At 50.8% G+C, this 70,748-nt stretch overlaps 1 protein-coding gene across 3 annotated transcripts; it reads left to right on the top strand.

Moving 5' to 3' along the window:
• Positions 1-1,278: 1,278 nt before the first annotated feature.
• On the top strand, positions 1,279-46,027 carry CALY (calcyon neuron specific vesicular protein). Of its 3 annotated transcripts, none has more exons than XM_005310798.5 (5): positions 1,279-1,826; positions 22,139-22,291; positions 30,711-30,830; positions 38,280-38,393; positions 44,761-46,027. In XM_005310798.5, the coding sequence occupies exons 2-5, from the start codon at positions 22,154-22,156 to the stop codon at positions 44,962-44,964; spliced, it is 576 nt and encodes a 191-aa protein (XP_005310855.1). In that variant the 5' UTR covers positions 1,279-1,826; positions 22,139-22,153; the 3' UTR covers positions 44,965-46,027. The 3 variants fall into 3 exon arrangements, with proteins under 3 accessions (XP_005310855.1, XP_005310856.1, XP_042712057.1); XM_005310799.5 differs by having other exon boundaries at positions 1,601-1,826; positions 22,142-22,291; XM_042856123.2 differs by lacking the exon at positions 1,279-1,826 and adding an exon at positions 21,341-21,468.
• Positions 46,028-70,748: the final 24,721 nt, after the last annotated feature.

A 70,748-nucleotide genomic window follows, 5' to 3' on the forward strand; every position in this document is an offset into this window, starting at 1 on the left:
GGTTGAGCTGGTTCCATTCTGTTTCAGAGATGGGCAGCACTTGGGTCAGATCAAATCAGACAGGACTAAGGAATCTGAATTAAAAACATTTATAACTGGACACTCACAGTGCATGTTTTGGGAGATGTTAGTGTGTGGGGGTGACAGGTCAGAGGTGGGGAGATGAAGGTGGAGAGAAAGTACTAAGGTGGAGAGAAAATGGTCTAGTGCATGATGGGCAAAGGAGAGCTTCATAGACGCTAAGGCCAGAAGGATCCATTCTGATCACTCAGGGTACGCCTACACTGCAATTACACACCCGTGGCTGGCCCGTGATAGCTGACTCAGGCTTGTGGGGCTCAGGCTAAGGGGCTGTGTAATGGCTGAGCTAAAGCAGGCATTTTAGTGAGCCACCCCATCTAAGCGCGGTCAGATATATTGCTAGCTAGATGACGCTAAGGTTAGCAGCATCCATTCAGTGAGCTCTGCTGAGGGCTGGAAGCCCTCAGAGCCCTGCTCTCTGCTTTGCTTCCAGCTCTGCGAGCAGTGAGCAGGGTTACTGCTTTGGCTCAAGAGGTAGCAGTGTGTGCTGGGGTGATGAAGAGCTGGGTGTGAACCCCTTGGATGGCACAGGGAGGGGCAGCAAGAGGGGGATGGGGCCATCAACCGTGATGGAATTTCTTGGGGGTTTCAGTTTAGTTTTATTTTACAAATCTAGGAAATTTCCCCCAAAGAACTATGTTAAAAACAGTCCGGCCCCAACCACTGCTTCCAGGGAGGTCTGGCTGTGCTGCAGCCCCCAGTTCAGCCCCTGATTGAGAGCCCCAGGGGGCTTCATTTGCCCCATTTCTGACATAGGTAAAATTTTCTTCTGATCCCCGGGAATAAAGGGGTGACACACAGAGTGCTGGGAAGAGACAGAGCTGTATGCCCTGGCCCCAGTCACACAGCAAGGTCAATCGCTCCATCCCAGGACCAACGAGGCCCATCTCCGTGGGGCCCCAGGTGCACAGTCAGCTCCCCGGGGAGCTGCACTGCAGCGGGACCCCAGTTCAGCAAGGCAGTGGATTGTGCACTCAGCTACCAGCAGCCAGTGAGTGGGGCTGCTCCCGTGCTGAGGCCCTTTGTGAGGTCGGGGGAAGAGAAGGGGACCATGGAGCAGCATAATCACAAAGGGCCAGAGGGCACAGTGAAGGCCCCGGGTTGGTGCTGCCGGGCAGTGAGGGCTCATATTGCCACCCTCTGGAAGCATGATGCCACCCACAGCCTCCCTGGATGCAGGCTGAGCGGGCGCATGGCATTGCCATTCAGGAGGTGTAGGACGAGCCCTGCCCTGCAGTGCCATGGCCCAGCTCCTGCCCAACCCTGTCCAGGAGAGGGCAGGCTGCACTCGCCTGTGCCAGGGGTGCACAGGGACGAGAGTGGCCCTTTGTACCTGGCCCTCCTGGTGGGAGCTGCCCGGTCGTCAGTCAGAGCTACCAGAACCCTGCAGGGAAGGGCAAGAGGCAGCGTCCAGCCCTGGGGACAGCCTTGGGGTCACTGTGAAGACCAAGCCCCTAGCACCTGCCCCTGAATGATGCAGGAGACCAGTCACATCTGGGAGCGACAGCTGTTTGGGGCTCTCAAGGGCCTCATGCTTCAGGTCCTCAGCTGGCAGGGAGCCAGCAGGGGCTGTGAGCAGCTGTGCTCTTAAAGCGCCAGGCTGCTCCTTGAAGCTTTCGAATTCTTCCCACAGCCCTGGAATACATCACCTAGGTAACCAGTCTTAACCAGCCCGCCTGCCTTCACCCCAGCAGAGCATTTACAGGCAGAATCCTTGCAGGGAGAACAGCAGCGTTTTCCACCACGTAAGTGATTTCTGAATCCTTCCTAGCAGGCCGGTGGGGCTGGTGGGAGAGGTCCCTGCGGAGACGGGGCGCTGTGTCGGTTGCATGTTAATTACATAGATGGGGACTGGCATGGTACCCAGGCGGCTTTCTCTATCCTTTGCGTCTAGCCGGAGGAGACAGGAGTGGTGTATGGCTGGGTTTCAGGGCTGGGAGGGAGGCAGTGTAGATCCAGGCAGCAGCATAGGCTTAGGGCTGGGAAATTATGTTGACACATTCAAGGGTTCGGTAGGTGAAGTTTGGAGGAACTGCGGCACCATTGCCTCACAAGGATTGAAGGGAATTGCCTCTCTCCAAGAGCAAGCTGCTTTTGCAACAACACACAGGGGCACAAGATGATTCGGAAATAGCCCACAGCAGAATTTTGCTTTCTCTTTCTATTGTATTGGCTGGTGTTTTCACAGTGCCACTCCATGGGATTATAAACATGGCTCTGTCAAACTTCTCTGTGCATGGGTGTCCTGCACACTCTGCTCTCAGCCTCCGCCCTTGCAGAGCTCAGAGACACAAAGAGCTGGGGATGTTGGAAATTGATCAGATGAACCTGGATTTTCCTTCTCAGTGGCAGTCCACTGAGACACCGGCTGGCTGGTATTTCTGCTATCCATGGCAGACTGCATCTCTGAGCAGCAGCCACTTTGCTACAGGCAATGAAATTGGTGCTATTTGCCCCTTCTTAGCCAAAGGTTCAACCCCTCCCCCATTTAATGGTTCTGGGATGCAGGACTGCGGCATAGGCTGGTGTGTGAGGCTCACTCAGGCTCTGTACGCCTAGCTGATGAAATGCAGAATGCCGACAGACATCTGCACATGGGCTTTGTGTGTTTGCGCAGGAAAAGGCATTCACTTTGCTCGACTTCTACCTCTTCCCCACTGCAATAACACCCACTGGTGCTCTGTCCCCCCACCAGAATGGCTAAGGCTGGAGAGCATTTTCATCGCTTCATGTCGTTATCGGCGAACCATGATTCCTATTTTTAGGCACTCTGCTTCCCTGCCCCTCCTTTCACTAGTGTGGTGGGTCTCAGAAATAACCCGAGCCTCGTTTGCGTCATGGGCGTGGGGCTGGGCCTTACTCACACAGCTGATGTAGGAGGTTCGGCTGAAGCAGCAGATCTAGCTTGTTTCCACCCAGTCACTCACAAAGGAGTCAGTATGAGAGGTGTTGAGCCCAGGCTGTCAGCCCAAAGCAAGGTTTCCAGGAACTCTGGCTCTGTTCTGTTCCTTCACAGCCATTGTGTTAGGTTTGGACAAGTGCTTTGGTAGCATCAACTGGGAAAAAACAAGCAAGCATTGTGCAGCCAGCATTATCGCAGGTGCATGGAACTCTAGCATTATAACCACCACTCTCGGGGTCCCCCAGCAGTCGTGTTCTGTCCCCATTCTCACTGGCTTAGCATTGGAAGTGGGCCAGTAAGTGTTTCCCAAGTGCTTTAGAGAGCACCACCTGTATGTCTTCCATAAGACAGATGTCACATACAGGTGGATACAAACCTTTAACGTATTCATGAGATTTTGGAAAATCCTTTGGCCTGGCCAGAGGCTCCATGATCCAGGGTGTGTTGGATAACGGTGCGTCACTGCTCACCTCTGAGCGGCCTGCGCAGGCTGGCCGATCAGATACCTTGACACGCCAGGCCCCCTTTCGCCGGGAGCCACCACAGTCAGCATTATTCACGAGCATGTTCTATGCACAGTGACTGTTGTCTGTCGTGATGGAAAGGATGCCCCGAGGCCAGGCCTTTCCTGCTGGCACAGTTAGGGAGCAGACTTGCCTGATGCCAAAGCAATTGATCACCTGGGCTCCTTTCTAAGGAAAGTTACTATTGGACCAATTTCATCCCAGGTGTAACTCTTTTGAAACCCACCTGTGGCTTTCCCCAGGGAGGAGGGTTTGTGGACTATGCTCTGTAGAATAGCCAAGGATATCAGCCAGGGCAGCTTTGAATTGGCTGGAAAACGTGGCAGTGCCCTAGAGAATGCCAGTTTCCCAGGGCATGTCCTCCTCTGTTCTCCCTTCCAGGGGGGTCCCAGCCCGTTGCAATCAGCTCCCTGCACTGCTGCATTTCCAATGTTGCTAGCGAGCCCTAACTGGCAAAAACCAGCAGTGGTGTGGCATTTTATCTGTAACTGTGCCCCTGCCTGACCACTGTCACTTTTGCTCACCACTTGTGTCCCCTCGTCTGGACGAGGGCTCTGCTGCCCTGACCCGTGGACTTTGCTGCTGCTGAGTGCCTGCACCCAGAGAAGCCGTCTGTGCCAGCCGAGAGGGCCTGGGCGAGAGATATGAAGGGAAGTAAGACAGTCTATATGAGACCACACAGCTTACACGCTACTGCCAGGGCTCCCAATCCTGCTTCTGTCGCTCGCTCCGACTTTGGCCAAATCACTGACCCCCCAGTTCCTCATATATAAATGAATATGCAGGGCAGGATTTCCAATTAGGCACAGTAGGCCCATGCCTTGGGGTGCCGGCATTCTAGGGGTGCCTAAAAGTTAAAAGTGGGTTAAAAGTTAAAAAGTGACTACATACAGCTCCCTTGTGGGCAGGCGGCCTCCTGGCACGGGCCAACTTTCTAATCACACAAAACCAAACACCCCTGCCCCGCCCCCTCCTTCCCTGAGGCCCTGCTCTCCGTCCCTTCTCCAAGGCCCCGCCCCTGCTTGCTCCATCCCCCCTCCCTCCGTCACTCGCTCTCCCCCATCCTCACTCACTTTCACCGGGACGGGGCAGGGAGTTGGGGGGCAGGAGGGGTGAGGACACCAGCTGGGAGTGCAGCTCTGGGGTGAGACCAGGGATGCGGGGTTTGGGGTGCAGGAGGGGGCTCTGGGCTGGGGGAGGGGGTTGGGGTGTGTGGGGGGGGTGAGGGCTCCGGCTGGGGGTGTGGGCTCTGGGGTGGGGCTGGGGATGTGGGGTTTGAAGTACAGGAGGGGGCTCAGGGCTGGGGCAGTGTGTTGGGGTGTTGGGGGGAATGAGGGCTCTGGGAGGGAGTTTCGGTGTGGGAGGGGACTCCGGGCTGGGTCAGGGGGTTGGGGTGCAGGACAGGGTGCGAGGTGCAGAGTCCCAGCAGCGCTTACTGCGGCTCCTAGGAAGCGGCAGCCAGGTCCTTGCAGCTCCTAGGTAGAGGCGTGGCCAGGCGGCTCTGTGTGGTGCTCGCTGCCCCTGCCCCCACAGGCGCCACCCCCGCAGCTCCCATTGGTTGCAGTTCCTGGCCAATGGGAGATGTGGAGCCGGCACTAGGGGTGGGGGCAGCATTCAAAGCCTCCCTAGCTGCCCAGGTACTTAGTGGCCGCAGGGATCTGGAGGCCACCACCGGGAGCAGTGCAGAGCTAGGGCAGATAGGGAGCCTTCCTTAGCCCTGGTCCCTGCTGTGCTGCTGACCGGACTTTTAACGGCCCGGTTGGCTGTGCCAACCGGAGCCTCCAGGGTCCCTTTTCAACCGGGCATTCCTGTCGAAAACCGGACACCTGGAAACTCTATGTCCGTCCAGCATTTGGGACTGGAACAGGGTAAGTGTCTGAGCCAGCCCACCTCAGGGCGCTGTGAGCCATGGCCGGGCGGGGCGGCTGCTGAAGGTGCAGGGAGCATTACAACACCTTCCCAATCTTGACCGCCCCACTGCCTCCGCCCTGTGCCGGGGAGGGAAGGGGAGAGGTGTGGCCGGAACACCATTCACTTGCATGTGCAGAGTTGGGGCACGGCTGCCGCGCCGGGCTGCAGGAGGGACAGAAGACACCCGAGGATCATTCGCTGTGGGGAGAGGTACAGTCCCCCTCTTGCGCCTTGCCTGGGGTGGGTGGGTTGCGCTCCGACTCGGGCTGGGAGTGCTGTGCATGGCTGAGGGTCTCGTGCCTTCCCAGGTTGGCTGTGTTTATATTTCTTTTCCTTTCATTTTTTACAGAAGACACAAAAGTCAGCTGTAGGCAGGGGGGGGGGAGGCACTGAAGATGCTGTGCCTTGGGGTGCATAAGGTGTAAATCCAGCCCTGCCAATATGGTACATATCTGGCTAATAGACTGGGCCAGCTGACTTGGGTGAAGGGGCTGTTTAATTGTGGTGTAGATGTTCCAGTTAGGGCTGCAGCCTGTACTCCAGGACACTCCCCCCCCCCCCCCCCCCCGGCAGGGTCCTAGAGCTGAACTCTAGTCTGACCCCAAACATCTACACTGCAATTGAACAGCCCCTTAGCCCGAGTCAGCTGGCACAGGCCAGCCATGGGTTGTTAATTGCAGTGTAGATGTACCTTGGGGGCCAAATTCCCAGAGGTCATTTGGGCACCTGAAGATGCAGACAGGCACCGAAACACCTGTAAAAATCGGGCCCTGGGTGCCTGTTCAGTGGTTCTGCCAGAAGTGACGGGAAAACCCCCATCTCCTGGTGCCTCAGCATGCCGCGTCCAGGAGTGGCTCTGGACAGCGCTGCAGTGGCGTGGCTCGGGCGGGGCCTTAGGTCCTCCCGCTCAGAGCCGCGTGGTAAGGGGGCGGAGCTGCGAGCTCCGGCAGGCCGAGCGGCAGGAGCTCCTGGACATGGCTTGCTGAGGCTCTGGGAGAGGGGTAAGCGGCATGGTAAGCCTCTCTGAGCCGGGCACCCCCGACCCCCAGCTCCGAGCCCAGCCCCTCTGAACCAGACATCCCCCCGACCCCATCCCCCTCCCCCAGCCCTGACCCCCAGCTCTGAGCCCAGCCCCTCTGAGCTGGACACCCCCCTGGCCCCATCCCCCCCACAGCCCTGACCCCCAGCTCCGAGCCCAGCCCCTCTGAGCCAGGCACCCCCCCCGACTCCATCCCCCCGCAGCCCTGACCCCCAGCTCCGAGCCCAGCCCCTCTGAGCTGGACACCCCCCGAACCCACCCCCTCCCCCCCCATCCCTGATGGAACTCTGCCTGGCTTCCAGCTCTCCCAGTGGAGACCCGTGCGCACAGGGGAAGCAGGGTCTCAGCCAGGGCCGGCTCTAGGCACCAGCAAAACAAGCTGGTGCTTGGGGCAGCACATTTTTAGGGGCGGCATGGCCGGTGCCAAAATGCCGCCCCTAAAAATGTGCCCCGGCCGCCCTAGCTCACCTCCGCTGCTGCTGCCACGGCGCGTGAAACAGCTGATTCGCGTGCCGCTACTCGCCCTCCCTCCCAGGCTCTCAAACCTGGGAGGGAGGGGGAGATCCCGAGCGGCTGTTTCGCGCGCTGCTGCTCCCCCTCCGTCCCACGCTTGAGAGCCTGGGAGGGAGGGGGAGAAGCGGCGCCCGAGCCGCGACCACTCGGAGTCTCCCCCTCTCTCCCAGGCTCTCAAACCTGGGTGGGGGGGAGACTCCGAGTGGCCGTGGCGCGGGCGCCGCTTCTCCCCCTCCCTCCCTCCTAGGCTTGAGAGCCTGGGGGGAGGAGGCAGGGCTGGGGATTTGGGGAAGGGGCGGAGTTGAGGCGGGGCCGGGGGTGGGGTAATTAAAGAAGGGGGGGCGGCCAAAATTGTTTTTGCTTTGGGCGGCAAAAATCCTAGAGCCGGCCCTGGTCTCAGCGCTGATGTGTGCTGTGAGGAGCTGAGCGCAGAATGTGCCCACGCGTTGAGGCCCTGCCCTCCAGGTGCTCCTGTCTGGGCTATCCAGCAGCAGCAGAAGGCTGCCATCACTGCTAGAGCAGCTGACTAGGAAGCCAGGTATAAATGCACCCCTTGTCAGTGGCAATTCTTTTCCATTTGTCTGTTTCTTGGAAAACATCCACCTGTGTAGCTTTGCAAGTGTCGTACTGTTGAACTTCAAATGGTAAACTCGCCATAAGAATGCCTCCAGTGCATTTATGATCTCATCCATGATTGTCCTTCAGAGCAAGGAGAGAGACTTTGGAGGCTGAATCAAATGCCTTTCAGTAAGATAATTTGGTCTTTCCAGCCAGCCTTCCAGTGGTGTGACATCCTGAAAAAAACATGGGAACCTGGCAGTGCGGTGGCTTTTAATGTCCTAAGTGATAGGAACACGTTTCGGAGGGATATACAGCAATTCTGTTCCCCAGCAGTAGGCACAAAAGCAGAATTGTGCAGAAGTCTTGGGTAGCATCTCACAGAGAGCTATAGAACACCTGTGTCTTGTGCAAAAATCCAGAGGTTAGTAGCTCCCCTCTGTGTGCACTGATGGCATGCAAATAATTTTAGTGTCTGCCTCCTCATGGGAACTAAGGAGAAACTCCACTGAACAGTGTATGACAGCAGTTTCATTATAGATGCCTTCAAGCTTATTGCGGAGGAAGCAGGTGTTCTCAAAATTCATGCCATGGGACCCAGTATGAGCTGAGTCTCGCCCACAACTGGCACTTGTCCCGGTATCTTCAACTTTTTCCTGATGCTCAATGCTCTTCCTCTCCAACTTTGCCAAATTCAGTTTATAGGTGCACTTCTTATTGGATCTAAGGTGCCACCAAGGGTTGTGTTTAACTAGGTCCTCTGAGATGGTTTTCTCCAAAGGTTCAGCTACTAGTCAGTACTCTTTGTCTCCCCATTGATGCCTGAAAATGATCAAGCTCAACGTAAAAATAAGGATTTTGTAATAAATTACTTTGGGACTTCGCATTACAAAATGAATTAATGTATGTTATGTAACCATGTGCAAACTGTTTGTGGATGGACTCCAGAAATTTCTGGCTGGATGCTGATGTTTTAACCATTTGTCTCCTCACAACTCTTGGCACAATAAACAAAACCAATAATCAATACCACTGAACTGCTTCTTTTTTTGCCAATAATGGCAAACCAACTTGAAGAGCTCCTTCCTTCCATTTATGGTCATCTGTAACTTACAAAAATTAATTAGGTCTCATGTTCTGAGCATTAACTTGCTTCAGTCATCCCTGGCCAGTGGAGAGGCCCTTAGTGGCTTGCTCAGAGCAGCTTTGCCATCTTAACCAAATCAGTCTGGGCTGGGACCAGGCCCAGGGAGTGGAAAAGTGGCTTAGAACTACTCCCCCCTCCCCATGCCTTTCTCGGGTCCTGCAGTGAATGCAGTTTGGCTGCACCCAGCCATTAGCTGCTGACCCATTAGCCACTGTCTTTTTGCAATTCCTAGCAAACGGAAAAAAGGTGCACATTTTTAACAGTGAGGGGAACTACCCATTGGAAGAGCTCACCCTGTGACACTGTGGATCCCCCATCACTTGGAGTCTTTCAATCAAGATTGTACGTCTCTTTCTAAAAAATATTCTCTAGCTCACCCAGAAGTGAGGGGGCCAATGCAGGGATTCTGGGGTGAGGTTCTCTGCTCTGTGTTATGCAGAGCTAGGTGATCTAATGGTCACTTCTGTCCTTAGACGCTATCAATCTCTGAATTATTCGTCGCAAACATATCCTCCCTGTTTTGTTCTCCAACTGTTCATGAGCTGACTCCGATTTCTGAGGGGTTTGCTCGCTCCTCGCAATCCTCTGCCGAAGAGCTGAACTGCTCCATTTTCGGAGAGTCATGAACTGTTCTCTTTGACTCTTTGCCATTTGTTACTCTGGGTGTGGGATTGATTACCTAAGTCACATGGTGGTGTTTCTGCAATTTGGAAACAGTAAACTCATTTGAATGAGAGAATAATCAACAAACTTGGCAGTCTCATTCACAAAAATGTTTGCTGATCCATTTTTGTCATAGTACACAAGCTTTAGAAATATATTTAGAAAATGTTAGGACAGTTTGGATCTTTTCCTGATCTCTTTTGCACAAAAAATAGTTTTATATTTCGCTCTATATGAGGACCCCAGATTTTAAAATAGCTGGGTTCCTTCCTTGCTGGTGGACAGAGAACAAGTATGTATTTGCTTTCTAATAGATTTTACATTCCCTTTCCTCTTATCCCACTCCCCCCAAGGAAGTGGGGGTGGGGGGGAGGAGAGTAAGGGTGGCCAGGAATGCCTCCCAGCACAAGTATACCAGTTCACACATAAACACGCTCATTTGCACACACATCTGCTCATTCAGAAATGAAAGGTCCTTGCCAGATATCTGTGCAAACAGAATGTTCACAGAAAGCAACCCAAAAGGGGTCTGATGATATTCAGTGAGCAAATCCCTCACGGGACTGAGCAAACAGGTCTGTGACTACCCCACCCCACTATTCAGCCAGCTGGAATGTATTATTCCTTGGCTTCTTCTAGAGTGGTTTCTGTTGCTGGTTTGATCCTGCAGCCGGCTGCACCTTGTTGTTGAGCAGATGCAGAATCCTCAGGCAGGGGGTAGCTTGCAAAATTGATTTCCTCTGGTTTTGTGTGTGTGTGTTCCTTTTTGAATAAAAGCTCTGCAGTCAGTGAGCAGTTCTGCCTTCACTGAGCAAAGACTCCTGGACAGCCTGAGGGACTTGCCTCATGTCTTCTCATTTCAGAGCAATTTTAGATTTGGTCTCTGCCCTCCCTGTTCATAACTGTCATAACAGGACTAAAAGGGGTGATTTGAAAGCCAGGATCTACTATAAAAGGAGAGCGCTTAGTTGCTTGGTTTAAGTTGCTCTTAAATAGACACATATTAACCTTTGGTGCTGAAAGACACGTCTGTGCCCGGAAGACATTGTCTACATCCAAAGACTGCACCATTTTAACTCAAATGAAGGTTTAAATTGCTGTCGTGAAGCTGGTATGACCATCAGTGCAGACACACTCAGCTCAGAAACAACCAGCTCATATCCATGAAGCGTCACTTGATCAGCTGGATTTCAGTGTGTCCGGGGATTCATCTAGGGCTGGACCTGTTCCCATGGCAGGGCTGAGACACTTGCTATCAGTGCTGAGATCAGAGTCCTGCTGTGCAGATTCTTCTCTGTCCTGTTGCCACCTGTCAGTGCTGGGAACAGCTGGAGGCCTCCCCGGCTGGCTCTCTCTAGTGCGGGTTCTGCTGAGCCTCCAGCTCCGTCTGAGCCTTGCTGCAGAGGTAGCCTTAACTAGGCCTCTGGGGCAGGCAGCAGCCTCTCTCCTGGAGCTAGGCCCTGTTCACGTAGACCCAAATTCATGAACACGTGCTTCAGTCCATCCCTAAAGAACGTAACATGTCTGCTTACAGCTAAAAGGCAACAGAGGGTCCTGTGGCACCTTTGAGACTAACAGAAGTACTGGGAGCATAAGCTTTCGTGGGTAAGAACCTCACTTCTTCAGATGCAAGCTAAGCACCTAGTACAATGCTTTTCTGAATCGGGGCCCGTCCTGCCCAGATACTAGGGCGACTGGTGCCAAGTAAATAAAAACACCATTGAAGGCTATGTGGAGTGACAGTACAGGTGGCATCAGAACTTGCCCCCAGCTGCACCCCTAACAGCAGGGAAATCTTGAGGGAAGGAAAAGTCTCCTTCTTCTTTGCCGCCTTCACATCCAAACCCCACTGTCAATGCTGCTCACGCCCAACAAAACTGTCAGTGCACTCCCACACTCCAGTCACACCCAACCACATTGTCAGTGCTGCCCACACTCCAGTCACACCAGACAACACTGTCTGTGCTCTCTGACACTCCAGTCACACCAGACAACACTGTCTGTGCTCTCTGACACTCCAGTCACACCAGACAACACTGTCTGTGCTCTCTGACACTCCAGGAATGCCCCAACAGCACTGTCAGTACTCTGTGACATTCCAGTCATACTCGCCAACACTGTTAGTGGTCTCTGACAACTTGGTCACACTCCAAGAACGCTGTCAGTGTTCTCTAATATTCCAGTCACACCACGACAACACTGTCAGTGCTCTGTGACAGTCCACTCACACCCAGACCACACCGTGAATGCTGCCCATACTCCAGTCACACCCAACAACATGGTCAGTGCTCTTTGACACTCCAGTCACACCCCAACAATGCTGAGAGTGCATTTCAACACTCCAGTCTCACCTGACAACACACAGACCCCAACTACACTTTAAGCACTCTCTGACAGTCCAGTCACACCCCACAACACTGTCAGTGTTCTCTGACAGTCCAATCATACCCCATAATGCTGTCAGTGCACTTGGACACTCCAATCACACACAGCCCACTGTCAGTGCTCTCTGACAGTCCAGTCACACCCCAACAAGGTTGTTATTACACTCGGACAGTCCAGTCACACTCTGAGAACACTGTAGTGTACTCAGACACTCCAACCACACGCAAGCCACGCTGTCAGTGCACCCGGGCACTCCAGTCACACCCAGACCACACTGTCAGTGCTCTCTGAAATGAAAATTTGAAACATTTTGTTTCAAAAATATCACACCAAAATGTTCCAACTTTTCCAAAATATATTTTCCTCCATTGTCATTGGGCCAAAAGTCTTCACCAAATTGGACCCAAATTCACAAATAGTTTAATTTGAGCAAAAAATGCATTTTTCAGGAATACTATTCACAGAAATAAATAAATAATATTCCCCAGCTCTAGTTGGCGATTAGGCCTAACTGGTGGATAAAAGAATGAGGTATTAGCCAAGGACCTGGGGTTTAGAAGCCCGGACTACAGAGCTTTGGGTAGTTGTACCACCAAGAGGCTGTAAAGAAGTATAGCTAGGGAGCACTGTGGAGAGTAGGCACCACAAAAGGTACCACCCGCAAGACCCAGATTGACAGTACCCTGTGGCCCTCCAATTGGCCAAGTGTCCCTACTTAACCCCTGGGGTTGGCCTAAGAAGTTGTTGGGGGCAATTTCATGGACCTTGCCTTGTCTCTGAATCCAGCCTGACCCCAACTTCTGCCTCCTGATTCTAGCCCGGTACTGCCTCTGGTCTTTGACCCTGGCCTGATTTTGACTCTGGTTTATGGGACCTGGCTTTGCGATCCCTCCAACTCCTGCACAGTGATGCCTGTCCCTAGTGGGCAGGACCTCAGCCCAGCTATGACTACTAGGCCAGACTGCCTGGTCCCTCACAGATAGTCTATTCTGTCTATTGCTCCCTTTTGGGATCCTTAAAAAGAGTCTTTGGAGTGAAGATGGATGGAGTGACTGTTATCATCATGGCTGCCACCACCACTGTATCCTGGGATCCACCATGATACCATGGGCCATTTGTCATCCTTATCCTAAGAGAGGACCCATTCAGATCGGAACAGAGAGACCCAGGTGACATCTCCACCTCTACTAGCACTGGCTGAATCCTGAACACCACATGGGCTGTGAGACTTGGTCTATTGCTGTCATCCCTCCATGTGTCATGTTTCCTTCCCCACCTGATTTCTTCTTTCCTGTCTTTCTTCCTTTGCTGTTTAATTGACTGGGCAAAGTGATGCCTAACGCTCAACTCGATGGCACTTCTGTCTGTCCACACTTCATTGTTTAATGTTGTACCAGTAAAAAAGGGTTTTAGTAACATCTTATCCCTTGTTGGGCCAGAGACAGTCCCTCTTCAGCACAACACTCCTCCTTTTCACATCCCCACACACAAACCTCTCACCTGAGTTTGGTCGTTTGTTCAATCCAGGCAACCTGGGCATGGCAGTTAGAGCTTGAGTTCTACTTTCACTCAGGCTGATAACACCCCTACTTGACCCTACTTTAACAACCAGTTAAAGCCTCATCTATGTGGGGAAATTGGTCAGCACAACTGTACTTGGGTAGACAAGCCTAAATCACTGGAGTACTGATAGTCCTCCAGTGCCTTCCCACAATTCCCGGTGTGTGCCCAGGAGGATGGACTAGCTCTCCCCTAACTCACTGGGAAAGAATCAGTGGTTCTTCTTACTGCAGCACAGAGAACCATGGGGTATTCCCCATCAGTCCTAGCAACACATGTGGTGGAGTGCAGCATCAGTTAGGACCCAGTAAATCAGGTAGGGCTTTGCAGAGTGACTGCTCATACCCTCTAGACTCACCTGGCTGCTGATCACCTGAGTTAACTTTACAATGAAGACATAGGGAGAGATAAAAGAATCTCTATCTATTAATTTATCCAAGAGAAAGTTCAGCGGTAACTTGATCATGTCTGCAAGTACCTACCCAGGGAGAGGATTTCTGAGTATAAATGGCTCTTTCCTCTAGCAGACAAAGGCAGAATAAGAGCTAGTGGTTGTCATCCCATTTCCTGATTCCTGCAGCCAGTGCTTTAAGGAATACACCACAAATCATGAAACCTGCGATAAATTCACTAGAGTTGCAACACAGAAGCAAACAATGCTGTACACAGCTGTGATTTCCTGGGGTATTTAGTAGAAAGGAACCTAAGCCACAAGATTCAGATCCAGATCATTTTCTTAAACCTTTCTATAAAATATCTGCAAAATGCAGCCCAAAGTTTCCTTGTCTCTAGAAAGCTGTCTGTTTTTAGGAAAACAAAACAACAACAAAACCAAGTAAAATTGAGCCAAAATTGAGGAAGAAGGCCATACTGGTTTTAAAAAAATGACCTGGTTTAGAGGGTAAGTGAAGGCAGCTATAAAAAGACAAAAACAAACCCATAACAAATAGAAGAAAGGGAAAGCTGATAGTAATGAATATAAATCAGAAGTTAGGAATTGTAGAAAATTGATAAGGGAAGTCAATGGACACAAGGAGAAATCTATGGTGTGACGAACTGGGACTGTTCTTAATGTGGTCTTTGAATGCTGAGTGGGGAGTGTTGGCTGGGAAGGCAGGGGAGTGTGGCTAGGATGGTCTGCATTGGGGGATGGGAGACTGGCCTTGAGGGAGAATACCTGAGCATGTAACATGAGAACCCAGGAAGGGGTTAGAGGCCAGGTGACACCTTGGCCCGGGAAACTGAACAAAGGCTGGGGAGAGAGTTTCAGGAGCTGGCTGGTGGAATGGCTGGTAGGAAGACGGGGCTCTGGCCTTCCCCCCAGGGGGCTGTGGTGCCCCTGGGACCCCAAGATGCACCTAATTGGGGGGGCAGTCCTGTTGTCTGTGCCTGCAAGACCTGTCTTGGACTGTATTCCTGTCGTCTAAATAAACCTTCTGCTTTACTGGCTGGCTGAGAGTCATGGTGAATCACAGGAAGCTGGGGGTGCAGGGCCTTGTGTCCCCCCACACTCCGTGACATATGGCCAGCGGAGTTAAGGACAATAAGGAGATTTTAAAACATATTAGGAACAAAAAGAATCCTGACAATAGTATCAATCCATTACTGGATGGACATAGTACAGTAGAACCTCAGAATTATGAACACCTCAGGAATGGAGGTTCTTTGTAACTCTGAACAAAACATTATGGTTCTTTCAAAAGTTTACAACTGAACATTGACTTAATACAGCTTTGAAACTTTACTGTGCAGAAGAAAAATATTGATTTCCCCCCTTTTTTTTGTAGTTTACATTTAACACAATACTGTATTTGCTTTTTTTTATATCTGCTGCTGCCTTATTGTGTACTTCCAGTTCCAAATGAGGGGTGTGATTGACTGGTTTGTTTGTAACTCTGAGGTTCTACTGTAGAATTATCAATAATGCAGAACAGGCAGAAGTATTCAATAAATATTTGCTCGGTATTTAGAGAAAAACAGATGAAATACTCTCCTCATATGGTGATAACACTCTTCCCATTTCACTAGTATCTCTGGAGCATGTTAAACAGAAACTACCAAAGTTAGACATTTTTAAATTAGCACATCCACATATCTTGCATCCAAGAGTTTTAAAAGAGCTGGCTGAGGAGCACGCAGGACCATTAATGTTGATTTTCAATAAGTCTTGGAGTACAGGGGAAGTTCCAGAAGACTAGAAGAAAGCTAATATTGTCCAATTTTTAAAAAGGGTAAATGAGATGAGTTTGTTAATTATAGGCCTGTTAATCTGACATTGATCCTGGGCAAGATAATGGAGCAGCTGATATGGCACTCAATCAAGAATTAAAGTAGAGTAATGTAATTAATGCAAATCATCATGTGTTTATAGGAAAATAGATCCTGTCAAAGTAACTTGATACCTTTTTTTATAAAATTAAAAGTCTGGTTGATAAAGATAATAGTGTTGATATAACATGCTTAGACTTCTTTAAGGCATTTGGTTTGGTACCACACGACATTTTGTTTGAAGAACTAGAACAATGTAAAATTAACATGGCGTACATTAAATGGATTAAAAACTGGCTAATTGATAGGTCTCAAAATGTAGTTGTACAAGGGGAATCATTCTTGAGTGGGTGTGTTTCCATTGGTGTCCCACAGTGATGGGTTCTTGGCCCTACACTATTTAACATTTTTATCAATGACCTGGAAGAAAATATAAAATCATCACTGATAAGTTTTCAGATGACACAAAAATTATGGAGGGGGGCTGCAGGTAAGTAATGAAGAGGACAAGTCACTGATGCAAAGCGATCTGCATCACTTATAAATTGGGTGCAAGGAAACAACATACATTTTAATATGGCTAAATATAAATGTTTACATCTAGGAACAAAGAATGTACGCTGTACTTACATGATGGGGGACTCTATCCTGGGAAGCAGTGACTCTGAAAAAGACTTGGGGGTCATGGTGGCTAATCAGCTGAACATGAGCTCCCAGTGCAACACTGTAGCCAAAAGTGCAAATGTGATCCTTGGATGAATAAACAGGGAATGTTGAATAGGAGTAGAGAAGTTGTTACCTCTGTATTTGGCACTGAGTGCGACCGCTGCTGGAATCCTGTGTCTGGTTCTGGTGCCCACGGTTCAAGTACCATGTTGATAATTAAAGAGGGTCAGAAAAGAGCCACGAGAATGATTAAAGAATTAAAAAACATCACTTGAGTGATAGACTCAAGGAGCTCAGTCTATTTAGCTTAATAATGAAAAGGTAAAGTGGTGACTTGATCATAGTCTATAAAGACCTACATGGGAACAAATATTTGATAAAGAGCTCTGAAACCTAACAGAGAAAGGTCTAACACGATGCAATGGCTCGGAGTTGAAGATAGACAAATTCAGACTGGGAATAAGGCGTACATTTTTAACAGTGAGAGTAATTAACCTTTGGATCAGTTGACGAAGGGTTGTGATCAATTCACTATCACTGACAATTTTTAAATTGAGATTGGATGTCTTCGTAACAGATCTGGTTTCAGAATTATTTTGGGGCCTGTGTTCTAGAGGAGGTCAGACTAGATGATCATCATAATTTCTTCTGGCCTTGGAATCAATGGTTCTGAATGCACCTGGCTCATGGCTCTGAGGAGAGCAGGCCTGGGTGTCTGACACTGATCAGATGATTTTTCTGTCTGTTGAAGGAATCAGCCCTGCAAATCCCAGTGTCTCATTCGGTGGGTGGTGTTCACCATAAAAACATGAGAACGGCCATATTGGATCAGACCAAAGGTCCATCTAGCCCTGTATCCTGTCTTCCGACAGTAGCCAATGCCAGGTGCTCCAGAGGGAATGAACAGAACAGGTAATCATCAAGTGATCCATCCCCTGTCGTCCATTCCCAGCTTCTGGCAAACAGATGTTAGAGACACCATCCCTGACCATCCTGGCTAATAGCCATTGATGGATCTATTCTCCATGAACTTATCTAGTTCTTTCTTGACCCCTGCTATAGTCTTGGCCTTCACAACATCCTCTGGCAAGGAGTTCCAAAGATTGCCTGTGCGTTGTATGAAGAAATACTTCCTTTTGTTTGTTTTAAACCCAGTGCCTATTAATTTCATTTGGTGACCCCTAGTTCTTGTGTTATGAGATGGCATAAATAACACTTCCTTATTTACTTTCTCCACACCAGTCATGATTTTATAGACCTCAATCATATCCCCCCTTAGTTGTCTCTTTTCCAAGCTGAAAAGTCCCAGTATTATTAATCTCTTCTCATATGGAAGCTGTTCCATGCTCCCTATCATTTTTGTTGCCCTTTTCTGAACTTTTCCTATTCCAATATATCTTTTTTGAGATGGGGCGCCCACATCTGCATGCAGTATTCAAGATGTGGGCATACCATAGATTTATATAGAGGCAATATGATAGGGATATTTTCTGTCCTATTATCTTTCTTAATGATGCCCAACATTCTGTTCACTTTTTTGACTGCCGCTGCACATTAAGTGGATGTTTTCAGAAAACTATCCACACTGACTCCAAGATCTCTTTCTTGAGTGGTAACAGCTAATTTAGACCGCATCATTTGGTATGTATAGTTGGAATTATGTTTTCTAATGTGTATTACTTTGCATTTATCAACTTTGAATTTCATCTGCCATTTTGTTGCTCAGTCACCCAATTTTGAGAGATCCTTTTGTAGCTCTTCACAGTCTGCCTGGGACTTAACTATCTTGAGTAGTTTTGTATCATCTGCAAATTTTGCCACCTCACTGTTTACCTCTTTCTCCAGATCATTTTTGAATATGTTGAATAGGACTGGGCCCAGTACAGACCTCTGGGGGACACCACCATTTACCTCTCTCTATTCTGAAAACTGGCCATTTATTGCTACCCTTTGTTTCCTGTCTTTTAACCAGTTACCAATCCAGCTACACCGACCCTCTCTGTGCCATACGTTAGAGCAGAGGTACAGGGCAGAAGGAGTCACTCGCTCATCATGCATCAGTCTGTAGAGATGGCGCAGAGGCTGTTTATAATTGTGGAGTACAGGGGAGGACTGAGGTTTATTACAAAGAAGGACTTGTAAACAGGAAGAGCATGTGGCCCTGGGGGCAGATTTAATAGTGATGCCTGGCGCACTCGGGAAGCGGATATAGCTGGTTAATGAGGGGTCCCTGCTCCCAGTGCCCCTGTCTGTGGCTGGGATCCCAGCTGGTACATACCCAGTGCTGGGTCACAGGGAGCACACATCCAGCACTTTCCGACTCTACAGAGGATGTGTGGCTTGTCGGGTCACTGCTGAGCTTCATGGGTTGGAGTAGTTCTGGGTACTGGATGTGACCCTGGATGCTAAATAGCCTTCCCACCCATGCCCTTGTCCCACCTTCCTGTCTTGCTGTACACCAGAGCCAGCAGCTGGGATTCGTTATCTAACATCCCATACGGCCCTGTAAGGAATCAGGGGGAAGGAGCATAAACAGATGAATGACTCTGGCTGGCACAAGCAGCTCTCTTTCTCCTAGTGTGGAATCTGATTCTGGACTGACCCTGTGACACTCCCCCAATCACCAAGGAGAAGGAAATGGACAGAAAGACAGGGAGGGCCACTGGGACCCTGTGTCAGTGGAATGGGAGGGTTGGGGGCCCTGAGCGCTGCTCAGGCAGGAGGAATATATGGAAATCGCCTGTGAACAAATAACAGACAATAGCAGTTATGGCAGGGCTCTGAACTGGGGGCTGTTCTGTGCCCCAACCGCCCCCACCCGATCTCTTAAGCCCTTCCCAGGGAGAGGGAGTGTTCTGTGGAAGTGAGGGCTGAGAGTGCATATTAGTGGTTTAAGGATGAACACTTTCGCAGGGACGTTACAATTATTCCCTAAACAAGAATCAGAAACCCTGAACATTCAGAGCTAATCTTAAATGTGAAAGAATCCCAGAAGGTCGGGAAATGTGCGGCGAAGGTGCTCAAACGGCTGTAACTGTGCCTTGCACTGGCCTCTGGTCCTTCTCTTATTTAAGCACTGACCCTAGGACTGATGGTTTGTGTTGTTGGAGGTTGGAGTGGACAGCTTTCATTTAGGGCTTTAAGAACTCATGGATGATGGCAGGCCACAGCCTGAGGCCAGGTGTAGCCTGGAAACTTTTACCAGTATAGTAATGATGGTCTAGCTAGTTGGTATAGCTACATGGCAATACCCTCTCTAGTGTAGACAAGACCTGAGTTTGGAAAAGTCAGTTTCCAAAAAGACATGGGGGGTAGAAGGTTGGATAATCAGCTGAATACAAGCACCCAGTCCAATGCTGTGACCAAAAGGGCTAATGCGATCTTTGGATGCATGAACAGGGGAATCTCAAGTAGGTGTAGCAAGGTTATTTTACCTCCATATTTGACACTGGTGCAACTGATGCTGGAATACCGTGTCCAGTTGTGGTGTCCACAATTCAAGAAGGCAGTTGAAAAGTTGGAGAGGGTTCAGAGAAGAGCCACAAGAATGATTAAAAAATTAAAGCTGCCTTATAGTGATAGACACAATCTATTTAGCTTACAAAAAGGTTAGGGGTGATGCAATTACAGTCTATAAGTACCTACATGGGGAACAAATATTAATAATGGACTCCTCAGTCTAACAGAGAAAGGTATAACGTGATCCAATGGCTGGAGGTTGGAGCTACACAAATTCAGACTGGAAATAAGGTGTACATTGTTAACAGTGAGTATAATTAACCATTGGAACAATGTACCAAGGATCACGGTGGATTCTCTATCACTGGCAATTTTTAAATCAAGATTGGCTGTTTTTCTAAAAGATCTGTTCTAGGAATTGTTCTGGGGCAGTTCTCTGGCCTGTGTTATGCGGGAGGTCAGACTAGATGGTCACAGTCATCCCTTCTAGCCTTGGAATCTAGGAATAATTGTCCCATGATCCGGCCCCTCCCATCCTCATCTTCTCTTTGACACCTTTTGTCACCATGTCTCTAAGGTGTTTGCATCCTAGGGCTGAAAAAGTCAGGTGTTTTGAAAGAGCTCTTTGGGGCTGATCTTCAATCCCTTTGAGCTGCTCACATTTCTGAATGACGTCATAAAACCATGCTTGAAAATACAGCCGACACTTGCAAAGCAGAATGCCTAAAGTCAGGCTCCGAAGCCCACCGTTGCTTAGACCCATATCTAGGCATTTGGGGCCAGATTTTCAAAGAGTTCAGTATCTGACAGCTCCTATTTAAAGCACCTAAATGGAGCAGACAGATTTTTGAAAGTGACCAACCCTCAGAAGAGTATATGAAGAATAACAGGAGAGGCTGAGCAGCCTGCAAGCCTGGCCTCTGTATTTAAGTGCTGAAAAGCTTGTGCTTACTAGACTTTTGCATATCCCATGAACTGATTGCCAATTATCTCAAAATACTTAACATCTCTGTATGGGCTGGTTCTGATCTAGGGGCTTGGCACTGCCCTCAGAGCACCTGCTAAGCTCCTGCCAAAATCCATGGACTTCCCGTCCTGCCAACTTTGGGAATTTTGTCACAAGTCTTGCAGTAGTTGCTTTTCGTAAAGCCCCAGCTCCTGGAGTCAGAGGAATCTCAGCTTTCATTTTTAAAAAAGTTTTAGCCCTTCTGATTGCGGAGGAAAGCGTAACCCAAGTGTGTCCTAAGGGCAACAAAAAAACTCCCAGCACTGACTATTAAACAAACCTCCTGATTTTAACCAGGTCTCCTGACTGATGGGTTTTGAACACTTGGCCTTGGAGACACTGGCACATGCATGCATGAGCCCTCGCTCCAGTCAGGTTGGTTCTGAGCTGTAGTTTGTTTCTGGCTAGTTCAGGAGAACTAGGAGCTGGGCTCAGGCTGTGCTGTGTGTGTTTTTATGGCTTTGAGAGAGATTTTGGGAGGCCTGGGCAGCTGACCAGTAGCACATTCATAAAGTTATGGCAGGAATCACCAGAGGTGCTGTTACATACAGCCTGCAATTTCCTGTTCGCTTGCCAGCAGTGTTCAGTCTTGGAAGGAATGCTGTGTAGGCATTCCATCAATGGTGCAGTTTCTTTGTAGGTGAGCTGTGCAAGCAGCAAGGGGTGGAGGGATTGCTCTGTCCCAGTCACTCTGACTAGACCTCTTCCGTGGGCCACGGTTGCTCCCGAGGCACTGGGCGTCGGTGTTGGGCACTTGGCTAAGAGGCTGGGAAGAGGAGGCTGACGGTGAGTGGAGTCCTCTTACTGCTGTTTGGATATGCAATAGGGTGAGCAGATAGGGACAGTCCCGATATTTTGGACTTTGTCATATATAGGTACCTATTAACCCCCACCATTGTCCTTATTTTTCACACTTGCTATCTGGTCACCCTAATATGCAAACAGCTGGCAACAGGCATGGTACAAAGTCCCTGATCCACCCAGCTCTGAACCTGGTGGCACTGGGTCCAAATCTGAACATGGGACCCAGCCTCTCTGTGGGAACACTGCGGTGGGCGGCATCTATAGCTGAGAGACTATCTGGGAGCAAAGGAGTTGGGGGTGAGGGATGGGACGGTTTGATCCATTTCTCAGTGAAGGTAGTTGGAAGGGCTGCACAGTGGGATTTCTGGCGGGGAACAGCTTGCACAGCTCCCTTGGCTCAGTGATGGGGCCTCACCAGCACCTCTCCAGGCAGTCCCAGCCATGGCCATGCCAGTGTGCAGCCAAAACCCCACCAGCCCCGTCTGGGGCTCTGGGACTCAGTTAGCTCAGAGCATTGTGGTGCTGTGCGGCTGTGCACAGAGGGACGCTGCCGTGATCATGGCCCGACAAAACGGGATTCTGGGTAATCCGCGGCTGTCTCTGGAAACCAAGCAACTGTCTGACCTATTGCCTCTCCCTCCCTCCCTCTCAGAAGCATTATCTGACCATGGTGAAACTGGGCAGCAATCTCTGTGAGAAGCCAGACAAGGAGCAGGGCACCGGCAGCGGTGATGACAGCTTTGACAACATCCCTTTGATAACGCCGCTGGACGTCAACCAGCTACAGCAGCCCTTCCCTGACAAGGTAATACCAGCGGTGCCCCTCGGTGGCCAACACCAAGTGCAAGTCCCCTCTGCCCCTGCTGGCCCCCTCACCCTGTCTGATGGGGCAGCAGTGGTGCTTTGCTGCTTCATTTGCCTCTCAGGAGCTATTAACCACTTTCTGGTTCTCCCGGGGCCCTGTGCTGTGTGTGAAACCAGCAGCCAAGCCCAGCATGTCCCCTGTTCCCACAATCCCGCTGCTGGGGCTGGGTTTGCTCAAGGGAAATTGGACTGTGCCAGCCGGGATGTGTGCGGCCATGCCCCAACACGTTCAGGGGAACTCAACAATAGTCAGTGCAGCAGAATCCACCCTTGGGCCAGTGACAAAGGGACCACGATTTCCTTCGTGAGTGAAAATTTCAGAAAAAAATCGTGTGAGGTAAAGGAAAAAAACAATGAAATGAATAAAACTGAGTTTCTTCTGGATTCGGTTATGTGGGGGCGTGATTAGCCAGGGGTGCTTCACCTTTTCCCATAGTAGAGCCAGGCTCTCGGATGGTGTAAATTGGGCTCTTTGTGCCAGCTGGGGACCTGGCCCAGAATTGCTCTCTGGCCATGGTGTCTGTGCCTCTTTATTTGCTGGTTCGAGAACATGGACAGATGCTGTGCTTAGCCCGTAGCTAAGCTTTGAGACTAAAAGCTAACGTTCAGAACTGACAGCACGCTGATAGCAGCTCCATCACCCCCTCACCACAGGCCCCTCGCTCTCCCATGGTAAGGTCCTCCCCCTGGGGCTCACTGAGCAAAAACATGCCATCTGCATGCTAGCTAGTCAGTGTGTGCAAGCCAATGTGTGCAAATAGGTCTCTGGTTCTGTGCAACACTTTTGTTTCCCAGGAGTGAGGGATGGACACTTTTGCAGAAACGAGCCAATTCAGGGAAATCCAAACTTCTTTGTGAACAATTGGCAAACACAACACTGGGGCTGGGTTTGCTCAAGGGGAATTGGACTGTGCCAGCCGGGATGTGTGCGGCCATGCCCCAACACGTTCAGGGGAACTCAACAATAGTCAGTGCAGCAGAATCCACCCTTGGGCCAGTGATTCTCGTTTACACTAAGGCCGCTATACGTTGCTGTGCCACTGTAAAGGGGTCTTACAGTGTGCACATGTACCCTGCCAGAGCAAGTGGTGGAAAGGAGCAGTGGTGTGAATGAGACTCCGCCCCTATGTGTTTGCTGGGGCCTCTGTGGAGGGCTGGAGGACAAGGCTGGAGTGAGGCAGGAAGCAGGAACAGGTGGAAAGGCAGGGCTCAGCAGTCAGGCAAGTAGGCAGGGTCCATAGTAGCAGCTAGTCAAGATTCCTCTACTTGCTCAGACAACTTCCTGTGTCTCTTTCTGGTTTATATAGAGCTTCCCAGCCAATCAGTGGGGCTGGACATCTCCCCCAGTCAGGAGCTTTGTGGGTGGGGCCCTTTGTGAGGTATAGGGTTACCATATTTTGTGCCTCCAAATGGAGGACACCCCCAGGAGCCCCAGCCCCGCCCCCAGCCCCGCCCCCGCCCCAACTCCGCCCCCTCCCGAAGTCTCCGCCCCCTCCCCTGCTTCCGCGAAATTTGAGTCGGGAAGCCTGTAGCAGGTAAGGGGTGGTGTGGGGGGAGGAGGCGCGGCCCAGGCTGGCCCCATGGAGGCGGCCAGCCTGGGTCGGCTCGGGCCCTGGGGTGCCGGCCCCGGCCCACCACCCCCGGCCCGCCCAGCACTGCCGGCCCGGCGCACCCCCCGGCTCGCGGACCCCCCGGCCCAGCGGACCCCGCGGCCCAGCGGACCCCCCCCCGGCTCCCGGCCCCGCGGACCCCGCGGACCCCCCGGCCCGCGGCCCAGCGGACCCCCCCGGCTCCCGGCCCCGCGGACCTCCCGGCCCAGCGGACCCCGCGGCCCAGCGGACCCCCCCGGCTCCCGGCCCCGCGGGCCCGGACTGGCCCCCGGCCCCCCCGGCTCGCGGCCCCGCGGACCACCCGGCCCAGCGGACCCCCCGGACCCATCCGGCTCCCGGCCCCGCGGACGTCCCGGCCCCGCGGCCCCCCTGGCTCCCGGCCCCGCGGCCCAGCGGAGCCCCCGGCCCCCCCGGCTCGCGGCCCCGCGGGCCCGGACTGGCCCCCGGCCCTGCGGCCCCCCCGGCTCGCGGCCCAGCGGACCTCCCGGCCCCGCGGCCCCCCCGGCTCGCGGCCCCGCGGACCCCGCGGCCCAGCGGACCCTCCCGGCCCAGCGGCCCCCGCGGACCCTCCCGGCCCAGCGGCCCCCGCGGCCCCCCCCGGCTCCCGGCCCCGCGGCCCAGCGGAGCCCCCGGCCCCCCCGGCTCGCGGCCCTGCGGGCCCGGACTGGCCCCCGGCCCCGCGGACCCCCCGGCTCGCGGCCCAGCGGACCTCCCGGCCCAGCGGACCCCCCGGCCCCGCGGCCCAGCGGAGCCCCCGGCTCGCGGCCCCACGGACCCCCCGGACCGGCACCGCGCCCCCGGCTCCCCGCCCGGCCCCGCGCCCACCCCGGACCGGCACTGCGACCCCGGCCCGGCACCGCGCGCCCGGCCGGGCTCGGCACCATGCCCCCGGCCCCGCGGCCCCGGCCAAAGAGCCCTCCCGATTTTCCCGGACATGCCCGGCTTTTGGGGATTTCCCTCCGGACGGGGATTTGAGCCCCCAAAAGCCGGACATGTCCGGGAAAATCCGGACGTATGGTAACCCTAGTGAGGTAGAGCTTTACTGGCCCCCTTCTCCAGTCATTCAGGTGAACTGCTGGGTAGTGGCCATGGTTTGAATACTGTCTGGGGATGCCCGGGTTCGAGGCCTGCCATCCTTCACATCATCCCCTCTCTTAGGGCACCCTCTGGTGGGAGGGGCAGTTGAGAGTGGTGAGGGAATTGGTCCTGAATGTGGGTTGGAACATCCATGAGTGTCTGCCAGGAATGCATGTTAAACAGTATTGGACCAGAATAAACCAGATGGGACTCAGCCTCCCTTATCGGCCTTATCAAAATGCTCATGCAGTTGGCTTTTTCCAACCAAAAAACATTGTCGGAAAAATTGCCAACCGGCTGTTGGCTGAGCACCCTCTGCCCGATGGCCAAAGTTGGGGCCCTTGGGTTGGGGACTTGGAGCTGCCCCATGTGATGCTGTCTCTGTCGTCTCTCTCCTTAAGCCCAATTTCTCAGCTCTGTGTTTTGGATGGACAGTCTTTGCTCCTCTCTGCTAACCTGGGGTTAGTCACTGGGGGAGAGCGAGTGTCTCTGCATTTCAGTCTCCCCTGGCCCTGGCTCCTCCATCACTCCTCTCGCTTTGTGCTTTGTGGCGCCCATTCTCTGCTGCATCAGAGCAGCACTTGGACATAGCGGAGAGTGGGAGTGCAGAGAGCCAGCGGCAGCTTCCTGCCCCTTGGCTGCCCAGCCCTGGAGAAGGTTAGGCCAGAGGGGACTTACTGTAATGTCACCAGAATAAGCTTGGGCCCACAACACCCTGGCTCATCCCCTCCTTCCATTGTTGTGGGGAGAGGGTGTGGAAAGTGGCTATGCGATCAGAGAGTCCCCAGCATGGGGAGCTCTGCTGAGAATTTCTAGCTGCTCCACGCTGCATAAGAGGCTGTATCAGACCAAAGAATCTGGCCCAGTGTCTCCAGTGTCCCACTTCTCCCTTGGCATGTGGTGAGAGTTTCGCTTGGCTTTGCGCTCATCTCTGTTGGGGGTCCGATGCCAGGCTGCCGGTTGTGGGCAGGGAGCCATGGTTTGCTGTTGCCTTGTCTATGTTGGTGCCAGTCACTCTTGTATTCATCTCCCGTGTCACTGGTTCTGGAGATGGAGAGGAGGCGAGTTTTGGGGTGTAGCTATACAGAAATGAATGAGGGCTCGCTCTGGAGTGAGCATGTGGCTTTGGGTTGGGGGGGTGTTTGCTGCTGGAGTGGTACCCAGGGGCTGGTGTCCTCGTGCGGTGTTGGTCGGGGGATCACAGCTGTTGTTACTGGGAGTTCAGGGCACAGACTTTGTTGGCACAGTTGCTTTTGGGAGTTTTCTTCCAGTCAGGATGATCGGCTGTTACCACTGGGCCCAGACCTAACTCCTTATCAGAGAAGGAGTTGGGTGACGCTGCAGAAAGGCATTAACCGAGGGCTGTATTCATTCAGTGGTTTCTTTATGGCACAGGAGGTCTGTAGGGTTTCTCTGGCACTGTAACAGAAAGTCTGCAGCTCCTCGGCCATGTCCACACTACAGAATTATGACGACCTAACTTATGTCAGATACAGCCACCATGGTTATTAAATCGCTTGTGTGTGTGCACACTCAGCTTCTTGTGTCAGCGGTGTGCATCCTCACCAGGAGTGCTTGTGTCGATTGCATTGTCAGCATGGGGCATTGTGGGAAGGCTGCAGGAGGCCAGTAACAGTTGATGTAAGCAACACAGCGTCTAAACTGACACCGTGTCAACTGAATGACATCGACCGTGACTCCGTGCTGCTCGGAGAGGTGGCGTTACTAAATCAGCATCGAGAGGCACTGATGTGGGCGGGAGCCAAATTGAAGTGAAGACACTTCCACAGCTAGGTCAATGCGAGGCAGCATACGCCGACCTAACCGTGTAACGTAGACCAGGCCTCCATCCGTCTGGTGAAGCATGCCTGTAGCACACATGTTCAGCTGCTGGTGGGTGCCCACAGGCAGAGAGGACTTTGGTCAGGACATGGGGACCCTTCAGGGCTTGACTCTGAACTATCCTGGGTTTTATTTTCCAGGTTATCCCTCGTTGGCATATTCTTCTGTGGGCTGTCACAAGAGGACATTGGTGTAACTTGCTGGAGAGTGGGTGTGACAGGTCCCCACCGTGCTGATCTGCAGAGGCTATGTGCCTGTTACAGTCCCAGCTACGCAGCCTTGTGCTTCTTGCCTGGGAGGCCCCCACTTCAATCCACAGGGTGCTGACTGTCCCAACAGCAGGTCCTCGTCACCAGCAACCTGCAGACACTGTGGCCCCAGTGCTCGGCTGCCTGGTGCCCCGAGCGAAGGGAGGGCAGAGTGTTCACCCCCAGTTCACACTGGGGTTTGACCACATCAGGTGCAGGGAAGGCTTTGGGGCTGGTTTCTGAGCTCCACTCCATCCCATTTACATTGCTCCTGCAGAGCTTCAGGGACAGAAAACTACCCTGAGCAGGCTATTCCCTTTGCACAGCGACTCCCTGGCAGGTGTGGACCTGGGTGTGCCAGACGTATCTCATTTCCTCTTGGCCTTCCCAGAAATAAGGCGCACGTTTTTAACAGTGAGGATAAATTAACCATTGGATCAACTGACCAAGTGCCATGGTGGATTCTCCATTGCTGTCAATTTTTAAATCAGGCTTGGATGTTTTCCTACAAGATCTGCTCTAGGGGCAGGGCCAGGTCTCTGGCCTGTGCTGCACAGGTGGTCAGACTAGATGATCACAGTGATCCCTTCTGGCCTTGGGATCTATGACGCTGTGAACATGAATCCCCTGGTTGTGACTCAGTGCCCAGGGCTGTCAGGGCTGTGCCTCTGCAAGCTAGCAATGGGCACACTCCAGCCGCTGAGCCCTCCAAGCGTCCCCTGGAGTGTCCAGCCCCTGGTCCACTGGACACTCATAGTATTCACAGATACACTGCTCCCAAAGGAATAGTGACCCCAGCCTACCAGTTGCATCCCAGATCACAGTTCCGCTTAACACACAGCACCTAGATCTGACTATCGTGTACAAGTACAAGTACAAGTGTATTGAACAAGGTGTAGCGAGTCGAGCAGCAGCGAGCCAAAGTATTGGAAACAAATGGTTACATGTAAAATCAAATCAAAACACGCCTCTAGAGTTCAGATTGAATTAACAAGATGCTGTCCTATCTAATTCATTGTACTTCACGCAAAGTCTTTGCAGCATTTTCCAGCCAGGCTGGCTCTGAGCCCCACCCTCCTTTCCTAAGACGGAAGATGCTGAGGTTTGGCTCCTTGGCAAAGGATGTTGGCAGTACCTCAGTACTCCCAGTTACACCCCAAGAATCCATTGTCTTTGCTTGATAACAGGTCGCCCCCTGCTGGTTTTGCATTTTTCTGCAGTGTTCCTCTGGTAGGTTTTGCACTCTTTTGATTAGCATCAGGCTCAGTAATGCAGAGAGGCCTCCATTGTGATACATACAATGCAAGGGACACACCTGACCAGCCAGAGAGATAAGTGTCGTCTGCCCCTGCCTGAACAGAATCTGTCCAAGCCCTGTCACTTCCTGGTGGCCTGCTTTTAATGTCAAGGCTTTAAGGACATAATTCCCACTATAAATACATAACTTCTTAACTATTACCCATACGTGCATTTCACTATGACTAGGAGGACCAGTGGGCTACTGGCTCTCTGAAGAGACCTCACACGCCACTCTTGGTGAATTATTAGGGATGTATCTCACCCAGGGGATCCCTGTAAAGTTCCATGCCAGCTGGCATCAAGAGGCCCCTGGGTCCCTCTTGGTGTAGGGGTCATGTTGAGGGTGGGAGAGGCCTGGGGCCTTGTGCTCCAGTCACCACCAGCCAGTGGCATGGTCCCTAGGAGGCTGTTACCACAGCGTAAATAGAGCCCTGTGATTGCTGTAATTTATGCTGTGCTCCTGGCTACCCCTAGGGTAAAGGGGGATGGCTTAAAGCCGCCTTTGCTCCCTCCCCTCCAGTTCTGAGCCAAGCTCAGCTCAGCCAGACCTGAGGTTCTGGCCCCTTAAATTTGAGTTGTTTAGCAGGAGCCCAGGCAGATGAATCTGTTCCATGAGGGTCGGTCAGGGCTCAGTGTACGTAGTGGAAAGAGCAGGGCTGAGCTTCCTGACTGGTGTGCGTGACTTGTGTTTGCACCATACCGTTCTGGATCGGTTCATGAATTTAATCAGCTCATATATTTTCCCACAGATTCAATGTTTGTAGTGATTTAAGATTCAGGTTTCGGTGCCGGAATGACTCTCTCCTGCTGGAGCAGGGTGCTGTGTTGTAGTGAGCATATCCAGTGGCTCTCCCTGCTGGAGGGTTCCAATGTTTTCTTCATCTTTAGCAGCGTCTATGCAATCATTTTACCATTCAAAGCATGATCCTTCCTCACTGGCTGTGTGGCTGGGGATTGCCTGGCTGCTCTGCTGGGGACTTTGTGTTGCTGTAAGATGCCTTGTGCCCTGGTGTGCGTTCAGAAAGGTCTTTTGGGTGCCCGGTTTTAGATGTGAATTGCTACCCCTCCAAGCATCATGGGCTGCAGTCATGGCTGTGAGGGACTCCGCCGGCAAATCATGGCCTGGGGGAATCCCTGCTCCCCACAGAACTACACCCCTTGCACTGGGGGCCTTGCAGAGAAGGGGGGTAGGACATTCAGTTGTTACTTCTGGTGCAGTGGTGCGTCAACATCAAGAGATTGTATTCACAGCTGGCGGGTCCATTGTGTTCCCACTGGCGCCACTTGCTAACCATCCCTCTCCATTGATGATTTCCAGGTCATTCTCACTCAGCCAGCAAGTACAGAAAGGATGGTCCAAGATTGCACAGGTGACTAGTCACTCTGAGTGCCTCCCTTCTGGGGCCTGGAGATGCCTTGCAGAGATCTGATTTCCGGAGAGCTGCTACTCAGAATTTGCTGAAAACCCGCCCCTCTGAAAGGGCCTCAAGTCAGGCTCCCCAAGTCATCTGTGACAATAATGACCATGGTTTCTGTCTCCTGCTAGTCCCAGCTCAGCCTGGCTCCTGATGGCCACCGTGTGTTTTCTCTGCACCACACACCATGTCTGCAGCCAAACACAGCTCGCACTGTGGAATCTGAATGCAGGCCGGTATTGGCAAACCTAGAGACCAGAATTTAGGCTCCTAAATCCACACCCAGTCATGTGAGTCAGAGATTGTCAGTGACACTGAATAACTGGCTCCTGTTGGTTTCATTCGGTAGGAGCAGGGGGTATGCAGCACCTCTGACAACCAGACCGCTTATGGAGTTAGGTGCCTAGCTTTAGGCATACATGCTAGCAAATGGTGACCTGCCCTGCATTGCTGCATGAATCCGGCTGGAGGTCAGGTTGCTTTTTGGCTATTGACCTCACTACCAAATGAGCAGAACTCTTGGGAGGCCACTTATTGCGGTGCCACTGGGAGCAGAACTCCCTTCAGAAATATGCTGAGCCCTCCTGGCATTGCCAGCAGCTCTGGGCTGGAGGGATTAGGAGGAAGCTACGGGTTGCTCTCTCTTGGTATGAGCTTTGTTGCCTCACTACTTTTTTTGCCCTCGGCCCCCAAGCAGCTGTGATGATCCATTAGGAAAGCCCCAAACATGGTGTTGGTGAGTCGCTACTTGCGAGTGGCCCAGGCCCATTCCCCCAGTCTGCTCTGCTTTTTGCCTGTCTGAGCAGTTCTTCCACGCAACCTCGTCTGGCCATATACAGGTCACCACTCACTGATTCCTCTCCTCACAGGTGATCGTCAAGACCAGAACAGAGTACCAGCTCCAGCAGAAGAAGAAGAGAAAGTTACATGTCCCTGGAATTAAAAAGCTGAACATAAACCTATACGATGAAGTATCAGAGAAGGTCAAGGTAAAGCATTCTCCTGCCCCACCCCCACCCCCGCCTCAGCAGGGATTGTGATTTGGGGGATTGTCTCTCACACTGACACTGAAACGGGGAAAGTGAATAATCCAGATTAACTCAGACCAGCCCTGTTTTAGCCAGGAGAGGGGCCAGCATGTCACCTCCCACTCTCCCTCCTCAGAGGAGAAGCCAGCAGCCTGAAACTGGAGCAAGTCGATTTACATTCCTTACAGAACAGTGCATGGGCTGGTCTGTGCTCTCCACAGGCAGGAGGCTGGTGGAGATCCCACCTCTCTCATGGGCAGTGTGAGGGGGAAAGGGCAGAAGAGAAGGAGAGGCAAGTGGGGGCCTGAGGCTGTAAAACGCAGGGCTGCCCAGAGGGGGAGGCAAGTGGGGCCATTTGCCCCAGGCCCCGCAGGGGCCCTGCGAGCCCTGGCCCGGCGGCAGTCCGGGTCTTTGGTGGCATTTCGGCGGCGGGGGGCTACCGAAGACACGGAGTGACTGAAGGGCCCCCCGCCACCGAAATGCCACTGAAGACCTGGACCGCCGTCGGATGAGCACAAGCGCCGCAGCTCCCCCGCTTTGCCCCAGGCCCCCTGAATCCTCTGGGCAGCCCGGGTAGAATGGTCTGTGCCTGTGGCTGCTTCCTCTGCTGGAGAGCGGAAAGGGTTAACAGTCCTACAGACAGGCCAGGAGGAGGTGGCTAGCATGGGATTCCCTGTGGATGGCCAGGAGGCCCTGGTGCTGACCAGCACCCCAGGCGGTCACTGCAGTGAGCGTGTCAGGAAGGTGCCCTAGTCCAACAGCACAGGTGGAGTGGAGGGGCTGCTCCCTGGAACAGGATCTGGTTTTCTTCAGGAGAAGCCACCCCTCTGCATCCCACAGAGGCTCAGGTGGCAATGGAAGAGGGAGAGGGAAATGGGGCCTGCTGGGAAAGGGCTTGTTCAGGGGACAGCAGGGGAGTGGGGCTGTGGGTGAGGGGCAGACTCAGACAAGCTGGGTTTGAATTTTCAGTGCTTGGCCGAACCAAGGGCCAAAGCTGGGGAATTTGCCCATCCCTTGTGCCCCTCTACCTTGGGGTCCCTGGGCATATGGCAGTGCCATGAGCCTGGACACCACGGGTCCCTGTAGTTCATTCACCTTAGGCTCAGAGGAGAGGCAGGATGGAGCCTGGGGACGAGGGATTTGTAGCCATTTCAGCACAAGGGCGTGGCCCTTTGGTCACTGCTGCTGTTCCCGCCCCCGCAGGCTCACACACCCCCTGGCCAGGCGCAGTGCCAGGGTTTTTGCCTCCCTAAGCGGCAGTGCTCCTCCTCTGAGCATTCGGCGGCGGGGGTCCTTCCGCTCTGCGTCTTTGGGGCACTTCAGTGGCAGGTCCTGGAGCAAGTGAAGGACCCGCTGCCGAATTTCCACTGAAGACCCATAGCAGAAGGACCCCCCGCCACCGAATTTCCGCCAAGGGCGGCAAAATGCCACCCCTCAAATCCTGCCGCCCTAGGCGACCACCTAGGGTCGCCTAGTGGAAGCGCCGGCCCTGCCCCTGGTTCTGACATTACTTGGCGGGGCGTCTGCACTGAACACCATGTGGATTCGACAGTGACAGCAGACTCCCTTCCACATGGCTGACATGGATTGACATAATACGCTCCATATGAGCCGGTCTCACTGCTACTAGGTTAACTGGCTGTCCGGTGACTTCTGCCTCCAGACATGCAGATTGTTTGGGGCGCCCAGCCAAACGTTCTGCAGTGTCCCGATTTTCCCGGGCGGCCCTGCTTTGATTTTCCAGGGTCATTGTCCTTAGCTGCACGTTTTTAGGGCCTGTTTTAGGACTCACCAGTCTTACCTCTCACTCCTGAATTTCGATCCTTCTCCTCATTGCACATAGAGATCTCTGGGGGCCATATTCTGCCCTGCCTATTCTCACTGAGTATCCCGTGACTTAGGGGAAATCTGACCATAGCTTTCTTCATCCCCCCCAAATGTGCTTTGTGGACACTTGAAACCCTTGAGCTTATACCGTGTCAGACTGTATAAGGGCAATAACATTCCCGGTAGGGTACAAGAGATACACACACTCAGGCAGGGCATTAACCAGATGAGACGGGTCAGGAAGACACCCCCTCTCTCCCCCTGGGCAGCTTATTCCAGACATGCCCATTATGTTTTCTTGCCCCTCCCTCTGCAGCCTCTGGTCCTGACTATTGTTGGGTACCAGACCCTGGTACTGTTGGTCCGGTATGCTGAGGCCATAGCCACATCCGCACCTCTACAAACACAGCCTGGTTTTCAGTCCAGTCTCAACCTGACCTCCTCTTTGCCAGCCATGGGTTAGTTCCTGCAGTGACTTGCGGCCAGTGGTGGTTAAAGCTGTTAGGTGCATCTAGCTGTCTCTTTGCATCCACAAACCGAGAGCCCGGTCTGAAAACCAGGCTCATGAGGCATTTCCTTTGCCCCCTCCCCCTACTCAGATTCCACCTCACATCTTCTGAGGGGGAAAAAGAAAAGAAAAGAAAAAGACAATGAGCTAATGGGTCTCTAAAGCAGCTTCATCTAATCTGGGAGTGAACCCACTAATGTGCATAAATGTAGGGTGATTGCACAGCATCTCTGCAAAGCCGAGTTAAGGTTGTTTGGATGCTTTTCCATATCCTATTACAATGGTAGGATTTCTGTTAAGTTAAACTTTGCCTCTGAATTTCCTGGGTTTATAACACTTATTTGGGAAATAATTGCACCGTCCCTATAATGTTTTTACCCTAAATTACTGATGTACTCTTAGACTTACCCCAAGATGGAGTGATTCATAGATTCTAGGACTGGAAGGGACCTCGAGAGGTCATCGAGTCCAGTCCCCTGCCCACACGGCAGGACCAAATACTGTCTAGACCATCCCTGATAGATATTTATCTAACCTACTCTTAAATATCTCCAGAGATGGAGATTCCACAACCTCCCTAGGCAATTTATTCCAGTGTTTAACCACCCTGACAGTTAGGAACTTTTTTCTAATGTCCAACCTAGACCTCCCTTGCTGCAGTTTAAACCCATTGCTTCTGGTTCTATCCTTAGAGGCTAAGGTGAACAAGTTTTCTCCCTCCTCCTTATGACACCCTTTTAAATACCTGAAAACTGCTATCATGTCCCCTCTCAGTCTTCTCTTTTCCAAACTAAACAAACCCAATTCTTTCAGCCTTCCTTTATAGGTCATGTTCTCAAGACCTTTAATCATTCTTGTTGCTCTTCTCTGGACCCTTCCCAATTTCTCCACATCTTTTTTAAAATGCGGTGCCCAGAACTGGACACAATACTCCAGCTGAGGCCTAACCAGAGCAGAGTAGAGCGGAAGAATGACTTCTCGTGTCTTGCTCACAACACACCTGTTAATACATCCCAGAATCATGTTTGCTTTTTTTGCAACAGCATCACACCGTTGACTCATATTTAGCTTGTGGTCCACTATAACCCCTAGATCCCTTTCTGCCGTACTCCTTCCTAGACAGTCTCTTCCCATTCTGCATGTGTGAAACTGATTTTTCCTTCCTAAGTGGAGCACTTTCATTTGTCTTTGTTAAACTTCATCCTGTTTAACTCAGACCATTTCTCCAATTTGTCCAGATCATTTTGAATTATGACCCTGTCCTCCAAAGCAGTTGCAATCCCTCCCAGTTTGGTATCATCCGCAAACTTAATAAGCGTACTTTCTATGCCAATATCTAAGTAGTTGATGAAGATATTGAACAGAGCCGGTCCCAAAACAGACCCCTGCGGTACCCCACTCGTTATGCCTTTCCAGCAGGATTGGGAACCATTAATAACAACTCTCTGAGTACGGTTATCCAGCCAGTTATGCACCCACCTTATAGTTGCCCCATCTAAATTGTATTTGCCTAGTTTATCGATAAGAATATCATGCGAGACTGTATCAAATGCCTTACTAAAGTCTAGGTATACCACATCCACAGCTTCACCCTTATCCACAAGGCTCGTTATCCTATCAAAGAAAGCTATCAGATTGGTTTGACATGATTTGTTCTTCACAAATCCATGCTGGCTGTTCCCTATCACCTTACCACCTTCCAAGTGTTTGCAGATGATTTCCTTAATTACTTGCTCCATTATCTTCCCTGGCACAGAAGTTAAACTAACTGGTCTGTAGTTTCCTGGGTTGTTTTTATTTCCCTTTTTATAGATGGGCACTATATTTGCCCTTTTCCAGTCTTCTGGAATCTCTCCCGTCTCCCATGATTTTCCAAAGATAATAGCTAGAGGCTCAGATACCTCCTCTATTAGCTCCTTGAGTATTCTAGGATGCATTTCATCAGGCCCTGGTGACTTGCAGGCATCTAACTTTTCTAAGTGATTTTTAACTTGTTCTTTTTTTATCTGCTAAACCTACCCCCTTCCCATTAGCATTCACTATGTTAGGCATTCCTTCAGACTTCTCGGTGAAGACGGAAACAAAGAAGTCATTAAGCATCTCTGCCATTTCCAAGTTTCCTGTTACTGTTTCTCCCTCTTCAGTAAGCAGTTGGCCTACCCTGTCTTTGGTCTTCCTCTTGCTTCTAATGTATTGATAAAAAGTCTTCTTGTTTCCCTTTATTCCCGTAGCTAGTTTGAGCTCATTTTGTGCCTTTACCTTTCTAATCTTGCCCCTGCATTCCTGTGTTGTTTGCCTATATTCATCCTTTGTAATCTGTCCTAGTTTCCATTTTTTATATGACTCCTTTTTATTTTTTAGATCATGCAAGATCTCATGGTTAAGCCAAGGTGGTCTTTTGCCACATTTTCTATCTTTCCTAACCAGCGGAATAGCTTGTTTTTGGGCCCTTAATAGTGTCCCTTTGAAAAACTGCCAACTCTCCTCAGTTGTTTTTCCCCCCGCAGTCTTGATTCCCATGGGACCTTACCTATCAGCTCTCTGAGCTTTCCAAAATCTGCCTTCCTGAAATCCATTGTCTCTATTTTGCTGTTCTCCCTTCTACCCTTCCTTAGAATTGCAAACTCTATGATTTCATGATCACTTTCACCCAGGCTGCCTTCTACTTTCAAATTCTCAACGAGTTCCTCCCTATTTGTTAAAATCAAGTCTAGAACAGCTTCCCCCTAGTAGCTTTTTCAACCTTCTGAAATAAAAAGTTGTCTGCAATGCAGTCCAAGAATTTGTTGGATAGTCTGTGCCCCGCTGTGTTATTTTCCCAACATATATCCGGATAGTTGAAGTCCCCCATCACCACCAAATCTTGGGCTTTGGATGATTTTGTTAGTTGCTTAAAAAAAGCCACATCCACCTCTTCCACCTGGTTAGGTCGCCTGTAGTCGACTCCTAGCATGACATCTCCCTTGTTTTTTACCCCTTTTAGCCTAACCCAGAGACTCTCAACACTTTTGGTCTGCAAAAAATCACAACAATTAGATACAACATCTGCTCCCCCTCCCTCCCAGGCTCTCAAACCCGGGAGGGAGGGGGAGATCCCGAGCGGCCACGGCGCGTGAATCAGTTGTTTCGCGCGCCGCAGCCGCTCGGGATCTCCCTCTCCCTCCCGGGTTTGAGAGCCTGGGAGGGAGGGCGAGCAGCGGCGTGCGAGCGGCAGCAGCGGAGGTGAGTTAGGGCAGCCGGGGCACATTTTTAGGGGTGGCATGGCCCGCGCCAGAATGTCGCCCCTAAAAATGTGCCGCCCCAAGCACCAGCTTGTTTTGCTGGTGCCTAGAGCCGGCCCTGACTGAGACATTCTGTGAATTTGTGTTGAATTCGCTGAATTGTTTTAATAAATAAAAATTCCCCCAAATAAAATGTTTCCTTTTGAAATGACTTCTCATTTTGAAATGGATTTCAATTTTATTTTGAAAAAAAAAATTGAAAAAGGTTAAAGCTCTAAAAATGAAACAAAACATTTAGTTGGAATCAAAAATCATAGATATATTTTTTTGAACATTTTGGTTAGGGCAGCGAACTGGAAAATCAGGTGCCTCTGACCGTGCCCCCATCTACACTGTACAACCCCTGTGGGATCAGGGAGTTTGAACTGGTGCGGGTGATGGAGAGGCCAGAGGCTGAGCCGCCCACAGAGGCTGGCTCTGCACAAGTGGCACAATCTGGAATGGGCAGAGATGACCCAAGAGATCCCTGTCTTCGCTGTCTGACTCACACCTGGGCCCTGGTGCTTTAATGCAGCTGTAAATAGCAGCTCTCACACTATGAGTCACAGCCAAAAATAGAACTTCAGAACCAACAAGCCAGCCCCCCCAGGAAGCTTTCTGTTGGAGGAAGCAGGGAAAGCTCTTTGCAGCCACTGGGTATAAGACAAATAACATCAGACCTTGCGCCACCCAGAGCCAGCCAGGCAAGTTCTGGAAGTGAAAATGAGCCTTCCCTTGCTGACTTTCTTTCTTCGTATCCATGCAGACTGGGTGCCTGGCCTTAGCCAGTGTGCCTGAGGTGGGCACCGTGACACTGCCCATGCTCTGCAGCACCAGCAGGCATTTCCATCCCGCGCTATGGAAAGAGAAGCGGCTTTATTGAGCGATTTATAAATGATGTCACACACTTTCTGTCAGGGCCAGTTCCTGGGGCCTGTTTTTCTCCCACCAGGGAATGAGTTATTGCCAGTGACATCACTCTATCTACTTATCTTGGGCCTACACATATTCCCCGCCCCACGGCTGCAGCTGCAATGGCCATCTGCTTCCCTCTGGAATCCATAGAGTCACAGAGGCTAGAAGGGACAGTTCCAACCATCCAGTCTGTCCTCCTGCCCACCACAGGCTAGTGAGCCCCCCACCCACCAGTGACTCCTGCAGGCAGCCCAGAACATGCAGTGGAGTTAGAGCAAATCCCTTAGAAAGAGACATTCTTTCCAGACTCCAAGTGATGAAGAACCCTCCATGTCTCTTCGTGAGCTGTTTCAGGGGCTAACTAACATCCATTTAAAATGTGCTCCTTATTTCAAATTTGTCCAGCGTTAGCTTCCACCCACTGGATCTTGTTCTGCTCTTTTCTGCAAGATTAAACAACCCTCTATTATTGGAAATTTCTGCCCCAAGGAGATGCTTGTAGACCATGATCAAGTCACTTCTTAACCTTCTCCTAGATAAATGAAACAGACTGAATTTCTTTAGTCTCTCACCGCAAAGCAGGTTTCCAGACCTGAATCATTCATATTACTCTCTTCCAAATCCTTTCCAGTTGGTCCAGTTGCTTAGAAATGCAGACACCAGATCTGGACGTGGTATCCAGTGATGGTCCCACTAGTGCCATATACAGAGGTAACACCGCCCCTCTCATTGTAAGGTCTGTGTGGACACCTGACCTGGATATGGTGACGGTCTCATCAAGGCAGGGTACCCTCTCTCATTGTTTGTCGATGTCTTCAGGTTTGGGGATTTTTGTGAAAAATACACAAAACATCTTCATTTGGGCTCATGCCAGTTCTGTTTTGTTCCCTTTCCTTCCAGCTGACGGGGTTGATTCTCATCACGATGGCCTTCCTGGCCTGCCTGCTCATGCTGGTCATGTACAAGGCACTGTGGTATGACCAGCTGACCTGCCCAGAGGGCTTTGTGTTTAAGGTAAGATGACCCCTGTCTCCCTCCGGCCTGTCTCGGTTATTGCCTTACTGATGGTGGTGCTGGGAAAGGAAGGACGCTGCCATCTCCTCAGTGTCAAATGTTTGCATTATGCTGTGCCCTGGCTCGCGTATGGGCCCCGAGCTTGCGTGGTGCTGAGGGCCCTCAGCTGTCCATGCTCTCGGCTTTAGAGGATGAGCTCCCTTTGGGACTGTTGGGATGTTGTGCTTTTGAGACGGTCAATTGCTGAACCCTGACACTGGCCTGTATCGCCCAGTAAGTGTCTTGTAAGCAATGTTCACATGGAGGTGGAGATGAGTGTGGGTGAACGGTATAACCAGCTGATCACAGCCGCTGGCTGTGTTCTTTCTTCAGACACCCCATGTCCGCAGGGATCCTCCGGGGGGACCCCAGCAAGCATCACACCTGCAGAGCGAAATGCCTGCTCCTCTTGACTGGGGCAAAGTGTCCTATGAGTGATGTGAAGGAGAGATCTGCTGATACGATCTACCCAGTGGTACAACCATAGGGATTGGTGTAGCAATTTGCCTACCTTCCTCTGATACTGCGATGCCCAGAACTGAACTTGGTGCTCTTGTGCTGTAGAAGAAGGGAATTGTCAGTCTGTCTGTCTATCCCCAGGGAATCTGAATCAGCTCCCTCTTCTGACTTGATGCCCTTTTGTATGCAGCCCAAAACGTAGGGGCTGTCTTACTGCTTTGTTTGGCAGCTTGCTGGGGCTGTGCTTTCCAGCACACGTCTAGCTCCTCCCCCCAGGGCTTTTTCCCAAGCATGTGCCTTATACGGAGTACTTGTCTATCACTGATTAGCTTGCATTTGCCCAGGATCAGTCCAGTGTGTTATTTCTCACCCTTAGCAGCGCTCTGGCTATGTGAGCCGTTTGCACACCATTGTTGTACATGCCCAGACTGGTCTCCAGCTGGTGCCCCTGCTGGGTGATTTCAGAGCGCAATGCAGAGGTGCAGGATGCCACTAAGAATGGCCCTTTCCCAGTGGAAACACATTTACTGCTTTGGGAAAAGAAACCCCTGTCTGTGCCCCAAGCAGCAGAAACCAAGTGGGTGGCTTCATGGGATGGAATATCCCCCCCATCTTCAGGCTGGCAGGCTGTGACTGCTGGGCAGCCGAGGCACAAAGGGGGGCGCTCCAGGGTGTGTTCTTGGAGCAGAACTCTCCTTGCGCCTCCTCCCGGTGAGCCTTGACTCCTGTAATTGGCCTGTGTGTATGAGGAGGGCTGAATATCAGAGGGATGCAGCCGGCCATGTCGGGCTGGGGGGCAGGTGGTAAGGAGAGACCATGCCAAAGGCCCAATTCAGTGCAGGGTTTTTTGCCAGTGGAAGCTGGTGCTGACCCAGTGGGAGGAGCCAACCTGGAGGAAAGTTTACAAGGAGGGGACAGCAGTGGCACAAGGTGCCAGCAACTCCTGCCCTGCCAGGGGCCCATGCCCACCCCCAATGCTGCTGCCTGCGAAGGAGCATGGCCAAGGGAGCTGGGGTAGGCCTGGTCAGAAATCTTTTTTGATGGAAAATTGGGGTTTTGATGGAATGAAATATTTCATGGGAAGTGCCTGGTTTCCACGGAATGGTCCAAAAACGGGCAGCCTGAAAACCAAAATATTTCCATTTGAGGGGGTGCCACGTGGACATTGTAGTTTGGGTGCCTCTAACTCCCCATTCTCCTCTCTGGCCAGGCCACATTTCCCTAAGTGAAGGGTGTGACGGTCGAGGGGTTCCACCGCTGCTGATACTGTGTGTGGAGGGCGGCACATGGTCGCGCCGTGAAGAGAGCACTGTGAAGCTGTGATGAACTGTGGTGTGAGTCACCCAAATACACATGCTTCCCGCCTCTCTTGCTGATCACACACTGTAACCCACCAGCCAGTGCATTTGCTTCGTGTCCCCCTCCATGCCCAGTCCACACAGGTTATGAGTCTGTGACAATCCGGGCCTGTGGCATTTAGCTTCTCAGCCCAAGCTACAAAGACTTGTGTTTAGGGGCTGTGCAGTAGGCAGCCAGCAAGTGTAATGCAGGGCAACCCGCTGCTGCAGCCTCCCCTGGTGGTACCTAATTCTGGGATGTCAAGGAGAGGCAGGGAGTGTTTCGGGGAGTGAGTAAAGGCACAGAGGTTGCCACAGCAGATGACACTAAGCTGGGGGGAGAGAACCGATGTGGACAAATTGAAGAGAGTGCAGCGGAGGGCAATGAAAATGTTTAGGGGGCTGGGGCACATGACTTACGAGGAGAGGCTGAGGGAACTGGGGTTATTTAGTCTGCAGAAGAGAAGAGTGTGGGGGGGGGGATTTGATAGCAGCCTTCAATTACCCGAAAGGGGGAGGGGGTTCCAAGGAGGATGGAGCTCAGCTGTTCTCAGTGGTGGCAGATGACAGGAGCAATGGTCTCAAGTTGCAGTGGGGGAGGTCTAGGTTAGATATTAGGAAACACTATTTCACTAGGAGGGTGATGAAGCACTGGAATGGGTTACCTAGGGAGGTGGTGGAATCTCCTTCCTTAGAGGTTTTTAAGGCCTGGCTTGACAAAGCCCTGGCTGGGATGATTTAGTTGGTGTTGGTCCTGCTTTGAGCAGGGGATTGGACTAGATGACCTCCTGAGGTCTCTTCCAATCCTAATATTCTATGATCCTTCCAGCTGACCACTAAACACGAAGCACTTCTCTTTCAGTAACTTTCCAATGGGATACAGTGTTATAGACACAGAACTGAATGAGACATGTCATTCAGCTGCTCACACCCTTCCGGAGGGTCGACCTAGAAGCAGTCTCAGCACCATAGCTTCTCCCTCTGATTCTCAGGCAGAGGCAGCTCCCCTTCTCCTTGATTCTGGGGACAGCTCAGCTACACCAAAGCTGGATAAAAAAAGTGTGAAATTAGCAAACTAACTGCCACTGAATGTAGTTTTTATGTTGCATTAGGACTTGTCACTAACCCAAACCCTTTAAATGTGACCTCATATCAATTATATGACCAAATCAGCCCATCTGACTGCCACACATGCCATGCATTTGGGAACATATTCTGTCTTAACACAGCTGAGATCACTGGTAAGGTTTGTGTTAGATGCAAGTCTGATGCTGTTGGGGCATGTGTTGCTTTTGGATATTGGCTGGAGATGGAAGTGAGCTCTGTGGTGCGATGGAGGGTGCTATTGAAGATGTAGACAGGGCCGGCTCCAGGGTTTTGGCCGCACCAAGCAGCCAAAACCAAAAAAAAAAAAAGCCACAATCGCGATCTAAAAAAAGCCGCGATCGCGATCTGCAGCGGCAATTCGGCGGGAAGTCCTTCACTCCGAGCCGGACTGAGGGACCGTCCGCCGAATTGCCGCCAAATACCTGCACCTGCCACCCCTCTCCAGAGCGGCCGCCCCAAGCACCTGCTTGAGAAGCTGGTGCTTGGAGCCGGCCCTGGATGTAGACAATACAAAGGTGACAAGGATTGCAGGAATCTTTCCACTTAACTGCTTATTTCCAAGCTTTTAAGTTTTTGGACAGATGGGATGTGTCCTGCATCAACCTGAACTGTCACTAAACGTAGATTTTGTTTGTTAACATGTATTATATGTTACACACACCGATGCACAGACAGACACACACAAGTTAAAAGAAAATTAAGGTTGCAAAGCCAAGCACTCAAAAGTTAGGAAATGCCAGAATTAAGACTGCCTGTACAACCTTAACTCTGCCCCTTTGTGTGTATGCATTCTGATACAGTTTGTAAAGATGTGATCACAGACTATTTTTTCCACAGGAGGCAGTGGGAAGATGTGAGGGGATGGAGCATGCTCAGTGAGGGCAGAACCTTTAGAGAGTTTACTGCTAACATCTATGAAGTTTCTATGGAGTATGTGTCAAATGCGATTTTTCCAATGGCTTATAACTTGGCCAAATTAAAAAAAGAATTTGCTAACCTGGGCAAAGCAATGTATTTACCCTCCCTTTGTTATCTGAAACAGCTGAACTGTTTTGACTGAAATTTTCCCCTCAAAATCAGCCTGAGCCAAACACTGGCAGGGGAAATGTCGGGCCTGCTTGGCCAGCGTGTTGGGAAGAGTGGGGGCTGTTGGTTTGTTGTGATGCTTCCCCAGCAACAGGCTCAGGGAGCAGTGGCGGGGGCAGGCTGTGTTGGGCGCTCCATCAGAACAGCACAGACAGGCCTGTTGGGAGGCTAGCCAGCCTGTTGAGGAGTGGACAAGGGCAGACCCCAGCTCAGTGTCTAGCCCCCTGAGTCCCAAGGGTCAGAACTCTGAGGGGGCATCTAGCCCACAGATTCCTCCTGTGCCATGCAAGACCCACAGAACTTGGGGGGATGCAGGAGTTCCTGGCCCCAAAAGCTGCCCTGGACTCAGTGGGGCCAGGATTTCAGCCCTGGGGTCTTTGGGCGGACTTTTCTGCCCCCAGCAGCTTTTGTGTGGGGATCCCTGCCTAACTCCAGCAGGTCCTGTGGGATGCCAGTGGCTGCCCAGTTCTGCTAGGCCAGTCTGTGAAGACTGCAAGGTGCCAACAGTGGCCCCTTTCCCCCACACTCCTCCACTTGACCAACATTGACAGCATAGACCATCTTCTCACGGGTCCCTGAGCACAGGGTGTCCATCTTCTCTGAGGGCTTCAGAAAAGGGGCAAAAGGAGGGAAGGTGCACTGAGCTGGGAGCCAGGAGCCCATGAGTTCAAACGTCACCAATTCCACTCACTGCTGTTAATATTTGTGTGAATGTCACAGCCCTGATTATTGGCCAGTGCCGGGTGCCTCGGCTGCAGTGAACAATCATATGCCTGTTACAAACAAAGGAATTGAAAGCTTGCTGGAGAGGCTCCCCCCCATGTGACAGCACTGCTGGGGCAGATGTGAGGCAGAAGGTACTCCGTCCTTTCTTCGCCCTATAGGCCCCCTACCCTTCCCCCCTCTACCTCCCAGACCATGTTGCCTCTCACGCTGACACCGTTGAAGCTAATAGTCTAGGTTTACCCCACTCAGGCAGGCAGGATTTGGCCCATCTAGCACATTAAGGACATCTGAGGCCTCTCCCCACTACGATAAAAGGCAAGTTTTAAAGACACGCTCCCTAGTAGACTTGAACTAATATGTTCTCAAACTCTAGGGCAGCTGGGGCAGGCTGCAGGCTGTTAGCTGGTCAAGGTGAGCCCTAGTGGGGAGACACCAGCAGACCTGGGTTAAAATCAGGGTCGGCTCCAGGCACCAGCGGAGGAAGAGGCGGCATTCCGTCCATTCTTGGGGCGGCACAGTCCGGGCGGCTTTTTGTTTGTTTGTTTGTTTGTTTTGCTTGGGGTGGCAAAAATGGTAGAGCCGGCCCTGGTTAAAATCCAATCTGTCCTGCCTGCATGAGGATTTTAAGGGTTTGTTCAAAGGGGCTAGCTGCCGTGTTTAAGCATATGCTTGCTGTTCTGGCATGGAAAGGTCCTATCTGATGTAGGACAGCAGCTGGGATCCTGCTACTAAATCACTGAGAGGCTTTTGAAATTCCCCATCCTGCACCTTCCCAGGGCAGGCCCAGTCTTTCTCTTGTCCTAACTCCTGCATGTGCTTACTGTGGGGAGAGCGGCTCGATGAGACTGGGGACATGTCAGAAGCTGGAACCAGCTCTGCGTGAGATGTTTGCCATTAAACCCCAAACTCAGGGGAAATCACCTGGCTTCAGGAATTTGGGATGGTCAAAAATTCTCAGTTGAAATTATTTTTGAGAGAAAATGGGGGTTTGGGCTTTTCATGAAAAGTGCCTGTTTTCTGTGGCAAAACCAGATACTCCCAAAATGAATATTTCAATCTGGGGATCCTGATGCATGGCCTCATGGGAGTTGTAAGTCAGATGCCTCAGGTCCTGACTGCTTCATGTCCTCTATGGGCCGGGCTCCCTGACCAGATGATATCTCCCATAATGCAATACAGCCACGAACTCCCATGATGTGGCTGCCTCCCAGCACCAAGTGGAGGAGCATGGGGGATGTAGGCAGGCCAGGGAACCCAGCATATATAGGAGAATGGTCACTGAGGCAGAAGTCGAAGCCCATCCACCCTGTTTCCCAGCTTGGACAATTAGACAGGGAGCAGAATTCTGCTTCCTGATGCGAATCCAGAGGAACCCGTGTTGCCAGTGGAGTTATGCCAGTGTAAAGAGACGCCGCCCCAGGGAGTGGATCAGCAGGCACTACAGGGGGTCGAGTTATCTGCACCCTTTCTCTTGCCGCATGGAAGAGCATGACCCAGCACAGTTATTGGTTACAAGGGAGCTTGGGGCCCAGCCAGCGTCCCTGCTCCCTCTGCTTTCTAACCAAGGCCTGCAGGTCTCTTTTGCTCATGGTGTTTTCTGTTCTTTTCCCCAGCACAAGCACTGCACTCCTGCCGCGCTGGAGATGTACTATTCAGAGCAGGAAGTGGGACCCCAAGGAAGTCTCTACACAGCCATTAACCACTTAAATCAAGGCAAGAAAACCATCCCTGACCTGCCTTCCCCTTGGTTACCGGTCATTAATGCCTTGAAGAAAGCTGAGAAAGGCAAAGAGGATCCGGCTGGCATTCAGCAGTAAGGGACAGGAGCCAGACACACCTGGACTGTGGTTCCGGGAGTGCGTGTATTAACTTCAAGGAGAGTATTAACCCATTCAAAGCTAGTTTTGTGTCCCAAATCAACCAACAAAAAGACAATGCTGAAAGGGCGCCTAGGGCAGGAACAAATTGTTTTCTTTCTGGCACAGAGAAGAGATTTTGCTCCATTCTGAGAGATGCCCCTCCCCCAATCTCTTGAGCATAAAAACGTTGTCCGAATGGTTATTCTTTGCTTTTCTTTATTTCTGTATTTATAATGGGGGCTGCCGGGGGAATCTGTCGGCGTGGCGGCCGAATAGCCATTAGAACGCCATGCCACACCAAGGCTGAGATAGTGTTTTTCTGCACCTCCATGGATAATTTGAGATGGACTGAAGTAATACTCTTCTTCGTGCTATACAGGGGTTAGCTTTTGTCTGCAAACATTGCATTAACCCCAGAAGGACCTTTCGGTCCCTGTCCAGTAGTGTTTCGTTAATGGTTTTTCGACACGGTGGTTGCGGAGTGCCCATGACCTTCTTCATGTCAGGAGGGAAGAAAATAGGCTATGGGCAGACCACAAAAATAGCAACCTTTTAGAGCAGCTAAGTGCTTCAGTGTTGCTATCCAGTGCTGTATGGAGGCAAATGTTAACACGCATTGCACTTTAATTTGAGTAAGCTTTTAAATGTCATTTATGCTTCGCTAGTCTCAGTTGCAATTTGATTGCTAATTACCAGGCTAAATCTGACACCATTTAATTACATTGCTGCTGGCTAGGGTACCTTTTTTGTTTGGTCATTAACACATCTTCAAGTCTGTAGGATCTGGTTGGTGTGAAATCACTGTGCCACTCTCGTTTGCACCGTGTGTTTGTGTGTGTGTGTGTACTGCTTTTAGGCCTTCGTTGTGGAACATCATTGGCGATTTTACACCACTTTGTATATTTTTATAGAGATTGTGATTTGTCACCTTGCAGCAAAGCACTTCCAAGTGTCTCCAAGTGCCAAAATGAATGTGGTGATCAGCAGCTTTTCTGTAAGTAAAAATAAATGTACATCTTCACCATGGCTTATTCATTCTTCTCCCGGTTGTAATTGGTTTGGGGGTTGTTGGTTTTTTTTTGTCTTTCTTTGCAAGGGCTCAGCAATGCTGACAGCTGTGCCAAGTCCAGCCACCTAACACGGAAGTGTAAAAAGTGATAATCAAATTCACCGTCACTGGAGCACGGTCCTGCGTCAGGAGCCCAGTGCAGTCATTGCTCCGGCATTGGGAAAGTACCATGGAATTTAATAGCTTTAGAGCGTCCTAGATGTTAAGGCCAGATGGGACCATTCTGATCGCTCAGACTGACTGCCTGTGTACCACAGGGCAGAGATCCTCACCCAGCGACTCTTGCAGCCAGCCCAGAACTCCTGGTTGAGCTAGGGCATGTCTGATTTCAAGGAATGCCCCACACAATTGGCCTCCCTGTTGAAACATCTGTGCTGTTAAATATTTCATTTGCATCCACAGCTCTAAGCTCGCCCCCAGGATCTTGGTTTTGGGTTCGATGCAAATCTGAAAAGGGCCAATTTTGCTCATTTGGAGTCTGAACCCAGACTCTGTCCAGACTGAGCCTCAAAATCGGAGCCCAAACCTTGGCCTTGACCTAATCTGGATTCAAACACTTCCTTACTCCCTTTCTGCTGGGGGCGTTGCTTGTAAAACAGAGTGGTTGGGAAAAGGCCCAAAGAGAACCAACCTCCCCAGTCTTTCCCCAATAGCAACAGGCTCTTGGCACCTCTGGGGCTGCCGGGCGCCATAGTGAAAGTTTACAATGCTGCAGGGTTGTCAAGGTTTTTCAGTGTGTGCTGCCGTGTGGGCTGTCTCTCTCCCACTAACCTCTGGCTTCGTTCGTTATTATCCACATTTGGCACTAGGACAAAAGTCACCCGTGACTGTGACACACTCCTGGCTCTGATGCTGCACAGCACTTTACAAAGGAGCCCAATATTGTCACCCTATTTCACAGAGAGGGGATGTGGCAGAGTTAGAACTCGAGCCCACGTCTCCTGCCTTAGCCACTGGTCCATATGCTGCCTGTGTTGGCTGTTCCCTGGAGCAATGGAGAACCCCTAGCTCCATGGCGCTGACTCATGTAACAGCTAATGCAATAACATGAGACCTTTCCAATCATCAGTGTGCCCTCTCAGACCTAGTACAGTATGGCAGGGAAAGAACAAACACTCCCTCAGCCAGCCGCTAAAGTCACTTCCTGCACCTTTGGAGTTTGTCGGTGGGTTCTCCGTCTGGTTTTCCTCCTTTGCCAAAGACGACAGACCAATCCAATTGCAATCTCTCCCTGTGCGCAAACGGAAAGGCTTTGAGCCGTACTTGGCAGAGAGACTTTCCGAGTCTTGGTAAAAGAGCCCAGCTTCTTGAATCCGCTTTTGATTTTGCATGTTTTAATTGGTCCCTCCATATGGTAACCCAGAAGAGAGTCCCTCATCACCTTCCCCTGGGCTTGCAGCCAAGGAGAGCCCACTCTGGGCTTCTGGGCACGTCATTCACCTGTGGGGGAGACACCCCACTCTCGACAGTGATGAATGAAGATCAGGATTCCCTGAGAGGCTCTCTGGTTTGCCAGCTGCCTTGGATGTCCCTCCCCAACAGGGTTTGGTATCATTCATGTTTACATGGATAACCCTGCTCCCAGTATCTGCTGAACTCCTTGTCCCCAAAGCAGAGTTCAGGGTGCTTGTGCCAAATGCTGATCGAGCTGGTACAGTCAAGCAGCAGTTGGGAGCAGGGGGGTTTCAGGCAGGTGGGAGATATGCACAGTTTGCAGAAGTCTCCACTTCTTGCTCTGTGAAGAGCACCATGCAGGTGCCCTGAGAAGGGCTGTGGCTAGAACGCGGCTCCCCTTTGGAATTCCAGGCACAATCCACATGGGTCTGTGGCTGGCTAGTGAATGAGGAGTAGAGAGCTTTGGCAAGTGAAGTTTTCTGCACTGGATACAGATAACCTTACTGAACCTCAGGGCTGGTGGAGAACCAAGAAACGATGTATGCTGCTAGCTGCATTTTGTCCTGTATGCAGATTATCACTACAATTCCCTGCAATCTCCCCTTCTTTTTCTCTTCTGCAGAAGTTCCATGGACATGCACAAATTTCAGGCCTTCATAAATAAATAATTCACAGTGGAGAGAGCAAAATAGCAGGGTCCCCCAAAGATCTGTACTGGGACCAGGGCTGTTCACCATATTCATAAGTGCAGGGCCGGCTCCAGGCACCAGCTTAACAAGCAGGTGCTTGGGGCAGCTAAGGGAGAGGGGCGGCATGTACGGCAATTCGGGGGCAGAAGGTCCCTCACTCCCTCTAGGAGCAAAGGACCTGCCACCGAACTGCCGCCGCCAATCGCGGCTTTTTTTTTTTTCCCAATTGCCCCGCTGCCAGTTGCAATTGCAATGCGGCAGAAATGCTGGAGCCGGCCCTGCATAAGTGGTCTGGAAAAAGGGGTAAACAGTGATGTGGCAAAGTTTGTAGATATCCAAAGCAGACTGTGAAGAGTTACAAAGGGGTCTCACAAAACTGGGTGACTAGACAACAAAGTGGCAGATGAATCACTCGATAAATTGCCCTGTTCTGTTTACTCCCTCTGAAGCCTCTGGCACCAGCCACTATCAGAAGACAGGATACTGGGCTAGATGGACCATTGGTCTGACCCAGTCTGGCTGTTCTTATGTTCTTATTTCTTTCTATGTACAGTTACATTTACATGTAAATAGACAGGAAATGGAGATAGGTACCTGATACTCCATATAATGACATGAGTGCAATAAGAAACCAATTTGAAATACTCTGCTCAGAAATATTCATTAACAGAATACAATTATAGATGTGAGTACATGGCTCAGTCAGGAATTAGACTGGAATAAAGGTTCACTTTAAACTGCTGTACATTTCCAAGGGGGCCTTGTAACACTTAAACATCAGGCCTTTTTCCAGGAGTTGTTTCTCTAGCTGTGCCCAGGACCATGTTAGTACAAAGGAAATGGAAGTATCTGCCTGGGAATTCTATGTCAGTCTAGGAGAGTGTGGTGGGAGGGTGATTAACAGGCACTGCCATGAACCAAGTTAAGCCATGGGGTCAAACTTTGGTTTGTAGGATTTTGCAGTAAATACATGTATCAAAAAGAATAACTACGTAGTAATTATCCTTTGGCTGCCATGTAGGTAATGTACCAGGATTTTTACAAATATGTGTTCAATATGAGACCAAAGGGGTAACATTAAGTAATTCAGGCATTAAAGTGAAGTTTCTCATTCTGTGCAATAGTGTTAATTACAGGTATCAAAAATTAGAACCACCCTGAATTACAAAGAAATTGTACTGTAATCAGCGTCCCTGTATTTCATTATCTCTATGGCACTGGACGAGTACATGGAGTTAAATAACAAAGTCGCTGCTCCAAAGAGCTTAGAGCACTGGAGTTACAGGCGTTGTTATTCACCTTGTACTCAGATATCTACCGATTCTTTTCTTTGGGAAAATGCTGGGTTTTAAGAAGAAAATGTACTCCAAACAGACAAAGTAGATCCAGTCCCTGATAGCTGAAGAGCCATGCACTGTAGCTGAGCTCTCCAGCATGCAGTTCCTACACTTCCTTCTCTCTCCAGAAAACAGGGAAGTTAACACGGAACACTATTCACTTCTCGAGTATGGGGCTCCTCTCTCTCTGAGCATCACCCTGTTATACACAGGCTCTGTCCCACTCACCCCGCAGAATGGCATAAGAATGGGGATCACATACGAAAGCCCTCCAGCTGCATATGCATGTAGTCCATGCTTCCATGAGCTGTTTCTAGGGTTGCCAAGCGTCCGGTTTTCGACCGGAACATCCGGTCGAAAAGGACCCTGGCGGCTTCAGTCAGCACTGCCGACCGGGCCGTTAAAAGTCCAGTCGGCGGCACAGCAGGGCTAAGGCAGGGTCCCAACCTGTCCTGGCACCACGCTGCACCCCAGAAGCAGCCAGCAGGTCTGGCTCCTAGGCGGGGGGGCCAGGGTGCTCTGTGTGCTACTCCCACCCCGAACACCAGCTCCACACTCCCATTGGCCAGGAACCGTGGCCAATGGGAGCTGGAATGAGGGGGGTGCCTGTGGGTGAGAGCAGCGAGCGGAGCCTCCTAGACACCCCTAGCCTAGGAGCTGGACCTGCTGGCTGCTTCTGGGGCGCAGCGCAGAGCCAGGATAGGCAGGGACCCTGCCTTAGCCCCACTGTGCCACTGACCAGGAGCCACCCTAGGTAAGCCCACGACCAAGCCCCTGCCCCAGCCATGAGACCCCCCCAAACCCAGAGCCCCCTCCTGCACTCCAAACCCCAGAGCCTGCACCCCCAGACAGAGCCCTCATCCCCCAATACCCCAACCCCCTACCCCAGCCCAGAGCCTCCTCCCACACCCTGAACCCCCCAGCCCAGAGCCTGTACCCCCTCCTGTACCCCAACCCCCTGCCTCAACCTGCAGCCCCCTCCCACACTCCAAATCCTTGGCCCCACCCCCCAGCCTGGAGCCCCCTCCTGCACCCAAATTCCCTCATCCCCAGCCCCACCCCAGAGCCCGCACCCCAGCCCAGAGCATGTATCCCCTCCCACACCCCAACCCCTTGCCTCAACCTGCAGCCCCCTCCTGCACCCTGAACCCCTCATTTCTGGCCTCACCCTGGAGCCCACACCCCCAGTTAGCCCTCACCCCCTCCAGCACCCCAACCCCTGTCCCAGCCCAGTGAAAGTGAGTGAGGATGGAGGAGAATGAGCTACCAAGGGAGGGGGAATGTAGTGGGTGGGAGGTGGGGCCTCTGGGGGGCAGGGCCTCGGGGCAGGGGCGGGGCTAGGGGGTTCAGTTTTGTGTGATTAGAAAGTTGGCAACCTTAGCTGTCCCCCTAGGCCAATGAGATGAGTAAGAACTGCCTGGCAGTGTAAGGAGTGCAGGGTCAGGCACAAATTGAGCTGAAAAGTTCACTAGGGAAAATCAGTTAAGGTGTAGGCTGCATAGCAGAATAAACAGACCCTTCAAGTGCTGAGGAGAACTCACTTCTCCATGTGCATCACACAGCCATGCTGGACTGAGTTAGAGGGGACATGCTCAGGGCTCTGCTCAGCATGGTGTGTAGATATTCCAAGAGGTGGAGATCAATGCTGCTGAGAAGGCAAGCTGTTAGATCTACAATGCAAGGAAAGGGCCAAGGCACAGCATAGGAAAAATCAATTTGAATTGGTGTATTTGCAATACAAGCAAACATTGGCTACTCTTTGAACTACTGCTGAAGGAGGCCACAAGGGAAAGCTCTGACTTTGGCGCATCTGGCTTAGCTACACCAGCCCACCTTTATTGGTTAATCCTCGGGGATCATAATGACTGAGAGGTGAACAATCAAGTGCACAGATCAGCTGTTTAAATATTTAATTTAACATTGTCCAAACATCAGGAAGTTGGGGAGGATAGTTCAGTGGTTTGAGCATTGGCTCACTAAACCGAGGGTTGTGAGTTCAATCCTTGAGGGGACCACTTAAGTATCTGGGGCAAAAATCAGTACTTGGTCCTCCTAGTAAAGGCAGGGGGCTGGACTCAACTTGACTCAATAACCCTTCAGGTCCCTTCCAGCTCTATGCGATAGGTATATCTCTATATATTAAAGACCCTCATTGTTCCTAAATTAATCAGATGGAAAACCAACGATAGTTTCTGAGGCCAGGTCTACACTACAAAGTATTTTCATCATAGCTACCTTGGTCAGGGGTGTGAAAAAATCACCCACCCCTAGCCATTATATCTATGCCATCAAAAAACCCCATATAGACACAGCTGTGCCAACAGAAGAGGGCTAATGTCAGCATAGCTAATGTCATAAGAATGGTGTTATTATGCTGGGCAAACGGCTCCTGTTGCCATAAGCTGTGTCTACACTAGAGGGCTCTGCCAGTACAGCTTAGTACAGATAGTATAGATGATAGCTGTACTGGCAAAGAATTTGTTGTAGACAAGGCCTGAGACTCTAGCTGCATCAGATCTTGAAACACTTTCGTAGAGCTGCCTGGAAAGCAGGAATTTTTCCCATGGGGATTTTTGAATCCCCTTTCAAGATTTTCTGATTGTGAGTTTCCAAGTCTTACACAGGAGAATTTGAAAAAGTAAGAAAGAGGAATCAAACCTACATTTTCTTACTGCTTTGCAACCTTAACCAGTTGGAAATCAGTCAGAAAGTGGAAGAAAATGGGTTGCCCACACTTTCTCACACTGTGGAGTTGTCCTGCTGGAATTCCAATTTTCCCACGGGAAACTGTGTTTTTGATGAAACCATATTTTCCATCAGAAACATTTTCTGCACAGAAAATTCTGACCAGTACTCCAAATTGGGGCTAGGTAGTAGATGACTAAAGAGACCAAGTGAGCTAATGCTAATGGAATCAGACTAAATGCTCTAAGGGTATGTCTACACAGCAAAGAAAAACCCGTGGCTGACCCGGCACATGAACTCACACTCACGGGACTTTGGCAGCGGGACTGTTTCATTTCTGTGTAGATTTCTGCGCTCGGGTTGGAGCGCGAGCTCTGGGAACCTCCCACCGCTGCAGGGTCCTAGTGTCCTGTCTCCAGCCCGAGCCTGGAAGTCCACACTAACAGCCCCTCAACCCGAGCCCCACGAGCCCGAGTCAGCTGCCATTGACCCGGGTTTTTCTTTGGTGTGTAGACATACCATAAAGGGCCACATTTTCAAAAGAGCCTCAACTCTGCCGCTTCTATGTCTGCACCTGCAATTTTGCACAAGCAACTATTTATGGCTGTGATTTTGCACATGCAGTCACATATGCAAATGACAGAATGCAGGAAAGAGATTTACAAAGCTGCCTAAGGGTAGGAATTAATAGAAACTGGGCACCTAAATCCCCTAGGTATCTTTGGAAATCCCACCCAAGAGGTCTAGCTAGCTGGTATAAAGGAGCAATTAGTAGTTAGAAGCCTCACTTTGAATATTTGCACCTACCTTCAAGTGACTGTGCCTGCAAAAGTTGCAGCCAGCAGGAACTGTGAGAGTGCAGCTGCAGGAGCAATCTTAGAGGATATCTTTGGAAATGGCTCTCTCTAGGCCTGTTCCCACTGCTAACCTTGATGATTCTAGGACACTTTACTACAGAAGAAGAGCTATGTGATTAGAAAGCTTGTCTCTCTCCAACAGAAGCTGGTCCAATAAAAGATATTACCTCACCCACCTTGTCTCTTTCATACCTTGGGACTAACATGGCTACAACTACACTGCATACACCAATCACATACTGTTTTTTCCATAGGACCCCTGCCTCATTCAGTGCACAGGATGGATGGCGCTCACTTACTGAGCAGCTATTCAACATTTTGTTTTATTCTTATTGTTCAGTGTATGATTCTAGACCATAATTACTGCTCACTATTCAAACCCTGCTCTGAAGACAGATTTATTAATTTCTGCATGAGAAAGTCTACTTAGTAGGAAGACATTTTACATTAGAAATTGATTGTCTGCCCATTTGGGGCCTCTATCATTGACCTGCTGAGTGTGAGGCTGCAGTGGTGGATTATTCAGCTATAAAATATGTATAAAGATGCTGGTGCAAAAGGTCAACCAAACGAGACCAGAGCTTGAGAACTGCTGTAGGATACTATGTTAACTCAGCTACCCTATGAAAGTGCAGAACTAGGGCTGACTTGCAAGCTATTCTTCCAGAGCAGACTCTACTATACAACTAGCTTGGACTGTGAGGAATAATTCCGTAAAACCTCTAAACAAGGAAAAACGCTTCCAGCTTTTTCAAAGGTTCAGTGTTTTTCTTGGTTCGTTTCCTGGCTCAAGCTGTTAGCGTTTTCATAATCCCCAGGAGCTATCTTCCTGCAGGCCAGATAACGAACAGGCCTCTGTGCACTATGAAAGATGATGATTGTGTGAAATGCTTTAGCACCCCTACAATTTACAGAGCTGCACTGTTACATATATGGATTTCAGAACTCAAAAGATCAATCATTTACTTCATCTTCTGGCTCTCCTGAGGAGATCCACGCTTTGCTGGCAGCCTCTCTGTTCCATACAAATGCTACCTTTAGGTTTCCTAAGTATAATGCCTCGTTTTAAGGTGTAAGGTTTTGAATGCTGAGCTTTATAACTCTGTCTCACAGCATGGACCTCTGCAGCGGAGAGAGCTACAGTTCTCATCTGTTCCAAATGGCAGAATATTTGTCCCTGGATTGCCGTTGCTGTTACTTGGTTTGCTGCTCATTGAAAGAGACCGGAACAACCCTTGCCCAGCCAGTATTTATGGAGCATGTCACACAAGCCAAGGATTTCAGACAAACGACGCCCAGAAAATTCAGGGCCAGGCTCTGGAGCAGAAGAAATGGGGGGCTGTCAGGAAGCCAGTCACAGGCAAGCTCTGCCTGGTCTCGGCCCCACGTGTAGGTGAAAGCAGCCTGACATTCACTTGTTACCCCACTTGAAAATTGAACATATCCAGAATAAGATGCAGACAGGAACAGCTGGCCTAAGGGGTTCATGGGGCTGATCCCCTTCCCCCATCTCCCTGAAACATCCCAGCTGTGTAGCGGGCTGATCTACTGCAGGGTGCACTACCACCTGCTGCCCCAGGGCAGGAGTGGGAGCAATCAGACTGCAGCAGAGAGAGGAGGCACAGGGCAGTGAATGCCACTCTAAGGTCTGATTCAGGGCACGGGGCACTCTGTTCCCGTAAGCCCTCCCAGCCACCTCTGCTTCTGCTTCAGATCTAGCACCCAGGCATGGAGAGGCTCTGCAAGAGGGAGGAGTGTGTGCAAAGTGGGGTGTCCTGGGCAGCTGGTTGGATCCGGGTGCAGAGCTGGGCCAACCTGCAGCTCCACCAGTGCTTTTTGGCCCAGCTATTGCTGGAGGCAAAAAGCAGTTCCCCCAGAACCTCAGGGTGACATGCCCTAGCCTGTATGCAGGGGCCATCGACTGGAGTCACAACCCGGGATTGACCGTTCCAGGTCGGAGTCAGATCCCACGTGGGATGCAGCTCACAGAAAGAACCAGTCGGAGCTGATCAATCCCACCATGGCGGCTAGTTGGTGAGGGTTCCCTCCCCAGTCATCGTGGCCCTGTCTTGGGACCAATGATTCCCACCAGCTGCTTCAAGGATAACATCATCCAATCCAGACCGAGCCTACTCCTTGGCTTAAAGTCAATGCTCATGCAGAGACCTCAGGTGGAGAGTCAGGGGCTGCCTGCAGGCTCCCCAGGAGAGGGGGCCTGTTCTGGAGGGGGATCCAGTATGCCGTGACTGCAGAGGGAGGTACAAAAAGGGCTGGTAGTTGGGACACCAGCTCCCATGGAAATCAAATGCTGCCTTGTCATAGATCCTTCCCCCGACAAGAGCTTGGAATGGAGGAGTGAGCACTAGAACTAGAGATTTGCAGAAATCAGGGCAGATTGGCAGACAACTTGTGAACAGAAAATTGGCTTGAATTTATAATCAATATTGGGCCTGACTCATCTCTGTGTTACTCACTAAATTTCAGTGCAGTTGCATAGGTGTAAAACTGAAGTAACACACAGTGGTGAATCACAATGAATAATTTAGCCCCCCCTAAGCTATTCTCATTGTCTGTCTATTGCCACCCCCACACACAATCAGCAGAATTTCTATGCCATGATAACAGTTGCTTTAAATAGCTTAATATAGCCTTAAAATTACTAAAAAGTTGGAAAACTGGACTAACCCGACAGTTTGGATTTCTTCATGTAACTTTGTTATTGTGATTGCATTTACATACACATTTGAGTCAAACATGTTAGTCTAAGTGTCTTAACTAGTCAATAGCTGAGGGAAGGGTATTGTGCAAATCATGAAGGAATCTTGCCAATATGTGCAAGAATGTGGCCTATATCTTCTAACCAGGCACAGCAACAAAGGGGAGAATCATGGAAGTCCCACTTAGAGTCATTTGTCATACCTGTGATCACTCTACGTCTGAAGTGATTGATCTTTGTCCACAGATAGCGTGCAAGGTCAAAACCTGGGGGGCTGGACTAGCGGGTCTGTCATGAGATAGGCATTGGCTATGGTTGAAGCTTGTTCTTGCCACCTAGTATGGCATCTGGAGGTGACTTGAAAACTCTTTACAGGAATTATTCAAATGGAGTGTCTTGCGCTAAGATGGTAGAGCAGTGGATTAGACACATCTATAAACTAGGGTAGATGTGGCATGTCCTGTACCTTAAGGAACAGATTCTGCAAAGTTACTTGTCACCTGATGTGAGAAGGGGCAATGTTGGACAGGACTAGCAGCCAGGCCAGGTTTATCGGTCTCATGGTAACCAAAATGGCTAAGGCACAAAATGAGTTACATCTAGCAAAGGACACAAAAGACAATAAGATATTCTTTAAATACATTTGAAGCAAGAGAAAGATGAAGAAACATGTAGGACCTCTACTTATCAGGAAAGGAGAGCTAATAATGGATGACATCAAGAAGGCTCAGGTGTTTAATGCCTATTTTGCTTCAATCTTCATTTAAAAATTGTGACCAGATACTCAACACAATTAATATTAACAACAAGGGGGAAGGAATGCAAGCCAAAACGGGGAAAGAAGAGGCTAAAGAACTTTTAGGTAAGTTAGATGTATTCACGTCAGCAGAGCCTGATGAAATTCATCCTGAGGTACTTAAAGAAGTAGCTGGTGTAATCTCAGAACCATTAGCAATTATCGTTGAGAACTCAAGGAAGATGAGTGAGGGCCCAGAGGACTGGAGAAGGACAAGCATAGTACTTACCTTTAAAGGGGGGAACAAAGAGGACCCAGTGAATTATAGGCCAGTCAGCCTAACTTTGATATCTGGAAAGATACTGGAACAAATTATTAAACAATTAGTTTTCAAGCACCTAGATGGTGATGATAAGGTGTTAAATAATAGCCAATATGGATTTGTCAAGAACCAATCATGTCAAACCAACTTATTTTCCTTCTTTGACAGGTTTACTGGCCTAGTGGATAGGTGAGAAGTAGTAGATGTGATCTATCTGATTTTTAGTGAGGCATTTGACCACAGTCCCACATGATATTCTCATAAGCAAAGTAAGGAATTGTGATCTAATTACTATAAGGTGAGTGCAATTGGTGATTCATTATTCTGTCAGCAACTCTTGTCAGGCCTGGCACGCAATCTATACTTAACACGTTGTTGTCATGATATATATACACCGAAAGATGGCCTGTAATATATCACTGGAAAACTAATAGCTCACTGATCATTAATATTCTTGTGTGGGATGTGTACAAAGTTGTGGATATGTGCTGGAGGCCTCAGGGTCCTGCCACACCTGTCCCATGAAAAGAGTAGTAGAAGAGTCCTCCAAGCTTCATAGAAAGTCTGCGCGGGAAGCGGACAATCAGAGGCTGCAGGGAGCAGCCAATCTGGGCCCAGGAGGGCCATATAAAAGGAGCTGCTGAGCCAGAGTCAGGCAGTTGCTGCTTGGAGCCTGAGGAGCCAAGAAGGTGCTCCTAGTGGGCTGAAGGACTTCAACACCACTGAGCACCAGCTCAGTGCTGGAAGGGACTGGGGGAGTGAGAGAGCTCCTGGCTTTCTGCTGGGCCTGAATGTAGAACCGCCCTGAGGTAAGGATGAAGCATTGCTGAAGGCTGGAGCCACAGGGAAGTGGCCAGGGAACTGAAAGCAGTTGAGTTAAAGGGACATGGTGGCATGTGGCTGCTATTCTTAGGATCCCTGCACTGGTGGAGTAGTGGGTGGGTCCAGGTTCCTCTCATAAGCCACTGGGAAAGTGGCCTACAATTGGCCAGTGATAAACCCCCAAAGGTGATCTGAACTGTTAAGAGGCCCAGGTGGAGAGCTGGGGCCAGAACAGGCCAGAGTGGGCGAAAAGTCTCCAGGGAAGAAGCCCTGGGAGCACGGCACCCTACCAGGGCCAGCAGTGCTTAAAGACTTTGTTGAACTAATACCCCAGAAGGGGTCTGTTTGAGTTGTGTTCTATACAGATTGTGTGTGACTCGGCCAGAGGGCTGATACATGAGAAACTGCCAGAAGGGTTCACCACAGACTGAAAGAGGTGCAGACACACACCCGAATAAGGGGGCACTTGCAAGAGGTGAGTGCCACCTCGTTACAATGCCCCTGGACAAGAGAATGTGTATTTGCTTGTCTGACCATCCTGGTCATCAGGCAGAGACCATGAAGGTGGTATTTACATAAAACGTTAACAAAGCCATCAAGCTAACTGGGGAGGAGGTAATCACTCAGCTGTTACTAGTGGGGGAGGAACTAATGTGAAGTCTTCACCAGACCACATGGCATCTCTTCCTAGCAGGAGAAAAGGAACTTTATTTGAGGATACATTTCAAAGGTTTACTGGCCTATAAAGCCCGGGGGTCTGAACCGCAGAGAATAAGCAATTGAATCAACTGATTATATACAATAAACTGTAGTAAAGTGTCTCAAGTAACATCTTTTTCTGAAAGCTGGTGACACACTGGTGATTAATATCTGTGAAATATCAATTTTTAATACTTTCAGAGGAATTTTTGAAAAGCATTGACATTATGCTTTGAAATCTGTGACCAAATACAGATTTCTCCCAGACAGGAGTGGAAGGGAGCATGGTGAAATCAAAGAAGTGGAAACCCCATTTACATGTGAATCATCCTGAGGATGGGAAGCCCACCAGAAGGGAAGAACACCATGAGGTCTTCACACCTCTTGATACAGGTTCAATGAAATCTCAGAGAGATAAGGGGGAACAGAGTTATTCTGGCATCTTTCATCTAGGAAGACCAGAGAAACCAGCACCTTGTACTTCTGTGGATGGTCTTGTGTGAGAGAGAGTTAGCGATGGCTGGAAAGAAAAAAGTTGGTAAGGAATCTACCTTGAATTAGACTGTAGCCTGAGTTAAGTCTTAGCCATTTGGAAGCATATTTTCACTTTTATTTGCTTGTGACCACTTTTTCTTTATCCCTTGTACTTAAATACACTTAAAACCTCTCGCTTTTGTTAATGAACGTGTTTTAATTTTAATCTAAACCACCCCAGTGCTGTTTGAATTGAAGAGATTGTTAACTCCGGTTAAAGGAATAAGCCAAACTTTGATCTCTTTAACCCTTGTTACTTCTCTGAGTGTTCCAGAAGGAGGTTGGACACGGCAGGAAATATGGTTTTGAGGAAATTCATGACTGGGGTGAAACCCAGGTTGGTGGAGAGCAGGGTGGGGCTCTTGTGTTGTAGGCAGGCTGCTGGGGTCAGAGCACTGAACTAGGGCTGCACAGCCCACAGACACTCAAGAAACTGCATGCTTGTCTGCTGGCTGTTGGTGTCCGGGCTGTGAGCCACAGTAGCAAAGCTTTTCAGGCACCAAGGTTTACAGGGCAGACAGTGACACAACCTCGCACTGGTCTGGGTTGAACCCTAAAATGTCAGTGGGTGCACAACTAACTGAAAAACCATACTCAGAGTATCAGAGGGGTAGCCGTGTTAGTCTGAATCTGTAAAAAGCAACAGAGGGTCCTGTGGCACCTTTGAGACTAACAGAAGTACTGGGAGCATAAGCTTTCGTGGGTAAGAACCTCACTTCTTCAGATGCATCTGAAGAAGTGAGGTTCTTACCCACGAAAGCTTATGCTCCCAGTACTTCTGTTAGTCTCAAAGGTGCCACAGGACCCTCTGTTGCTTTTTACATACTCAGAGTAGTTATCAGTGGTTTGCTGTCAAACTGGGAAGGCGTATCTGGTGGGATTTTGCAGGGCTCTGTCCTGGGTCTGGTCAATATTTTCACGAAGAACCTTGTTGGTGTCACTAGGCATCACCCTTGGTAACTTGGGGGGTTGGAAGACCCGAGAGTCGATGAAGCCCCCCCGCTCTAGGCCTAAGTGAATCAAAGCCCCTGCATGTTAAACTTTACTAACCTCACAGGCCAGCAGCTGGGAAGCAGTAGTGATAAGGGAAACCTACATGCTTCTAGCTGAAGGACAAGATTGCTTGCAGAAAGAAACAGTGAGAATAAGCTGCACAGCCAAGGTCGTGTAATGTAACCAGAGGGAGAAAGGGAGAGAGGTGGGAATGGGGGGGGGGGGTGACAAAGGGCGGGGAAAGAAGGGAAAGGCTTGCTGCAAACTGTATAAAAGATAAAGGCCATTTATGTTGGTGTGCTTGATTTGAGACGTGCCAGTCTCCTTGCACCACTTTGAGATCTCAAATAAACTTTGATTGCTTCTCCACCCTGGTGTGTTCATTGGCGCGAAGCACACCGGGCAACGGACCCCGCTGTTGCTGTCCTCGGGCACTCTGTGCCGGCAACAACCTGGATAATGGAATGGAGAGTTTGCTTATAAAATTCCCAGAAAACACCAAGCTGGGGGGAGTGTGGTTTGCAAGCATTTTGGAGGACAGGATTAATTCAAAATGATCTTGACAAATTTAGTGAATTGGTCTGAAATTAATGAGATGAAATTCAATAGATGTGCAAAATACTATACTTAAGAAGGAAAAATCAAATTCACAACTACACAATGGGGATTAACTAGCTAGATGGTAGTACTGCTGAAAAGGATTTGGATGTTATAGTGCATCACAAATTGAATATGAGTCAATAGTGTGGTGAAGGTGCACAAAAGGCTAATATCTTGGCGTGTATTAATAGGAGTGTTATATGTAGGACACAGGAGGTAGTTGTCCTGCTCTAGCTGGCATTGGGGAGGCCCAAACAGGAGGACTGAGTCCAATCCTGAGCACCACACTTTAGGAAAGATGTGGATAAATTGGAGAGAGTGCAGAGGAAAGTAACAATTGGAGAGGGTTCAGAGAAGAGCTATGAGACTGACTGAAGGATTAGAAAATCTGCCTTAGACTCCAAGAGCTTAATCACTCTATCTACTTAGTTTAACAAAGAAAGTCCAAGGGTGACTTGATCAGTCTAGAAGTAACTTCAATGTTCAATAGGGAACAAATAGTTGATGATGGGCTCTTCAATCTAGCAGAGAAAGATATTACATGATCCAATGGCTGGAAGTTGAAGTTACACAATCTAGACTGGAACTAAGGTGTAAATTTCTACAGGGAGAGTAACTAACCTTCGGAACAATTTACGCAGGGTCAGGGTGCATTCTCTGTCACTGACAATTTTCAATCATGATTGAGTGGTTTTTTTTTCTAAATAAATCTGCTCTAGGAATTATTTGCAGGAGTTCTGTGGCCTGTGCTTTACAAGGGGTCTGACTAGATGACGGCAGTGGTCCTTTCTGGCCTAGGAATCCATGAATCTTTGAACAAAAATGATAAAAGGTTTTAAAAACCAGACCTGTGAGGAAAGTTTTTTTTAAAAGGGGCAGTTTAGTCTCAAGAAAAGAAGACGAGGGGGTGGGGAGGAGGAGCTGATAAGTCTTCAAATATATTAAGGACTATTAAAAAGAGGATAGTCAATGGTTCATAATGTCCACTGAAGGTAGGCCAAGAAATAATGGGTTTAATCTGCAGGGAGATCTAGCTTCCTAGAATGAACACTCATTGAGTGGGGTGATCCACAGGGAGTAGCTCAAACCTCCAAAGTGTCTGGCCAGCGGCAGGACATTAGCACTGCAGGGGAGGGGTGGGTGTGGCAGTGACATCACAAAGGCCATTTGCAGGACCTCAGCCTATTGGTCAGAGGTGGTGGGGAGATGGTGACCTCACAGAGAGCTGCTGACATCAGCCAGGCAGGACAGGGGCACAGGGCCAGGGAAACCTCAGAGACCCCTGTGGCTTTGCTTCAGCAACTCTCCTTCTCGAGGTCTCTCTTTGAGGACAGAGAGGATTAGGATTCACGTATGTGAGCGCCAGGAGGAACCTCTTTTGAGTTTTCTCCTTTCTCTTTACTGACTTTGTTAGAAAACAGACATCCCTGTTTAGAAGGTAAGAGCCTCTGAGAGGTTTGGTACTGTTCAGTCTGTTCCATCTGGTGCCAGCTGAATTCTAGGCATGGAAAACAGTAGCTTAAGGTGGCAGAATTTTATTCCCCACCTAAGATTTTGTCCCTTAGACTCATTGGGGACATTAGGGTTTGTCCTTTTTGTTTTACCATTTCCTCCTTCCCTCTCTCCTTTCTCTTCATCTCTTACTTCTTTTGTCCTTCCTCCTGTTCCCCTCCTACCACCAGAAGGGGGGTGTGTGTATCATGGGGGGGGGGAGGAAGCTCTGCTGCTCCCGTTGTGGGAGGTCTACCCAAAAATGTGGGTCTGAAATAGTGCTCGGACAGTGATCCCCACCGGTGACCTGGGCCATCCTTTGGGCTCTCTGGTGAGAACCCTCATCCTCCCGCCCCTCAGTCTCTACCCTGATTGGCTGAGCAGGGGATTATTGACAGGGAGGAGACTCAGTTCCTTGTTGTTCTCTTTTAAGACCAAGTAAATAAGTCATAACCAGTCATATATTTGACGAATTTTGCTGCTTCTCTGCATTAATTGTCTCTGAGCAGTTCATGATTCTCTCTAACATTCCAGTTCTCCTAAAATACTTGCTGAATAATTACTATGAACTGTTGTTGGTCTAGAGCTCATTTGAGAGCACTTTATTCAGGTCAATCAATGTATGAAATTCAAGATCCAATGGTTAGTTTGAAAGTCAGGGCTCTTGGGTCCTATTCCCAACTCTGCCACTGACTGTGTGACCTAAGACAAGTCAATTCTCCTTTCTCAGCCTTAGCTTCTCCCTCTTTCAAGTAGGGATAACAATCCACTCCTATCTACCTCACAGGGGGAGGATGGGAATCCATTGGAGAGTGTCACTAGGAGCAGTGCATAATATGAGGTGTCCTATCATGGTTACTCAGATCAGATTATGACATAATAGAATAGCTGAAATATTCTATTTTATTTTTTGAAATTGTTAGGAGCAGCAACTACTTAGCTTAGACTGAAGCATCTTATCTAATTTTCGAGATCTAAGTGTCTCCTCTTTGTGTGCGACGAGACAATTTAACACACTGTGACAAACAGGAGATGCTTTTGTTTTGCAACAAAATATTTTTGCAAAGCATTTTCATCCCACTTGTTATGATTTCAAGAAACCAACTGGTTTAGTCTGAATGGGATTTTCTGACAGAACCAGTTTCAATGAAATTTCCTCACCATCTTGATTCCTGGGCTCTATCCCTGCCTCTCGGGGGGGGTTGTTGTCTGTTAGAACAGGAGTCAGGACTGGTGGCTTCTCTTTCTGGCTCTGCCCCCGCCTTGCTGTGTAGGCCGTTGGGTAGGTCACTTCCCTTCTCTGTACCTCAGGCTCCCCATCTGTCCAATGGGAACAACAGGGACAGTTCTCAAACTTTGGGCAGTCATGAGCCTGGGTGAGATAAGGGGCGTTAAAGCCCTTTGTGAAGAAAAAGGGGGAGTTTCACGGTGTTGAGCATCAAGGAATTCTAAACTTTGCTAAAATGTCTAGTCTGCAGAAACAAGAAAGGGTCTGGGCCAAATTTTAATCATTGTCTTTTTTAAAGCCCATTCAGGGATGTGAGTCTCACTCTTTTAGGTACCTGGGGTTCTTTGCCAGGAGTAGAGAAGAGGTTCCTGCCTCCATTTTTGGGGCCTTAACAAACCAGGTGCTGTGCCCCAGTTCTCATCCCCAAAAAATAACATCTTCCAATCCATTAACAAGACAGTACCTATCTTTAAAAGGGGAACAAAGAGAACCCTGGGACTTACAGACTAGCTAGCCTCACTTCCATACCTGGAAAGATACTGGAACACATTATTAAACAGTTTGTCAGCACCTACAGGATAATTTGGTTCTTGGGACTAGTGAGCGTGGATTTGTCAAGAACAAATAATTCCAAACCAATCCTATTTCCTTCTTTGACAGGGTTATGGGCCTAATGGAGGTGGCTAAACAGTAGATGTGATCTATCTTGGTGTTAATAAGGCTTTTGACCCAGTCCCATAGGACATTCTCACAAGCAAACTAGGGAAACATGGTCTAGATGCAATAAGTATAATGTGGGTGCACAGCTGGTTGAAAGCCCATACTTCAAGAGTCCTTCTCCATGTTTGGCTGTCCAACTGAGAGGGTGTACCTAGTGGGTCCAGCAGGGATCAGTCCTGGGTCCGGTACTATTCAATATTTTTATTATTGGTTTGGAAAATGGAGTGGAGTGTATGCTTCTAAAATTTGCAGATGACACCAAGCACTTTGGAGCACAGGATTGGAATTCAGAACACCCTTAACAAATTGGAGAATTAGTCTTCTTGAGCCAAACTCCATGGCTGGGCCCCTATCTATAAACTGGACTGAAGTGAAACCCCAGAACCAAACACTCCTCCTCCTGGGCAGTGCACTCCGACCTTTAGCAGCTCATGCTAAGATGCTGCTTAGCACTGTCAAAGCAGCTTTTGCTGGGGGATTCTCCCAGCACTTTCCAATAGTGGGAAAGTATTAAATCCCCATTTGACTGCTGGGGACAGAGCCATAGAGGGGGGAGCAACTTGCCCAAAGTCCCAGAGGTCAATAGGAAAACCAGCAATGGAACCCAGGAGTCCTGACTCCCAATCCCCTGGTCCAATCACTACAGCAGAGCACACTCCCTCTCAAAGGCAGGGGGACCGGACATGAGGGCCTGGTTCTAATTGCTGCTGTGGGAAGGAGTGTGCAGCAGTGGTTAGTGAAGGGGCCTGGAAATAAGGACTGCTGGGTCCCATCCATAGCTCTGACACTTCTCCTCCCCAGGCCTGTTTCTCATCAGTAGGGTTGGGGTCCAGTCCCTACAGCCCAGGGGGCTTGGGAGGTTCCAGGAAGCTGTGTAAAGTGCCGGGATGTCAGGAGCTGGGAGGCGCTGTCACCCCCGCACTAGGGCAGTGTTCTGCTTCCCCTGCTGCTGGCCGAGTTTCTCCGTCCCTTGGCAATAAGACAGACTCTTGTTTTCACAGCCAGTCGATCGCCCAGTGTCATCACGCTGCCTGCTGGCTGGGCAGGGTAACTCCTCAGGTCACCACTTCTCCAGCCTGCCTTGGGCTTGGAGAGTGAGGAGGAGGGCGAGAGACAGCTGGCGACCCTGAACATCCGCCATCCATCACTCCATCACCTAGAGCAAGTGAGTGGCATTGGGGTTCCTCTGTGGCATCCCCTGTCTGTCTGGGGAGAGGCAGAAAGAGAGGGAGAGAATCTCTCCCAAAGGAGATTGAATTTGCAAACCGCCCCCAGGAGCCCCTCGCTCTCAGACTGGGGAGGAGCTTCTCCAGAGCCATCTCCAGTGTGTTTGGAAAGGTCCCAGGAACGGGGCTCCCAGCCCTTCCCTTGTGGGAGGCTGTTCCCCAGGTGGAGAGTCTCTGAGCTGGGCCAGACCCTGTGAGCTGCTGAACATGGAAATCAATGGGAAACGAGGGGGCCCTGGGCTTGCTATGCCTAGGGACTTTGACGTGGTGAATGGTTTCCCAGGAGAAGTCCAGACTCCTGGATTCTGTTCCTTCTATAGCCTGGCGGGAAGTGTGGCCTAGGATGGCAGACGGGACCTGGTCTTTGTGACTGACCCCAGTGCTCGAAAAGGAGGAGACTCCCCGGGTACTGCAGCACCAGGGATGATGAGGGGGAACATTGGGAGCAGATCATACAATGAACTCCTGCCAGTGTGTGTAGATTGCACTCCTTGCACCCCTGTGGGGGGGGGAGGAGGAGGTGCTCTGGCTGGGGTAGGGATGGGGAGGACCAAAAAGGCAGGTTAGTGAGAGGCTGCCTTGACCCCAGACTCATGCCTGCTCCCCGCTTGGTTCCAGGATGGCCAGGCTCCTGAGGATGTTCAGGAAGAAGGCTCTACAGGTGGCTCCCAGAGTCTGAGGGAAGCAGCTGCCATCTTCCACAAGAGCAGTGCGGCCCCTCTGTCCCCGCTGGTGGGGAAGGAGCTCCCAGCCGGGCCAGGAGGTGGAAGTGTCCAGTCTTCTGGCAGAGGAAACCTGCTCCCGGCGCAGGCGCCGAGGTGGGAGAGGCACTGGCCAGGCCAAAATGGAGCTGGCCCAGGATGCGGCTGGGCAGGCAGGACCCAGCCCAGGAGGGGAGTCAGGCAGGGTGGCTCTGGGGCTTGTTGTGTGGGAGGCACCAGCCCCAGGAGCCCAGCCCTGATTTCCAGCAGGAGGCATCGCCCTGCCCGGTCACTGAGGAACTTCCAGCCTCTCCAGGGCAGGAGGTGGAGAATCCCTGTCCCAGCACCAGCAGCTTGGCCTGCTCCCCATGGGACAGCAGCAGTGCCTGGGACTCGGGCAGCAGTGAGGCCGATGAGCGCCACTGCTTTGTTCCAGGTGAGGAGCCAGGCTGCGTTCAGGGAGGGGTGAAGAGGGGGCTGTGAACACCCTGGGCCCAGGCACTCAACCAGTGCTATGGGGGCAGGTCCCCAGCCCAGGTGGCTGGCCTGAGCCACCTGAACCCCACTGACACTAGATGCTGCCATTTTGGTCCTCGATGGTCCAGTTGGAGGGGAGGGGCAGGCACCTCCTAGGAAGTCCAGGACAGTGTGTGGGGGTCTCTTTGCTATGGGCTCCTGAAGGAGTTGGGGGCTGAAGGCATCACTGTGAGGGGGGGGAATGTGGGGCCCGATGTGCCTTGGGTCCTGGAGGTGGGAAGGGGGCACATTGCCCCACCATGTCCCTGTCCTTCCCCTAAGTGGCAGCAGGCATCACCCTATCCCCTTCGCTGCCTGGTGCAGGGACCCCCAGAGACTCAGAGGACAAGGAGGAGGAATGGGTGGACATGGCCACAGAGGAGACTGCTCTCAAGAACATCCGAGAGCAACTCCAGGGCCAAGAAAAGGTACAAACGTTCCCCAGCTGTGCTGGAACTGAGATTGTCCTGCCCCTTCTCAGCACCCCCTGATCCCCCTGCAGAGAGTCTTGTCTCTGATGATCCATCAGCCCTAATGGGGACCTTTCTCCTCCATGATCTGGGACCCCCCAAGATGGGGGTGTTTGTCACACACCAGCCAGGGTCTCCTCCCCGCACAGGCACTGTCCTAGTTCCTGACCCTGCTTGTGTAGGAGTCGTGGGTGATTTGGACAATGGGCGGGTCCCCACTATCCCCCATTCAGGCCTGAGTCCTGCAGCTGGTGTGGGTGTGGCAGGGAGGTCCCTGGCTAATTGGCTCTCTCTCCCCTAACCCTACTCCTGGTGGGTGCAGGATGAGGCCCAGCAGCTCATGTTCCTACACGCCATCCACCCCGCGTGCCTCGCTGCCCAGCAGAGAGGGCAGGGGCTCTAGGTTAGGAGTGTTTCTCTTGGAGAGGCAGAGTCAGAGCAGAGAATGAGCTTGGCTTGAGTCAAGTTCTTCTTGTTCTGCTTAAGTGGTAACTCTGGGCTTTTAAGGGGACCATGCTCCAGGTTCATGCCTTCCTGTCATCCTGAAGCACCTGGGGAAGCAAGTCCTTGGCGGGTCCTGCCCACATCCCTGTGCTCCAGGCTCCCTTGGGGACAGAGAAAATTAAGGGTCTAGCTCTAGCTCCTATCCTCTAGCATCTCCTGCGGCGGGGCTGAGGGGAAGGAGAGTCCTGGCCCCGGGGAGACTGGGAGCTGACAGGAAAATGCTGATGGAGTCTCCTCTCCCTCTCCCTTCCATTAGAACTCAGCAGAACTCCCCAGGATGGGTCACTATGTGGCACAGCTGGCTCTGTTCATCAGTGACCCAGCCAAGGACCTCAGCTGGCAGGCCAGGGAGCGGGTTTACCGGCTCTACCAGCTGCTGCTGCACCAGAGGGGTAAGGAACCCAGCTGGGAAATGCCACCCGATAGAGTGAGACAGGGACCCCAGCCAATTTCTCTCAGACTGACCCCGGCTGGAGGATAAGTCTCTCTCTATTTCTTTCTCTGTTCTACACCACCCCCTGCAACTCTGTTGGGCCAGGCACGCAGAGTGGACATAAGCACTGCAACCAGAATGACGTACGTGTGTGTGTGTGTGTGTGTGTGTGTGTGTACACAGATGTGGTCTCCTCATCTCAAAAAAGATATACTGGCACTAGAAAAGGTTCAGAAAAGGGCAACTAAAATGACTAAGGGTTTGGAATGGGTCCCATATGAGGAGAGATTAAAGAGGCTAGGACTCTTCAGCTTGGAAAAGAGGAGACTAGGGGGGGGATATGATAGAGGTATATAAAATCATGAGTGATGTGGAGAAAGTGGATAAGGAAAAGTTATTTACTTATTCCCATAATACAAGAACTAGGGGTCATCAAATGAAATTAATAGGCAGCAGGTTTAAAACAAATAAAAGGAAGTTCTTCTTCATGCAGCGCACAGTCAACTTGTGGAACTCCTTACCTGAGGAGGTTGTGAAGGCCAGGACTGTAACAGAGTTTAAAAGAGAACTGGATAAATTCATGGTGGTGAAGTCCATTAATGGCTATTAGCCAAGATGGGTAAGGAATGGTGTCCCTAGCCTCTGTCTGTCAGAGGGTGGAGATGGATGGCAGGAGAGAGATCACTTGATCATTGCCTGTTAGGTTCACTCCCTCTGGGGCACCTGTCATTGGCCACTGTCGGTAGACAGGATACTAGGCTAGATGGACCTTTGGTTTGACCCGGTACAGCCTTTCTTATGTTCTTATGTGTGTGTGTGTGTGTGTGTGTGTCTTTCCCAGGGCTGACCATCTATGAGGCCGAAGACCTGTGGTGCTGGGACTGGCACCAGGACAGCAGGCTCCTGGGCTACAGGGACACAGCCAGGGTGGGGGAGGTAAGGACACTCTTGTCAGGGCATGAGACAGCTCAGGGAGTGGGGCTGTCTGGGTCCCCTGCAGTGGCTGCCCCCTGGGGCCACTAGATGGAGATGCCGTTCTAGCCCCAGGATTTGGAGCCTGGCTCTGGGCAATCTGCTAATGCCTCACATCCTGTTGTTTTTAGGTCTTCAGAAAGTTCTTCTCAGCGGGGCAGAGAAGATTCTTCCTCCGGACGGCAGTGCTGCCCATCCACGACCCCCTGATGCATGTCAGCCAGGCTGGGCTGCTCCTCGCCTACTCCCTCCTGGGGGAAGCCCAGCAGCGGATGGGGGACAAGGTAAGCAGCTGCATTAGACTCAGGAAATTGGGGAGGGGCCCAGGCCTCATTCCCATCCTATGGCCATTCGCTGGCCTGGCAGCAAGGAGCCTGGTGGGGAATGAGAGTGAGAGCAGGTGCTACTGGGAAGGGAGATGAATTCACCTCCATGAGCAGGAGGGAGCCAGCTTGTCCCCGGAGCAGCTACAACCCAGCTCTTTAGCAAGGCTAATTAATGACAAGCATTGCCTCATCACGGACTTATGTTCTTAGGACACGGTGCTCTCGCTCTTGGGAAGGGCAGAAGAGTCCCCAAGTGCCCTCTGCGAGCTGCTCCTGTCCCACAGGGCTGCTCTCAGCTCCCAGTGGCCTAGTGTCCATGTCACCCAAGCCACCACCCAGAGTTGCTCCCATCACTGGCAGCCTGGGAGGTCAAGAACTGACTGGTGATGGCGACTGACCAGGCAGGGTTGAGGCACATGGGCAGGGGAAGCTTGTCCTGCTGCTGGCAGGGCTGGACCCTCTCTAGAGAGAACGGGAGGATTCAGTCAGCAGGGGCTGCTGATCTGCCCCATTCACCAGGGCTGCCATCCTGCGGCTTCAGCATTAGTAGCTGGGATGACTTGGGGAAAGGTGTCAAGCTCCCCACATCCCACTTCACTGCTGCCAGAATCCCTCCTGCCCGCCCTGCTAGAGCCTCCTCCCTGCCCAACCTGGGTGGGGGTGAAGAAGAGGGTTCTGAGAACTTGAGCTGGGGATTGGAGGTGGAACAGCTGTCAGGGGCACTAAGGGGGGGGGGTGGCAGGAGCTCACCCTACAAGGACGGGGGTTGTCATTGGAGGTCACTAGACAGGACAACAAGACTCCATTCTGGGGGTCAGGAGGGTGAATCATCCCTCAAAGATGGGCAGGTGCTGGGTGGAAATGCTGCTGGTTCCAGGTGCCCTTAATCCCCTCTGATTCCTCAGGGGCATCTGAGTCTCTGACACGTTCTCGTTCCCTTGCAGCAGGAGGACATCACGGCCAACGTGATGAACCAGCTCCGCATCATCCGGCACTTGTGCCAGGTGCCTGAGGCACTGCAGGGGCTGTGCCTCTGAGGCCACCAGCAACTCCCACGCCCTGCTGCAGGTACTGCTCTGGCTCACTGTAAATGGGGAGCTAGTGGAAGGGGAAATGGAGTCCCGTGGCACTCACAAAAATTCTCTCCCCTCTCTGTGGAGCAGGGTCCTTCCCTCTGCCCCCCAAATTCCTTCATATACGGCAGGAGCTCTTTCCCTCACACCCATTCCCCTCCCCCTTTCCTTGGTCTACAAGCATCCCATTCCCCCTGCACCCAGGCAGAGCTCTCCCTGCCCCATATGGTGCAGAAGGGCCAATGTGTCAGAGCCAGAGCCATAGCCCCTAGCCCCACTGAAGCTCGGAAAGCTCCACTTTTGAGGAGGTGGGGGTGGGACAGAGGCTCAGGGCTAGCTTCACCTCCTGCCCTTTATTCTCCCCTTGGCCCTTCTATAGGGTCTCTGGGTGTGAAATGAATAGGAGCCTCCTTCTCAGCTGTCTTCCAGGCCCTGGGATTTGTCACAGCCTCCCAGCTGGGCACAGCCTGCAGCTGAGCCACCTCAGGGAGCAGTGGGGACAGGTCACCTCGTCCCATCAAAGCAAGCAATGCTGGGTCTCAAAGAGGCTTAGATGGAAGACCCCACTCCCTCATGGAGGTAAGAGCCATTTACTCCTTGGGGGCATGTGGGTCTCTTGGGGAGAAAT

Source organism: Chrysemys picta, chromosome 7 (assembly GCF_011386835.1).
Source record: "Chrysemys picta bellii isolate R12L10 chromosome 7, ASM1138683v2, whole genome shotgun sequence".
NCBI lineage: Eukaryota > Metazoa > Chordata > Testudines > Emydidae > Chrysemys > Chrysemys picta.

Excerpts from the sequence above, each read along its gene's own strand:
- CALY (XM_005310798.5), top strand. The coding sequence starts at position 22,154 with ATGGTGAAACTGGGCAGCAATCTCTGTGAGAAGCCAGACAAGGAGCAG. Across the intron at positions 22,292-30,710 it reads AGCAGCCCTTCCCTGACAAG|GTGATCGTCAAGACCAGAAC; the intron begins GTAATACCAGCG and ends CTCTCCTCACAG. Across the intron at positions 30,831-38,279 it reads AAGTATCAGAGAAGGTCAAG|CTGACGGGGTTGATTCTCAT; the intron begins GTAAAGCATTCT and ends CTTTCCTTCCAG.